The sequence below is a fragment of the Puma concolor genome, chromosome C1 (assembly GCF_028749965.1).
Source record: "Puma concolor isolate L17-30 chromosome C1, mPumCon1.1.hap2, whole genome shotgun sequence".
NCBI classification, from domain to species: Eukaryota; Metazoa; Chordata; class Mammalia; order Carnivora; family Felidae; genus Puma; species Puma concolor.
Window position 1 is genome coordinate 163,460,265 of NC_141674.1, and position 72,089 is coordinate 163,532,353.

At 43.1% G+C, this 72,089-nt stretch overlaps 3 long non-coding RNA genes across 3 annotated transcripts; 1 reads left to right on the forward strand and 2 right to left on the reverse strand.

Moving 5' to 3' along the window:
* Positions 1-614: 614 nt before the first annotated feature.
* LOC147578537 (uncharacterized) lies at positions 615-12,395 on the reverse strand. Its single transcript, XR_015255323.1, has 3 exons — positions 11,912-12,395; positions 9,404-9,473; positions 615-906 (listed from the first exon to the last, which is right to left on the reverse strand). It is a non-coding gene; the product is annotated as an uncharacterized LOC147578537 (long non-coding RNA).
* Positions 12,396-14,118: 1,723 nt separating this feature from the next.
* LOC147578538 (uncharacterized) lies at positions 14,119-50,711 on the reverse strand. The gene is made up of 3 exons (XR_015255325.1): positions 49,778-50,711; positions 34,289-34,388; positions 14,119-14,366 (listed from the first exon to the last, which is right to left on the reverse strand). It is a non-coding gene; the product is annotated as an uncharacterized LOC147578538 (long non-coding RNA).
* Positions 14,343-23,321, forward strand: LOC147578539 (uncharacterized). The gene is made up of 2 exons (XR_015255324.1): positions 14,343-14,724; positions 21,578-23,321. It is a non-coding gene; the product is annotated as an uncharacterized LOC147578539 (long non-coding RNA).
* Positions 50,712-72,089: the final 21,378 nt, after the last annotated feature.

Below are 72,089 nucleotides of genomic sequence, written 5' to 3' on the forward strand. Positions count from 1 at the left end.
AGGTCACCCCATTGAGAACCACAATGTCTGCAAGACCCTCTGCACTCACAGTCTCCCTACCCTGCTTACTTTTTTCTCTAGTACTGCTCACCTAGTGTACTTATTGATTTATTGACTCCTCCCAGCAAGAATGTAAGAGATTTATGTCTATTTGTTTCCCTGATGCAGGTGCTCAAAAAGGTTTGCTGAATGAATGAATGAATCAGCCTGGCTCTGACACCTCACCTACTTCTGAACTCTTTTTTTTTCCAATGTTTATTTTTTGAGAGAGAGAGAAAGAGAGAGACAGAACGTGAGAGGGGGGAGGGGCAGAGAGAGAGAGGGAGACATAGAATTCGAAACAGGCTCCGGGCTCCAAGCTGTCAGTACAGGGCCTGATGCAGGGCTCGAACTCATGAACCACGAGATCATGACCTGAGCCGAAGTCAGATGCTCAACCGACTGAGCCACCCGAGCGCCCCTACTTCTGAACTCTTATGGGAAAATGCCTAAGACCATAAAGTTAGGAGTAGGACCTACGAAAGTTGGACTACGCTGGATGTCTCCGGAGAATTCTGATTGGAATTTTGATTATGTTCTAAGAAAGAAAATGATAGGAATCAACAGACAATCGGTGGGGTTAACAACACCTATGGTGCTTATGTAAAATGATGGTTCTTGGGTCCAACCACAAACTTACAAATCAAAATTTCAAGGGACAGGGATTATAAAAACCTCCATCTTCTTTTGTTATTTCTTTCTTTCTCGTTTCTCCTTCTTCTCCATCTTCTTCTTTGTCTTCGTCTTCACCCTCATCTTCATCTTCATCTTTTTAAATCAGCAGCTCCAGGTGATTCTTCTGTTCATTAAAACTGAGAATAATTTGGGGAGTGTGTATCCATACTTGGCAGGAGCAGCACAGGTGTACTGTGAGACATAACAAGTATGACAAAGACAACTGAGATATAATAAACAGTATTTTTAAATGTTTACTTATTTTTGAGAGAGAGAGAGAGAGAGAGAGAATGAGCAGGAGAGAGGCAGAGAGAGAGATAGAGAATCCAAAAGGGTCTCTGTGCTGACAGCCCGAGGCGGGGGCTCAAACTCACAAACCATGAGATCATGACCTGAGTTGAAGTGGGATGCTTAACTGACTGAGCCACCCAGGTGCCCCAAGAATATTTTTTTGGTTGTTTATTTTGAGAGAGAGGGGGAGAGAGAATTCCAAGGAGGTTCTGCACTGTCACTGCAGAGACCGAAATAGGGCTTGATCTCATGAACCATGAGATCATGACCTGAGTCAAAATCAAGAGCAGATCCTTAACCGACTGAGCCATCCAGGCACCCACAGAAGAATACTTCGAAGTCGAAACTGTTAATGAACTTTGGGAGTTGGAGTTCTCTTTAGATAATTATTTCCTTTTGTTTGCATAAATCTTTGTTTCTTGATTTTTCCATACGAATAATCAATATTCAAAAAACAATGGTATTTTTCTCACTTAAATAGGATTAGATTAACATTTTGTTAAATTTCATGCCAGTTTATAGGACTAGATTTTGCTTTTGACATTTTCATAATCATATTTAATCAATCTCTGAATCTGAAGGACAGTTTTTAGTGAAGTGCTACTTTTTGTTCAACAATAAAATTATCATTGTTTTCATCCAACTTATTTAAACAAACAAACAAAAAGTTCACCCATTTCTCTTAGCCCTACCACTCCCTGCCTCCGGCAACCACCAATCTGTTCTTTGTATCTATGAGTTTAATTATATGTTTTTTTCTAGATTCCACATATAAGAGAGATCATATGATACTTGTCTTTCTCTGGCTTCTTTCATTTAACACAATGCCCTCAAAGTCCTTTCGTGTTGTCACAAATAGCAAAATTTCAATCTTTTTTATGGCTGAGTAACATTCCATTTGTGTATTTGTGTGTGTGTGTGTGTGTGTGTGTGTGTGTGTGTGTGTACCCCAATTTCTTTATCCATTCATCTATTAATGGACACTTAGACTGCTTCCATGTCTTGGCTGTTGTAAATAATGCAGCAATGAACATGGGGGTGCATATATTTTTGAATTAATGCTTTCATTTTCTTCAAATAAATATCCAGAAATGGAATTGCTGGATCACATGGTAGTTTTATTTTGAATTTTTTGAGGATCCTCCATAGTGTTTCCATAGCAGCTGCACCAATTTACATTCCCATCAACAGTGCACAAGGGTTCCCTTTTCTCCACATCCTCACCAACATTTGTTATTTCTTCTCTTTTGGAGAATAGTCATTCTGACAGGTGTGATGGTGATATCTCATTATGATTTTCATTTGCATTTACCCAATAATTGGTAATGTTGAGCGCCTTTCCACGAACCTATTGGCCATCTGTATATCTTCTTTGGAAAAATGTCTATTTAGATTCCCTGTCCATTTTTTAATTGGATTGTATGTTTTTTTGCTATTGAGTTGTTTGAGTTCTTTATATATTTTGGATATTAGGTTCTTATTAGATATATGATTTGCAAATATTTTGTCCCATTCAGTAGGTTGCATTTTGATTTTGTTGATTGTTTCCTTTGCTGTGCTTTTTAGTTTGACGTCATCCCACTTATTTATTTTTGCTTTTGCTGCCTTTGCTTTTGGTGTCAGATTCAAAAAATATCACCAAGACTTATGTCAAGGATCTTACCACCTATGTTTCCTTCTAGCAGTTTTTTTTTTTTTTAATGTTTATTTATTTTTGAGAAAGAGAAAGAGAGAGAAAGCATGAACAGGGGAGGGACAGAGAGAGAGAAGAGAACAGAGGATCCAAAGCAGGTTCCAGGCTCTGAGCTGTCAGCACAGAGCCCGACACGGGGCTCAAACCCATAAGCCGTGAGATCATGACCTGAGCCAAAGTCTGACATTTAACTGACTGAGCCACCCAGGCACTCCTTTAATCCATTTTAATTTTTGTGCATGTTATAAGATAGTGGTCTAGTTTCATTCTTTTGCATGTGGCTGTCCCAAGTTTCCTAACACCATTTACTGAAAAGACTGTACTTTTCCCATCATATTTTCTTGGCTCCTTTGTTATTATTGACCGTATAGAGGCACCTGAGTGGTTCAGTTGGTTAAGCATTCAACTCTTGGTTCTGGCTCAGGTCGTGATCTCACGGTTCATGGGTTTGAGCCCTGAGCTGTGCTCCTGTCTCTCTCTGCCCCTCCCCCCCCCCAAAATACATACATACATAAACTTAAAAAAATAATGGACCATATATGTGTGGGTTTATTTCTGGGCTCTCTATTCTGTTCTATTGATCTATGTTTGTTTTTAGTGCCAATACCGTATTGTTTTAATTACTAAAGCTTTGTAATAGTTTGAAATAGGGAGTGTGACACCTCCAGCTTTGTTCTTCTTTCAAAAGATTGACTATTCCAGGTTTTTTATGGTTCCATACAAAGTTTAGGATTTCTTTTTTTTTTTTTAGGATTGTTCTATTTCTGTGAAAAATGCCATTTGATAGAGCTTTCATTGAAACTGTAGATTGCTTTGGATTGTATAGACATTTTAACAATATTAATTCTTCCAATCCATGAGCGTGGACTATTTTTCCATTTATTTGTGTCTTCTTCAATTTCTTTCATTAATGTCCTAGAGTTTTTAATATATAAGTCTTTCACATCCTTGGTTAAATTTTTTCCTAGGTATTTTATTCTTTTTGATGTAAGTGAGATTATTTTCTTAATTTCTCTTTCTGATAGCTCACTTTTAGTATATAAAAATGAAACAGAATTTTAAAAAAATTTTATGTTTATTCATTTTTGAGAGACAGAGTGTGAGGGGGAGGGACAGAGAGAGGGTGAGACCCAGACTCTGCAGCAGGCTCCAGGCTCTGAGCTGTCAGCACAGAGTCCCATGCAGGGCTCAACCCACAGACTGTGAGATCGTGACCTGAGCTGAAGTCAGATGCTTAACTGACTGAGCCACCCAAGTGCCCCCAAAAATGAAACATATTTTTTAGTATAAATTTTGTATCCTGCAATTTTATTGAGTTTGTTTATTCGAACAGCTTTTTGATGTATTCTATAGGATCTTCCTGTATACATTATTATGTCACCTGCAAATAATGAGTTTTACTTCTTTCTTTCTGGTGTAGATGACTTTTATTTCTTTTTCTTACCTAATTGCTCTGGCTAGGACTTTCAATAACATGTTGAATAAAAGTGCAAGGGTGGACATCCATGTCTTATTCCTGATCTTAGAGGAAAAGCTTTCAGCTTTTCACCATTGAGTATGATCTTAGCTGTGGACTTGTCATATATGGCCTTTATTATGTTGAGGTATGTTCCCTCTACACCCACTTGGTGAGAGTTTTTGTCATAAATGGATGATAAATTTGGTCAAATGCTTATTCTATCTACTGACCTAATCATATTTTTATCCTTCGTTTTGTTAATGTGGTGTATCACATTGATTGACTTGTAGACATCACACCATCTTTGCATTCCTAGAAAGAGCCCACTCAATCATGGTATATGATCCTTTTAATGTATTGTTGAATTTGGTTTGTTTTTTATTGAAGATTTTTGCATCTATACTCATCAGGGATATTGGCCAGTAATTTTCTTGCGGCATCCTTGCCTGCTTTTGGTAACAGGATAATGCTGACCTTGTAAAATTCATTTAAAAGGTTCCCTAAAAAAAAAAAAAAAAGCCACCTGGGTGGCTCAGTCGGTTAAGTGTTCAACTTTGGCTCAGGTCATGATCTCACAGTTTGTGGTTCGAGGCCCACATCAGGCTCTGTGCTGACAGCTCAGAACCTGGAGCCTGCTTCAGATTCTGTGTCTCCCTGTCTCTGCCCCTTCCCCACTCGCACTCTCCCTCTCTCTCTCTCTCAAAAACAAATAAATATTTTTTTTTAACTTTAAAAAGAGTTCCCTGCTCTTCTATTTTTGAGAAAAGTTTGAGAAGGATTTGTATTCATTCTTCTTTGAATGTTTGGTAGAATTCACTAGTAAAGTCATCTGGTCCTGGACTTTGTTTGTTGGGAAGTTTTTGATTACTGATTCAATCTCCTTATTAGAAATTAGTCTATTCAGATTTTCTATTTCATCATGATTCAGTCTTGGTAGGTTGTGTATTCTAGGAATTTATCCATTTTTTCTAGTTTGTCCAATTTGTTAGTGTAAATTATTTATAGTAGTCTCTATTAATCATTTGTATTTCTATGGTATCAGCTGTAACATCTCTTTCATTTCTGCTTTTGAGTCCTCTTTTTTTCTTGGGGAGTCTAGCTAAACACTTGTCAATTTTGTTTATCCTTTCGAAGAACAGCTCTTAATTTCATTAATCTTTTCTATTATCTTTTTAGTTTGCATTTCATTTATTTCTGCTCTAGTCTTTGTTTACCCTTCTACTAACTTTGGGCTCCATTCGTTCTTTTTCTAGTTTCTTGAGGTGTAGAGTTAGGTTGTTTATTTGAGGTTTTTCTTGTTTCTTGAGGTAGGAATTTATCACTATAAACTTCCTTCTTAGAACTGCTTTTGCTCTTAACAATAGAGAACAAACTGATGGTAACTGAAGGGGAGTGCGCAGGGGGGAAGGGTTAGATAGGTTATAGGTATTAAGGAGGACACTTATTGTGGTGAGCACTGGGTATCATATGTAAGTGATGAATCACTAAATTCATACCTGAAACTAATGTTACACTGTACATTAACTAACTGGAATTTAAATAAAAACTTTGAAAGAAAGGAAAAAAAACACCTGCTTTTGCCACATCCTATAAATTTTAGCATGTTACATTTCCATTTTCATTTGTGTCAAAGTATTATTTTATTTCTCTTTTCTTTGTTGAACCACTCGTTATACAATAGCATGTTGTTTAATTTCCACGTTTGTGAATTTTCCAGTTTTCTTCATGTAATTAATTTCTAGTTTCATACCACTGTGGTCAGAACAGTTGTTTGCTATGATTCAATCTTCTTTAATGTATTAATACTTGTTTTGTGGCATATGGTCTATCTTGGAAAATGTTCCATGTGTACTTGAGAAGAATGTATATTCTGCTGCTTTTGGATGGAATATTTGTATATATCTATTAAGTCTCTCTGGTCTAACACATCATTTAAGACCAATGTTTCCTTATTGATTTTCTGTCTGGATTATCTATCCATTGATGTAAGTTGGGTATTAATGTCCTCTAGTAGTCTTGTATTGCTATTTTTCCTTTAGATCTATTAATATTTGCTTTATATATTTGGATGTTTCTCTATTGGGTACGTATTTACAAATGTTGTATCTTCTCGTCGGGTTGACCCCTTTATCATGTAACAACTTGCCTTGTCTCTTACAGTCTTCTGTCCGAAAGTCTATCTTGTCTGACAGAAGTCTAGCTATTCCAGCTTTCCTTTGGTTTCCATTTGCACGGAATATCTTCTTCCGTCCCTTCACTTTCAGATGTAAGGGTGTGTCCTTACATCGAAAGTGAGTCTCCTGCAGATAGAACACAGGGGGGTCTTGGTTTTTTTTTTATCCATTCAGCCACTCTGTCTTTTGATTGGAGAATTTAGCCCACCTATATTTAAAATAATTATTGATAGGTATGTGTTGGTTGCCAGTTTGTTAATTGTTTTCTGGCTGTTTTTACAGTTACTCTCTGTTTCTTTCTTCCTCTGCTGCTCTCTTCCTTTGCGGTGTGATGACTTTCTTTAGTGGTATGCTTACATTCCTTTGTTTATCTTTTGTGTATTTACTACAGTTTTTACTATGTGATTACATTAGGTTTATCTGTGACAACTTATATCTATAACAGTCTATTTTAAGTTGATAATGCTGGGGCACCTGGCTGGCTCAGTGAGCTGGGCGTCTGACTTTGGTTCAGGTCATGATCTCATGGTATATGGTTTCGAGCCCCATGTTGGGTTCTGTGCTGACAGCTTAGAGCCTGGAGCCTGCTTGGTATTCTGTCTCTCTCTCTCTCTCTCTCTCTCTCTCTCTGCCCCTCCTCCGTGCACACTCTTTCTCTCTCTCTCAAAAAATAAACACTAAAAAAATTTAAGTTGATAATAACTAATTTGATCCCATCCTTTTTATAAGGATGCTAATCATATTGGATTAGGTGCCATTCTACTCTTAATCTTAACTAATTATTTCTGCAATGACTCTATTTCCTAATAAAGTCACATTCCAAAGTACTGGGGGTTAGGACTTCAACATATGAATTTGTTGGGGACACAATTGAATCCATAACACCATCCCTTTCTCTTTGTGATTTTAAGATCCCTAAACAACTTTCTGGTTACTAGGATGGTTCCCCAGGTACCCAGGATTTAGCAGAGGATCCTGGAGAACATATATCCAAGAGGATCCTCTCTTGGTCAGTAGAGATGAATATCTCCATTGTGAACTGATGTTCCATTCTTTCAAGTCTTCAGTGAGTCTGGCTAGCATGACTCGGTCCCTGAGAGCCTGGTCACTCTGGTTATATTGACAGTGTGAATTTGGGGAACTACACAATAGTGACGAGCAGTCATTAGGCCCAGTTTGCAGAATTGGTTGACTTCTCTCTCTGACATTAATGTATCCTCTCTATAACTGCAATCTCTCTAACTCTATCCATTTTGGAAGGTTCAAAAAACAGCTAATAATGTCAGGAGATGTGCCTAATGAACATCCTCCGCCAGTCCTGTTTCTCGGCAATCTCCACACCCAACCTACTTCTAAGGTTCCGGGCCTGACATCCACAGATACGAAGTATGTTATACAGCATTCCCTCATTAAAAACGGAATTGAGGTACCTAAGGCACAGGTGGAGATTCCCAGATATTTTACCACAGTTAGTCCATTCTTTCACTGGCCCCATCTTTCTTGAACAACAGGCATTTTGAAAAGGAGTTAACTTCTGAAAGCTAGTTTGCACAACAAGGTAGCTAGAGCTATCAACCCAGGAAAATATCCACCTGTCTTTCCTATGCTCTGTGGCAGGATAGCCCCCAATATCTTTCGTAACTTGGAGCCTTCATGGAGGAGAAGAAAGGTCTTGATTTCAACTTAAACAAATATTCTTGCTTGCATATCCTTTTCTGATTCCATCAAATATCTTTCTCTCCCTGGAGAGAACACAAGGCTAAGGCTTAAGTGGAGGTTCTTAGAGGCCTCAGACATTATCATAAACTTGAAAAAATGCTTTTTTATATTAGCTTAGCCATTTTATCAATTAATCTCCTTGTTCTATCCATGGAAAATGATATCATCAAATAGTTCAGTTATGGTGGCTAAATATATTACATGAACCCTGTGGGCCATTAGCACCAACTCTAAGTTTGAGAGTTTTAGATCTACTCCAGCTTTAAAACTCAAAACAGAGGAGCCAAAACTTGAATGCAATGAAATTTGCAAACCCTAGTGGTTGACCCAGAAATTTAATACAACAAAATCTGAATACAGGAGAAGCTCTCTTAATGGAACATTACTTAACCAACTTACTGGATTACCTTCGCTCTCTAACTCTCTTTAACCCCCAATGATGCCAGGTGCACTGAATGTTAGCAGGCTACTCTTTATCACAGTATTTTTCAAAGTGTAAGTCTTCATATCAATTTACTGGGTTGACATAAATTCACTGAGTCATGACTGGCATCTTTAAAATGAAACAGTATAGGGGCGCCTGGGTGGCGCAGTCGGTAAAGCGTCCGACTTCAGCCAGGTCACGATCTCACGGTCCGTGAGTTCGAGCCCCGCATCAGGCTCTGGGCTGATGGCTCAGGGCCTGGAGCCTGTTTCCGATTCTGTGTCTCCCTCTCTCTCTGCCCCTCCCCCGTTCATGCTCTGTCTCTCTCTGTCCGAAAAATAAATAAAAAACGTTGAAAAAAAAAATTAAAAAAAAAAAAATGAAACAGTATAGAACAGTTATATTGTATGCTTAAAATCAGTTATTTATTCTAAAATGTGTTTATATTTATGGCATCAAAAGTGAAACATAAGTGCAAAAAAAGAAAACCCCAAACAAGTAAATTTTAAAGCCAGACATGAAAATTAATGTAAAAATGAAGTTGAACACTTTGAAAAGACTATAAAGGCAGGTCGCTAAAAAATAAATAACAAAAACTGATGTCAAATTAATTGCAAGCTAGAAAACTAAAAAATGAGGAAAGAAATTATAAAGCCTAAAACAACTCCACACTAATATTGTTTACAAGTGTCTTTAAACTCTCTCTCCCGCTATAGAAAAACAAAGGCTGGCAATCCTAAACCCAAGGTATCAAGAATGGGGCTTTTGCAAGAAAAACAAGGAGCATTTCCAATCAGCAAACCCACACAGTGAGCCCCACACCTAAAAACTGGGAAATGAAGGTACAATTATATGTTTTAAGTACAAATAAAAAGTTTAAGGTTTAAGTTGTCTTAGAAGTCTAAATCATTCATGAAAAAAGGACTTACATATTTTTAAATTTTGGCCAGTCCGTAGAATATGATGGAATAGAATTTGAATGTTATAAACTCACTGCACCTATCAACAAAGGAAGGAATGACAAAGCATACCATTAATGTATCGGAGAATGTAATCAGATGGCTAGAGTATAAAACAACATGATCAGAGCAAAGTACAGAAAGAAATAATTGTCTCACATCAGGAAGGACTAACCACTTGTAAGCTAAAGACTCATAATCAGCCAGATAACTAGTTTTCTATGATGCTTTCCTGCCTCCTCCTTCTCGTTGTCCTCTTGCCCCACGAGAACTGGTTACTCCTTCATGTGCCACTTGCTGCTGTAAGTTTGTCTATTCAGGGACCTACCAGAGCCTCCGTAATAATTCCCTATACATCATCGTTTATAAATATGCATGTCCATTATCTAGATGCCAAGCTCCTGGAAGATAAGAACCAGGTGTTGCCTGGTATTCTCAGCATCAGCCTGGGGCCTGGCACTTGGTAGGTACTTAGTAAATTTTGTCAAATGAATGACTGTGCACATAGAAGTCAAGGTGTTGCCCTAATTTTCAATAAAAATGGAAGGCAACTTAGTTTGAAGTAAATTGTAAATCTGGCATTAAAAAAAAGAAAGGTTATAAGGGCACCTGGGTGGCTCAGTTGGTTAAGCATCTGACTCTTGATTTGGGTCCAGGTCATGATCCCAGTGTAAGGAGATCTGACCCAAGTTGGGCTCCTCATGGAACCTGCTTGAGATTCTCTCTCTGTCCCTGCGCCCCTCCCCCATGTGCTTGTGTGTGTGTGTGTGTGTGTGTGTGTGTGTGTGTGTGCGCGCGCGCGTGCATGCTCTCTTTCTCAAAAATAAATAAACTTTAAAGGAAAAAGGGTTACAGTAATACAAGCAGGATGGCACTGTTACATTTTTAAGCTCAAAAAGAAAATCACTGGCAAGGTCAAAGTTCAGTAGGCTGTTACAACCATTCTATTCACTTTGCCTTGACTCTGGATTTAATATGAACCTTTCTATAATTTTGGTTCCCTGTTTGAGATCTTGACACTTCAAAGGAAGTCCTCCTAAATAGTCAAGACAAGTATTCTGGTCACTGAAAAAGAAAATGTTTCCACCTCTCAAACTGGTAAGTTGATTTTCTCACATAAATCAGTAAAGACTGATCTGGTCTGGGAAAAAAAATGGAGGAAAACCATTGTTTTGCTCTCAGGTATGTCCCTCCACCTGTAAATGTCCAAAATATGATCACTTTTATTACTTAAATTACATAATTAAAGTAATTTTCCTGAGTAATGGTGTAATACATACTGACTGTAGAAAAGTTGCAAAGGTCTAAAAAGTATAAAGCAAGAGAAAACACACACACACACACACACACACACACACACACACACACTCTCATAATCCTACTTCACCATGGTATCAACTCTAACATTTGGTGCATTTGCTTCCAATTGTCTTTTTTGCAGTCTTCTTTATATAGCTGAGGTTACTATACATGATGCATTTTTACGGCCCTAATCTAACAAGATAAGTTCACCTATCAAGTTTTCTTCTATTTACCCTGCCCCATGAAGAGTTTTCCTTTCCCATAACTTCAAACTTTCTAGAAAGACCGCTCTCTAGAAAATAATATCAGTGAGATTCTATTCATCAATCAAAAAATGTTTATTGAACACAAGCTCTGTGCAATGTATCAAACTGATGACACTGAGTACAGATAGAAATAAAAGTGACTATGTTTAAAGAAATTAAAAAGCAGATTGAAGAAACAAACCATCTGTACACAAAACATGTCAAGCGACCCCCTGTTTAATTAGGTGGCAAAGTAAAGGGGTACAGAAGGGGGGATACCAAAGGTAGCTTAAGAGTAAGTGGGTGCTCCTGGCTTCAACAAATAAGACTAGATACATTCTACATGAATCATTTCATTTAATCCTCCGGTGAACTTTGGGAGGTGAGTACTACTATTCTCTCCCTTTTACAGCAGTGGACACTGCAGTGCGAGGAGGCACGTAATTTGCCTCAGGTCATAGAGCTAGTATCTCAGTCTGTCTCCAAAGTTGGGCTCTTAACACTGCCTTCCATTCGATGTCCAAAGGCTTCAGAGAGACTGGAGAGTCCAAGAAGAGGGGGAAACATCCAATCAAGTGTTAGCAGAAAGCAAAGTATGAGCTTGCAGTCTGTGGTAGGGAGCAGAGGAGAAGAGGTAAACAAATGGAGATTTGTCATTCCGTGATGATAAGCTTCCCAGGAGATCTCCTCCTCGGGCAGGACCGGAATGGAGGCTGGAGGCCGTGGTCTGCCATTAAGATGCTCAGCCCTCCGGTCACATTGGAAGACAGGACTTCCCTGGGGATTTCCTGCCATCCTGAAGTCGGACAAGCTGCCTCACCTTCAGGTAGCCCTAAACCCTTCACCCCACCCCTCCCTAAAGGTCTGGCGAGCTGGGGTTCTTGGAATAAAGATCCTCATTCTCCACGGACACTCACTGCTGCTCACGTACCTCGGTACACGCTCGCATTCACACACACCTTCTGCCTGGAACAGAGAGCCCCTCACGACTTCAAGTTTCCAACGTGGGGCCCACAGAAACGAAGACCTCTGGTTCAGCACCGGGAGCCCCGGCTCGGTTGAGGACTCCCGCAGGAGTCGCACTGGAACCCCGACCACCGAGCTCCCGCCCTTCAGATCTGAGCACCCGCAGCGCGAAGCACTCTTGGCGGCCGCCTTACCCCGAGAGCACAGAGTGCCTGCGCTCCACTCTTAAATCCACGCTTAACCGAGCGGCAAGAGCAAATCCGAATTGGCCCCGGCGGGCCGGAGGGGCCTCCACCAGCCGCCCCTCCTTCCAGGTCTCTGCCCCGACTTCCGCTGAGCCCCTAGCGGTCAACGCCCCCCCCCCCTCCACCTGGACGCTCGGGCCCAGCCGGGCGGGCGTCCAGGCGGCGGCGACCAGCGCGGGAAAGAGAACTCTACGCCCCCTCCGACGTCAAGAACCGCTCGCCTTCCCCCCCTCCCCCCAACCCCGTACTCCTTCCCAGCGCCCGGCTTCAGGCGCCGTGGCCCCGGCACGGCCGGCGCGGGCGGGTCACAGCCACCCGCTGCCGCGCCCCGCCCGCGGGCGCTCCGCCCCCAGAACCCCTGCCTCCCCCGCCGCCCCTTCCGCTCCGCCCTCCCCCCTCCCCGCGCCCACCCGGTCCCCTGCCACCCTCTCCCTACTCGGTTCTCCTTCCCCTCTCTCACCCGAGCGCTGCCCCTGCCTCCTCCCCCGCGCTCGGCCGGGAGGCCCCCCCCTCCCCCCCCCGCCGAGGAACGGACCCCTTCCCTCCCCCGGTTGCTGGAAGCTGTGGAAGTTGAGGCCCCGGCCGCCAGCCCGCCTGCGTCCCAGCACTTCTGGACCCAGACTCAGCAAACACCCGGCGCTGAGCCTGCGACTCCCGCCCAGCAGGTTAAAGGCGCGCACGGGGGTTTCCACGAGGCTCTTTCAGCAAATTAAGCTTTTCACACGGTGGCTCCTTCCTTAGCGCCGGGGGAAGTAAGGCAAGGTTGCAGCTCCTGAGAGGAAATGTTCGGACGCAGAAGGGGCTTGTGGCCCTGAGGCGCGGTGGAGAGTGGGCAAGATTTTGGGTGAAAGAGCAAAAGTCCGGGGCCAGACCTGCCTCTCCTGCGTCCTGGGCCTCTTCAAGGGGAGCCCGCTTGACTTCCCTGCGTGTGCCCTCCAGGCCTTCGAGGTGCTAGAACCTTCTTTAGCATCTTTAGCGCCTTTCCTTGGTGGCCCTCAAGACTTCACTGAGAACAGCGGAGCCAGTATTTTAGGTTTAGGTGAGGGGATCACAACCCCAAATCTTAGGAATTTAGAGCCAACATTCTGACTTGACCAAAAAGCAAAAGGATGTGCTCGAGGAAGAGAGTCGAATGGAACTACAAAAAGATGGTCAGACGGAGAATAAAAAGATTGGCTTATCTCGGCATTACCTCTAGCTAGTTTTAGGCCTTGAACAAGTCAGGGAAGCTCTTTGAGACCATTTGCCTATAAAATGGAATAATAATAAGCCCTACCCTCAATGTTATTGTAAGGAAAAGCAGATTGATGCATGTGACAATGTAAACTATAAATTGCCATACAAATTTAAGGTATTGTATCTTCAGAGATTTACCGCCCAGTCCAAGGAGAAAAAGAAACAAGACAGCTTAACCTTGACTTCTAAGAACACCACAGTGAAAGCCACATTTCCCAACATGGTTTTAGCCATACTTTGAAGAAGATCCCAGGGAGCTGTGGGACTGTCACAAAATTCTTGCAAAATCGTCTTAACCAGGATACTTGTATTTTACCTTCATTAAAAAAAAAAAATTTGCTTGCCATTTAGTACATCTGAGAAGAGGGGATGTTATGAATCAAAGACTGAGTATAAAAATAGTGAAAAAGTAGATGAAGACTAGGAAATCATTCAGCTGAACCAAATAAAACAAGTTGTGTGTTTTACTACAGAATCCCTCAGAGCCTTTGAATGCACATTGTGACTCAGAAGAGATTCCCAGGAATCCGCACGTGAGGCCTGATGGATCTGTCAAGAAATGCACCCGAACACCAAGCCTGTTCTTTATTCACAGCTTCATCACAGGCCGATTGGACTAATCTCATACCCGGGATTTCTAAGCTTTGGGACCTCAGGCAAATCATTGCAATTTCCCCTTCTTCATCTGTAGCCAACTGCTTGCAAAGAATTAAAACCTCATAGATTCATTAACCCAACTTTTATTGAGGGCCTGTGTGCCAGGCCTAGCACAGCACGGTCGGCACACAAGCACAGGAAGTAAAAACTTCAGCCCTTAAGGAGTTCCAATGGCAGGAGGAGACGGACACAAATAATGAAGCGACGACCGGTGTTGGCCATTCACCTTGAGCAGCTGTCGGTTGGCCTAGAGCAGAGGGATCTGGTCTCCCACGCAGATGCCTACAGGGAAGAGATGGGGAATAGAAAGGTGAGAGTCTGGGAGTGCAGAATGGGAGAAGACAGGCGTGGTCTGCAGGCAGAGCCACCGTGAAGCAGACACTGATTGTTGACCCAGTCCTTCAAGAGAAGCCAGACATCTGAACTGTTATGTGAAATCCCCTGACTTCCGAATGTTGTCAGCTAGGGCAGGCTTTTAAAACACACTTGCAGGACCATCAAAACTCACCCCGCGGGCTGCCAGTTCGTAACTTCTAGGCTGCCATGTCACCAAAAATTATTCCATAGTGTGGTAAGAACACAAGAAGCTTGAGAGACATTGTTTTATAACTACTATCAATAAAGGAAGTAGGAGTGCCAGGTAAGTGATATTCAGTCTTCATAACATAGAAAAATATTGATAATGGGCATAATATGTGATGATCTTATTACTGTTTTGATTTTAATAACCTATGTGAATAAGTCATCAGGATCCAGTACCTTGGTTTACCCATCAAAAAAACAATAACAGAATCTTGGCTTTACCTTGGTAGCAAAACACTAAATTTTCCGAAGTAAAGCAAATAGAATAGAAATGATGAGGGGAACATGCATGTTTGCTGAATTCGAAATGTTGTTTTATAATCCCACTCCCTCTAGGTTCTCAAAATACTTGAGTTTGGGGAGGAATTCTGGTACACATATACTATATTTATTTTTTTTAATGTTTTTTATTTATTCTGAGAGAGACAGAAAGAGTGGGGGAGGGGTAGAGAGGAGAGAGAGCAGGCAATGTGCCTGTCAGCACAGAGCCCGACGTGGGGTTCCAACTCCTGCACCGTCAGATCATGACCTGAGCCCAAACCAAGAGTCGGATGCTTAACCAACTAGGCCACCCAGGCACCCCTATAAACGTAATTATATTTATATAATTACCAGTTGTTTCAAAACTGCTACCCAATACAGTTTGCATTTGTTTTTGCCAAACATCTCACCCAACTGTAGTTTTTTCGTTTGCTTTTTAAGGGATGGAGTTCTGAACCAAGTTGCTGAAGGGTTACCACAGAGGGACCCAAATACTGTCCGGCTAGTTTGGCTGAGATTACCTCAAGGAGAAACAAATTAACAATTGATTACATTGGTCTCCACTAGTTTTCTGACTGCTATTTCTCACTCTCCTTCATGGGATCCGCTCTCTCCTTCCTTGTGTTATTAAGTTAACCTTTCCTTTCCTTCTCTTCTCCCTGAAGAGGTTATTTGTGCCCACAGCTTATATTATCCTAAGGACACTGGGACTCTCAAATCTGTTGGTCAGGCCCATCCCTGTGTCCTGAACTCTAGGTCAGTGTGTCCAAAGACCAGATGTCTCCAAAAAGGATCCCACAGATGCCTCCAACTCATCATGTGATAACAGAATATGGGGCACCTGGCTGGCTCAGTCGGTAGCACATGTGACTCTTGATCTTGGGGTTGTGAGTTCGAGCCCCACGTTGGGAGCAGAGATTACTTAAAAATAAAATCTTTAAAAAAAAAAATAACAGAATACATCACCTTTACCCCAAATCCCACTCTTCCTCCTCTATTCCTGTCATTGGCTATGATATCTGTTACCCATGCTAGATACCCAGGGGTTATCATAAGCTCCTCCTCTTCCTACAGCCCCTACATCAGGTCAGCCATCAAGTTTGAACTTAGCAGCTTGTTATCTCTTCTCCACCCTCTCACCAAACGACCTTAGTTTAGTTCATCTTTTATCTGGACTTTATTAGGATAAAGTTGGAAATACCTCACCTTGCCCACAGGGCCCTCCACAACCGACCCCTCTCTAGCCTCACTTGTCCCTGCTTTACTCCTTGGATGCTATGCTCCAGTAAAAACTGTTAGTATTGTGCTCACGTTGATGGAATCCAGATGTTTGCAACTCAGCATCTTTGTCAGCCTTAAGGCTTTACTCAGACCCATTTTCCTTGCATTGGGCAGTGACCAAAGCAGAGAGTAGTGCAGCCTGCCACATCACCAGAACAGGCTCTAGGGGACCCCTCCTGATCCAGTGAGCCCCCACCACAGTGTGCTTGAGATGGCTTTACAGGCTTTACCCCACTGCCTGCCTCTACCTTGTGGACCCACTGAACATCTTCACTGTCACTTCTCTCAGCCACCTTGTCTCTCATCCTTGGACCTCAGGAATGCTAATGTCTGTCAACAATGAACACACGTGTATCCCTTAAGGTTGCTGCCAGTGTCATTGTCTTATTTTGGAGAAAATGGCCTCAACGAGGAGAGCCTGGTTTTCTCCTACAGGCCCTTGTCCATTCCACTTCTGTTCCCAGCCAGGTCACAAGTGGGTTTTTCTTTGTAGGGAGGAGAGACCCCACCTAGCTGTTGGCTGAGGTCAGCTGACATTTCTCATCATCATCAGAGTCCACGGCCCCATGATACTGTTGGTGAGGATAAGGCTAACTTGGGCACTCACGGTTTTCAAACATAAGTTTATTAAAACAAAAAAAAATTGAATTAATAATAACCCATCCTGGTGTAGTTTTGGCCACACTTTGAGGCCAATAGTGAGAAAATCCTAACGTTCTTAACAAGGAAATGTATTGGGGTTTTCAGCGGGAGGGAAGGACTTTTCAAGGCACTCTATCCCGCAATTAAGATAGGGCAAGAATTGCCTTTAGATGCTTGACTCATGTGCACAGAGGAGAAGGGAACAACTGTCACTCTGCGACAATAAATTGTCAATTTAATTATCTATTAATGTCCTGCAAACTGAAAGTCATTTGATATTTTCTCCAAGAAAACATCTCCAAATTGTCAGCAGTCTCCCCTGCGTCCTAATTATTGTGTCACTAACTGTGTTGGTTTCATTTCTTTTTTCCACAAAATGGGTCCCTCAGCATCGGCTGATCATAGTTATCATTTTTTAATGGCCAAATTTGATGGATTTACAAAGAGTTTCCCCAAAGCCGTGGGCCATTTGGGCCTCATGCATCAGTGTGAGGCAAATGTGAATTGAGTAATTCTTTCTCAGCCATTTGTCAACACCTCAGAGGAGGAAATGTCAGCAGCACATGACGGTGATCAAACTAGTTATGAATTTGAATTTGGCTGTTCTCCTTTTAAGGATGATAACCGCATGATGTTAACCATCTTTTATCTTTACGTTTCATAGTTGGGTTTTTTTTAACTATATCGTTTAATTTTTCTGCCATAATTCTTGGCCTACCAACCATCGGGAGGATAACACCAAAGGAACTAGACATTTAGTCTACAAGAGTAATAATTAAAAAAACAGGGGGCGCCTGGGTGGCTCAGACAGTTAAGCGTCCAACTTTGGCTCAGGTCATGATCTCACAGTTTGTGGGTTTGAGCCCCACGTCAGGCTCTGTGCTGACAAGCCAGGAGCCTGGAGCCTGCTTCAGATTCTGTGTCTCCCTCTCTCTCTGCCCCTCCCCCGCTCATGCTCTGTCTCTCTCAAAAATAAATAAACATTAAAAAAATTAAAAAAAAAAACCAACAGCTAGTAGTTAACACGGGCTTACTAGGCTCTGTTCTGAGTGTGTATTGACTTTGTGTGTTTGGACTCATTTAATCCAACAAAAGCTCTATGAGATCGTTATTGTTATTATCCCCATTTTACTGATGAGAAACTGAGGCAGAGAGTTTTATTAGAGTTACATAGCCAGGCAGTCTTCCCTTAAAACCAGTCACCTGTACCAGGAACAGCAGCATCTTCATTATCACCAAAAAACATTCATTGGATAGTTAGGACAGGCATGTGAACTGTCTCACGTGCATTCTCGCATTTAATGCTCTCACCCCATAAGGAAGTACAATTATTATTCCCCATTTTACAGAAGAGAATACCGAGGCTTACATAGTTATGTGCCCAAGGTCACAAAACTATTCGGTGCCAGATCGGGAACAATGGATCTGTCAGATTCTTTCCCACTGTGACAGTTGCCTGTAAGGATAGGATTCTGAGTCTGGCAGCACATTATGCCCTTAATAAAGCCATCAGCATATCAGCAAAGAAATTAAAAATGCCCTGGGAGGCCCTCTGGAGAAATGGCAGATTCTACGGCTGGGGCTGAAAACACAGGGTGAGCTTGGGGCATTTTACACTGACAGAAAGTAAAGTCGTGCTCAGAACAAAGCAAATCACAAAAAGGATGAAGGCGTGTCAGGAGGACACAGGGGCAAACCGGAAGAAGTTCCCAGTGTCCAAACCCAGAACATTTTGAGCACTGAATACATACCAGTAGTATTAGATTATAAGTCAAAGAAAAAACAAACACCCATGAGTCCATACTGATAAAAAATAAATGACCGAATAAATAAATGAGTAGAAGAGAAAAACTGTCCTTAAAGAAGGATTCCAAATTGTAAATGTAGAAGGAATGAGGAAAGCACAAAATCGCCTTAGAGCCCTGTGGTAATGATGGTGGCAGGCAAGATCCTCTGAGGAATGTGAAAGTTGGTGGGTGAGGCTTTAAGGAGAAACGGGATCTTTGTATCGCCCCAGGTTATCTACCCAAAAATAATAATTACTGTGGTGGTTTTCACATATATCCACAAATTCGTTGATACTCCTTCCTCTAGAATAGGAGTTTCATTCCTTTTCCCCGGAGTGTGGGCTGGATTTAGTGACTTACTGGTAACAAAGAAAGTTAGTAACATGGAGCATCTGGTGGCTCAGTCAGTTGAGCGTCCAGCTCCAGCTCAGGGCATGATCTCACGGTTCGTGGGTTCAAGTCCTGCATCGGTCTCTGTGCTATCAGTGCAGAGCCCGCTTAGGATCCTCTGTCTCCCTCCCTCTCTGCCCTTCCCCTGCACATGCTGCATGCTCTGTCTCTCTCTTTCTCAAAAATAAACATTAAAAAAATCTTTAAGAAAAGTAGTAACCTTACTGTTGCAAAACCTGATGGGTACCACCTTAACCAAGTGGTCAAGGTTAACATCAGCTGTAGCGTTATACTCATATCATGAACCCCTGATTCAATGTCTTGAGAAAGACACTTCCCCTGTGTGGTCTTCTTCCCAACAATTCACACCCCAGTCCAGTCCTGAGAAAACAGCAGACAAACCCAAATTGAGGCACATTTTACAAAGTACCTGACCGATGCTCTTCAAAAGTGTCAAGGTCATGAAAGACAAGGGAAGCCTGAGAAACTGTCACAGACTGGAGAACACTAAGGAGACATGACAAGTAAATACAACATGATATTCTGGACTGAATTCCAAGAACAGAAAAAAGATATGAGTGAGGAAAAAATAAAAATTAAAAAATTGCCCCACCTGTGCTTTCGAAGTAAACCGAGCACAGAGACTCACTGAAAATTAGCCAGAACTGACCTGCTTTGGCTCCAGAGACCTTGTGAGGATGCCCAGAGGGAAGGGATGTGACGAGTGGCAGGGAAGCAGCACAGAGACGATAGCAGGACTCCGAGGAGGGTGACAGGAAAGAGAGGGGTGGTGGGAGAGCAAAGGAAGGGGAGTCTGCACTTCAGGCCGTTTGTTTTACTTGGCTACCCTGCCCCATCAGTTCCGGTGCCTCTTAGCTGCCTCTCTTCCTCCTGTGCCTATTGCCTTTTAATATACTGCATGATTGTGCTAATGCTGTTTGTCTGTCCAGATTCCTCTCCACTCTTTTCCACTCTGCTCTGTGCCCCAGGGGACTCCCTGCCTGCGGCTTCCCTGGGGGCCAGCCAGTGGGGGGCACAGGCAGGAGCCCCGAGAATAAAGGAGAATGGGGTCCAGTCCTGAGGCTCCCACCCCACCTGGGGTGCCTGGCCTGGCCAGGTCCCTCTAGCAGAGGCCACAGCCCCCACCCAGAGTTCTCACTGGGTTCTGGTGACTGCCCCTTCTCTTGCCCTGTTAGACTCATGCGTGGGCACTGATTCCCCCACAGTGGGTAGTTCTCAGGTGCAACTCCGTTTTCTCTTTCTCAAAGAGAAACTCTCAAAGTCTCCAACCCTGAAGTCCGCCCACATGTTGGTAATTCCTCTCATGAAACTTGTCTCGATTACTCAATTGACTAAGTCATCTGTTTCCTGCTGGGATCACAACTGATGGAAAAAGTTACTATATTTATTGTCCATTGTTTATCTTCCCCTTTAGAACATAAACTCTATGAGGGCAGAAATGTTAAGTACTCCCTTCGCTGCCATGACACTCTGTAAATAAATATCTGTTGGATAAATGAGTGGATGTTCATTTTATCCGTACTGTCTCACACGGTAATCACTCATCGCATGTGGCTATTGAGCACTCGAAATGTGGCTGGTAGGACTGAGAAACCATTTTAAATCGTATTTAACTTTAATTTCCATAGCCACAGTCCTAGTCTATGGAAATTTCCCGAGCATAAGGCAATTCTGGAGCTACTGATGTCCGCACTGCCCCAGGAGGAGTCTGGAGGGTGGCTCAGTGGTCTCAAATGTTTGCTTCGCCCTGGCGAACTGCAGTGCTGGCCTTCTTGTAGGCAGCCCGACTCAGGAATATGTGCCTTGTTTTTATACATTTACATTTTCATTTCCCTGCAAACTGTCCATTTCTTGGATAATAGAGTTACAGTGTGCTCACCAGGCCCTTACAAACTTGCAGCTTACAAAAGAGCTCTGGCCCCTAGCCAAGGGAGTCTCCAGCTGCTGACTGACCCTGCCTGGAAAGTCAACTTGGAAGAGACGCAAATGTCCTAATCCTCTTCCAAACCACTCTAAGTAGGTTTTATCCAGTGACCTGTAAAACCAAATTAGTAAAGGGACACTTTAATTCCAGCTCATTAGAGAGCTTCTAAAATCTTTGAGAAAGCCAACACAGCAAATTTCTGTGCTGGGGGGCTGAGAAACGCATCCCATTTCCAAAAGCAAAATGTCCTTGCTTTCTTCTGGTTCTTGCACATCACTCGACATGCAGAAGATGTTTTCTGAGGCTTTCACAGGGATCTCCAGTGAGGTGGGGAGCGGTTCCTGCGAGGGAGAAAAATATGGTGGCCTAGGGAGGTCAAGTGATTTTCCCCACGTTCTGCCAAGTCCAGTCCCAGCTCTGGTCTCCTGACTCTGGTGCAGGGAACATTTGCACTGTTCTTATTATTACCCCAGGAGCTGGCTTATTGCACAATATCAGGAAATAGTCCATATGAAATCCTGGCCCACAAAGCATACATGTTCTGCTTTTTATTCTGCAGCTTTTTTATAAAGTGTGTTTTCCTTTCCCATAATGTCATCTGGAAGCAATTCCTCCCAACAGCTGGATTTGCTTTCACAATTGGTAAACACGTAAAATGGAAGGCAGGGGAAGATGCGGAGTGTCACCAGAGGAGCCTTTCCCCCACCCGCTTGGCTCGTGTTCTGAGGCTTATCTTGGGTCTCTGCACAAGCCTCATCAAAACTGAGAACGTCTTCAAACAAGCGACCCACACTGCATTCCCTCCTTCAGGGGGTCAGCATGTTCTTTGGGGGAGAAATTTTCTGAATACTTTGCAGATAAAATCGATCAGATGCAGACCAGATTGCCAGCCGCCAAGATCTCAGAGCTACACGTGGAGGCCAGCAAAGCAGCACCTTCTCCAAGACCTCACCATCCTGGTACAGTCAGGACCTCTGGGGTCCTTCAGGAAGCCTCCCGCAGGGCACAGCCTTCCCAGAGCCACTGCCACCAAAGCCAATACAGGACGAGAGCCCAAAGAGCACCGACTAGGTCATCAAAGAATATGAATGTCCCCCCCCACCCCACCCCCCCATGTGCTCCCGAGGAACAAGTTTTCACACAGGCACAAACAGAAGGCAGCCAGTACTCCAGAAGGCCAAGAGCACAGCTGTCATCTGGGTGTTGGCTCACACCCTCTCCACTCTGTCTCCAGGGTCTCGGGGGCCGCTTCTCTAGGGGTTCACCAACATGGTTAGTTCTGGTCCAGGAGGTTCAGGGCACAGTTTAAGCTGGAATACAGTGCCGGGGGGCAAAGCTGAGGCTTCAGGCACTCTCCTCCCACATAAGAAATGCTATTCTTTGATCAAAGTTTCAAATTTGGAAGAAATCAACCTAGCATATGGCTCAACTCTCAGAGGGAGCACGAGAGTATGCCGTTGACCAGGCAGCCCTACAGAGATGCAGAAGAGGGTATGTGTCACCCGGCCCAGCGGCGGGGATGACCTCAACACGGTGCCGGCCAGACGGGGAGAGAGTGGGGGGTAGGAGGGTCTTCCTTCCAAGCACCACCAACCCTCTGGGTAGCCAGGGCCCCACTTCCTGTGAGGGAGCTTCCCTGTGCTGTGGACCCTTGGCTGCAAAGTCCTCCTGGAAGAGATGAGCACCCCGCCCATTGAACAAACAAAAGGAGCCGATCAGGAGCAGGGCTCACCAGAGGACCCTGAGGAGGCTGACTGCCCAGCTCCTCAGCACAAGCTGCAAACGGAGCCCCTTTGCCTAGGCCCATGGTGGGTGGAGTGCACTGTTTCTCGGGTCTGCTTCTTTCCTGGGGTCCATCTTCTCTCTCTGTCCTCCAGGAAGAGGCTGTATCTTGTCTGGAGTCAAGGAACAGAAATTTCATTGTACAGTTTTCCAAATCTCATGCCTCATATCTGAAATGTCGAAACTCCGTGTTTCTAGTTGCAGGCCAAAGCTGCTTCCTCCAGACCCTGGTCACTCTGGTCTGATCGCCTGCACTGCTGGGAGGGCCCTCGGAGTCCACTCGGTGAGATTCACTGAAGCCCAGGGGGGTGGGTGGGTGAGAGCACCCCCCTGGTTAATACTTCAAAGTGATCCCTAGATTAAAGCAACTAGAGCTCTAACAACCATATGCAATGTGTGCACCTTGTTTGGATCCTGATTCAAATGTACCAACCGTAAGGAGACATCTTGGGATATTTCAAGAAAATTTGAATTTGGACTGGGTATCAGAAAACATTTAAGAACTTATTGTTAATTTTGATAAGTGTGGAAAAAAACATAAAAAATAAATATGTAAACAAATTTTTATATGTGTGATAATGGTGTTGTGGTTATATAAGACAATGCCCTCATCTTTTAAAAAGTATACCCCTAAGTATTTGGAAGTGAAATATGACATCTGGGATTTATTTTAAAATACTTAAGAAAAAAAACATCATGATGGGTACAGCTAGGTGCCTCAGTTGGTTGAGTGTCTGACTCTTGATCTCAGGTCTTGAGCTCAGGTTCGTGATTTCAAGCCCCAGGTTGGGCATGGAGCCTACTGAACAGAAAAACACATGATGAAACAAAGATAGCATCTTAGTCCATTTGTGCTCCTGTAACAGAATTCTATATAAACAACAAAAATTATTTTTCACAGTTCTGGAGGCTGGAAATCCAAGATGGAGGTGCCAGCAAATTCTGTCTAATGAGAGCCCACATCCTGGTTCATAGATGGTGCCTTCTCATTGTAACCTAACGTGGCGGAAGGGGTGAGTGAGCTCTCTAGGGTCTCTTTCATAAGGGCACTAATTCATTTATGAGGGCCCCACCCTCGTGGTTTAATCACCTCCCAAAGGCCCCACCTCCCAATATCATATTCAGGGTTAGGTTTCAACATACAAATTTTCATGGGGACATTAACATTCAGCCTATAGGATATGGTAAGATGTTAATGGTTAGATCTAGATGATGGGTGTATGGGATTCTATATACTACCCTCTCTACTTCTATATATGTTGAAAAACAATTATAATAAAAATTTTTAAGTATAGACAATTTTATCACAAAAGCTCACAGAGGACAACAAACACACATGTTTACCCACTCAGTGGTGACTGAATCCTGTAATGAGGTTCTTCATCCTCCTCATGGTCAGGAGGGGTTAGCTCTTGCATACAATGGGGAAGTGACAGGGCCCAGTCCAAGATGATCCATACGAGCTTTGACTGGGGGTGCAGCAACACCCTCAGCCCCTCCGCCTGGCAAGAAGCGGGAAGGAGCTCCTCTCCCAGAGCAAATGCAGCCTTCTTTGCTCCTGCTGGCGCTGGCTTTGGGGGCTGTGGTTTCCTCCTGTGTGTGCTGCATTGCTTCATGAGCAGTTCAGGGGCCTGTGTGTGGGTGGTGGAGTAGGACACAGGCCACTAAGTATTAGGGTAAAGTTCTTGGTATTACAGCTCGAGATCATTCCTGCTACCTTCACCCCCACTACCCCCCGCATTCTACACTGTCCCATCCTGCACTGACTCATTCACAGACACGCGTCAGGGTAATCCTATGCCAGTCCCCTTTCGGGGCATGGGTGGGATAATGACGGTCTTTGAAGGGCAATGGAAAAGGCCTCCAGTTAGAAAAGTCAATGCAGGCCTGACACTTACTCTTTCCCTGCTCTGGCCCTAGGCATCAACTTCTGTGTTCTCATTCTAGGTTAGTCCATACTCTTTAGCCTTAACCTGGCCTTGGGAAGGAGAAGATTCTTTGCCATATTACTTATCTCCTCTTTCTGGAAAAACAAGAAAACCAATTTTCCCCCTTCTGCTTTGAAATATGCTGGGCATTCTGTTTTTCCTTATGTCCTTGAGTAAAAAGTAAGTGACCTTTACTGGTGCTGGGCCATGCCTGTTCTTTCATTCCTTTTTTTTCTTTTCTTTTCTTTTCATTTTTTTTTTTTTAATTTTTTTTTTCAACGTTTATTTATTTTTGGGACAGAGAGAGACAGAGCATGAACAGGGGAGGGGCAGAGAGAGAGGGAGACACAGAATCGGAAAGAGGCTCCAGGCTCTGAGCCGGCAGCCCAGAGCCCGACGCGGGGCTCGAACTCACGGACCACGAGATCGTGACCTGGCTGACGTCGGACGCTTAACCGACTGCGCCACCCAGGCGCCCCCTCTTTTCATTTTTATTCCAGCATAGTTAATATACAGTGTTTATTTGTTTCAGGAGTCCAATAGAGTGATTCAGTGATTCCCTATATTAGTGCTCAAGAAGTGTGCTCTTAATCCCCATCACCTATTTCATTCTGGTAACCATCAATTTGTTCTCCGGAGTTGACAGTCTGTTTTTTGGTTTGTCTCTTTTTTCCCCCCTTTGTTAATTTGTTCATGCGTTTTCTTTCTTTAATTCCACATATGCGTAAAATCATCTGGTATTTGTCTTTCTCTAACTAGCTTAATTTGGTCTCTAGATCCATCCATGTTATTGCAAATGGCAAGATTTCATTTTTTTGTGGCTGAATAATGTTCCAGTGTATATATATACTGCATCTTTTTTATCCATTTATCTGTCGATGGACACTTGCATAATCTGGCTATTGCAAATAATGATGCAATAAACATCAGGTGCATGTATCCCTTCAAATTAGTGTTTTTATATATTGGGGGGGGTAAATACAGTAGTTTGATTACTGGATCACATGGTAATTCTATTTTTAATTTGTTGAGGAACCTCCATACTGTCTTCCAGAATGGCTGCACCAGTTTGCATTCTCAACAGTGCACAAAGATTCCTTTTACTCCGTATCCTCACCAACACCTGTTGTTCCTTGTGGTGTTGATTTTAGCCATCCTGACAGGTGTGAAGTGATATCTCATTGTGGTTTTGATTTGCATTTCCCTGACGATGGGTGATGTTGAATATCTTTTCATGTGTCTGTTGGCCATCTGTATGTCCTTGGGGAAATGTCTGCTCACATCCTCTGCCCATTTTTAACTGGGTTATTTGGTTTCTTTGGGGCGTTAAGTTGTGTAAGTTCTTTATATATTTTGGATGCTAACCTTTTATCGGATATGTCATTTGCAAATATCTTCCCCCATTCAGGAGGTTGTCTTTTAGTTTTTGTTGGTGGTCATACCTGTCCTTTCTTAGTACTGACCAGAGCACCCAGTCCTTTGGAGTGGAAAGACAGGTCTCACATGTAGGGCAAGTGCTCTTGCTAAAGACCTGCCCAAGTTATTGCCAACATATTTCATAAGACTGCTCTCACAGAAACAAAAAATAAATTTTAAAAATCCTATTTATACTTTGTTAGACTCAATATTTGATATTTCTACATTTTAAATAGGTTCTCTAATTTTGATTTTTTTCCTTCCTAATGGTTTCCATCTTTGTCTCAATCATAAGTTAATGAGAATTACAAGTCTTACCAATAACATACACTTTTATTTTTTAAGTGTCTCTTCATTTTTAGTGACTAATAAGGGCACTGACACTGCAAAGACTGAACTGGAGCCCCAATGGTTGTGACGTCAGGTGGTAGCTATGACATTTCACTCGTCAGCGGGTCCGTGGAATTCCAAACTCAGTCTGCAAAGGGCGAATGGAGAAGGTCAGTGTATACCGTTTGAAAGTGTGGGTGGTTCAAAAGCCGAATGTACAAAAGTTGAAAATGTTGCCCAGCTCCAACTAGAACGTAAGTGTCTTGCAGACAGGAATGTTGTCCATTTTGTACACAGCGGTATCCCGTGCCTAGAACAGGGTCCTGCACACAGTAGATGCTTCGTGCTTTCTGGATTCATGAACTGCCCGTGCTTTGGAATTCTTGCAGCCACTTGTCACATTGTACTGTATATACCGGTATCACATTTAACTTCAAGATTGACAGTATCTTGGAAGCAGAAGGAAGCTTTTTTTCTCTTGCGACATCTACATCGTCCATAACTGAGATTCAATAAATGCACATTGACCAGGTAGAAGTACCTTTGTATTGTTGGGAGCTAGCTAGTGATTAAACAGTTTAAAAACAAAATCCCTCACTGGTCATGAGAAAAACCATAGCTCATGCTACAGAAATGGACAATTGCTGAAGCCCCCAGAAGTTTCTCAAGTACTGTGTGGCAGGGAAGTAGATTTCCTGCCCCAGAAATCTGGCAAAAGAATTCACTTGAGGATTTAAGTCTGAGAAAAAAAAGACCCAAGAAAGGAGGCAGAGAAGGGGAGGTCTTTTCCAGGGCCTAGAGATTAAGGCTATTTAGATACCACTTAAGAAAGGAACCAGATGCCAGCCAGGTTTGTGCTTCGGTTTAACCGTGTTCTCTGCAAAACTTGCTTATGGGAAGATCAGAAGCTCTGACGATCATTACTGAAGAGGATTCAGAGAAATTATCGTCTACTCCCGGTTGAAGAGAGAACAAGTCCTGATCTTTTTTTGGTGTCAACCTCTACTGAAATGTGCTGTTGTCAAATCAAAAAGGGGATAGATTCGAATTTTACAACTCTGATGAAAGTGAAATAAAAGGAAATCTGTATCATCTTAATCAAAGCATGTGCCACCTGAGTCGGCTCCCTGTCTCGTCCCTTGGCCTTGGTGACTCTCATGTGCTGGAGGTTAAGGGTTTGTTAAAGAAGATGGGTTTTGATTAAGTGTCACATTTAGTGTGATGTGACATGCTCTTTATCATTGCAAGGGAAGATTGGGGGACCAGGGGGAGCTTTATAGCTAGTTCCCAATATAAATTAGGAGTCTTGGGGAATGGGTACTTTGCAGTTGGCCTTGATCTTTCCCGGGCCCAATGAATGTGTGTATGTGAGAGTGTGCACACATGTATGTGTGTGTGTGTGTGTGCGCGCGTGTGTGTGCGTAGGGATGGCAGAAAAGTCAGTTTTCACGTGCCTGCGCTAATGGGCTGGTTACCCCACTTGGAGTTTGACTTGCAATTGTAACATAAGCCTCCAGCTCTAAATTTGTCCATGTTCTTGATATGTGGCAAAGTTCTCCCTGCCTTTTACTTCTTTGGAATTTCACTGTTGCTTAGGGAAATCTCAAGCATTCATTCATCCCTTTGGGGGACAGTGACACAAATTTGAGGAGGGAGAAGCGGGAGGAAGCATTCCAAGTGCCACATGCCATTTCTAGCCAGAGGCCATGGCCATTGCCTCCCCTGACTTCACCTAGAGAAAGGAGAGCAGTCAGAGCCAAATCCTCCTCCCTTCAAATCGAAGATGTGCTCCACACCTTAAGACTCAGATTCTGGCTTAAACTGGAGTAGTGAGAGCACAGTGAAAACGGGGGTACAGTAAATCCCCAGAGTGCTCATGAAGGCAGGGGGTGGGGATTGAAGGAGACATCCCAGAAGGAACCATTCCCATCCAAAAGGCACCTCACCCCACCTCCAGATCAATTTTTCTAAAATATCACTTGTGGAGCTCCTGGCTGGCTCAGGGGAGCATGCAACTCTCGATCCTGCAGCTGTGAGTTCGAGCCACACATTGGGTATAAATACTATTTAAACAAATAAACTTAGAAAAAAAAAAGACTCTCGTCAAGTCAGAACCCTTCCATAAATACCCTTCCCTTCCCTCCCATTGCCTTTATGCCACAAGAATAAAGGAAATCCATACCCTTTGTTCCAGCATTCAATGCCACACATCCTGGCACTGGCAAATTGGCCTACTTACTGCCTCTCAAATGACTTAGCTTTTATCTTGCAGCATTTGCTTGTCACTCCCCTGTGTGAAGTGCCTTTTCTGTTTCTCTCACCTATGGCAAGATGGCGCCCATCTTCCAAACATTGGCTACAGCCCTTTCCTTTTTATGAGGGAGTCACAGCCCACTTGAGACAATGCCTCTTTTTATTCCAAAAATCTGAATGGAGCTTCTACTAAGTGCCCAGAACTGCTCTAGACACCTGGATTAGGTCACAGAACAAGACGAAGACACCTGCCTTCAAGGAGCATGCGCCGTAGTCATCAGGAGGATCGTGCGGTAAACTTAAAAGACAACTCAAAAATATTACTTAATGGTAACAGTTACTGTGGAGAGAAGAAGAAGAAGAAAACGGAGCAGGGTAAAGGAGATCAGGAGCTCCCACTGTTTGAGGCCAGGGGCTGGCTACAGTATTACAGGATGACCAGGGTAGGTCTCATAGAGGGATGTGTGGACCAAGAAACTAGAAGAAAATCCATAATGTCGAATAACAAACGGAAAGGCCTCCAGGGGCACCTGGGTGGCTCAGCTGGTTGAGTGACTGACTTCGGCTCAGGTCATGATCTCCTGTGAAGTTCAAGCCCTGCATGGGGCTCTCTGCTGTCAGCACAGAGCCTGCATTGGATCCTCTGTCCCCCCTCTCTCTCTACCCCTCCCCCACTTGTGCCCCTGAGCTCGTGCTCTCTCTCTCAAAGATAAACATTTTTTAAAAAAGAAAGAAAGGCCTCCAATGTTTGGTACAACCAGTTCAGGTGACATTAAGGAAGAAGTTAGGCAAGGAATGGAGAAATGCTTAGGTTTTTATTGCTATGTTCAAAAGTAATTTTTTTTTAATTAGAAAAATGATTTACTTTTACTCCTTCCCTACATCTTACTGTTCAGGAAACCATCTTACAGACGTATCTGCAATAATGTACTGTTCCCAATCTGTTTAAAGGCAAAGCAGCATAGGGAAACACCATCAGCGGTCCAGACTTCTCAGCTTATGGGATCTTGCTTCCTGATTTTACATGAAATCCTGAAACTTAGAAGTGTTTTCTCCAAAAAGGAGAAAACAGGGCATTGTAAAAGAAAAATCACTTTATTCAGTATTACAGTTTTAGAAATGGAATATATTTTCTTTAAGGAACGAGAAACTTTTTTCTCAACTGTTATTGGTTTGTCAGTATAGGTCAGCAGGAAGAAACATTAACAAGCCTGGCTCTTCAATATCAAGACATCTAGTCCAAGCGATGGTATGCTTTCTTCCTTTTCAGAGATGCTTCTTTTTCTGGTGCTTTCCATCCTTTTCCACGTTTCATATTAGGGGATCAGTGCAACCTTTAAAACTTCCTGAACAAGAGCAAATTCATAGCCTCTGATTTCTTCCCAAAAGGCTTTCCAACCCGTGACTGTTCCAGCCACCAAACAAACCAACAGGACACAGAAGAGCCCAATGAGTAGAAGAAATCTCCTGAGTTGTGGGATGTTGGGTGCATTGGATTGGTCCAGCATTATGAAACAGAAACTTCCCCACTATCCATTGTAAACTGGAAGCTGGATGCAAGTCCTTCCACAGTATATTGGCCATTTACTCCGTAGGCCAAGAAAGCTGCTGGCCTCTGACACCCATGTTCATCAGAGACAGAGCCAACGCTAGGAGGTTCTGCAACAACACCATCAATTGTTCCTCCCACGACGAGGATGTCAGAGGCCACCCGCAGGGCTTACACCATCGTGGTCCTGCACCCAGGGCGACTTCTTCAGCTTCAGGTTGGGACCATCCAGCACAAGAACAAGACTTATTAGTACAAAGTGTCCGTGTTGGTGGTGGCAGGGGCAGCTCTCAGCCTCAGGCCCCACATGCCACCTGGAAGCAGCTAAGGTAATTTTTTAGACATTAAAATTATAAAAGCATTAACTGGCGATTGCTTCTTGATATGGAAAAAATAATAAATACACTTCAGAAATTGCAAATACCCCTTTGCTTCATGAAAAAGTCCCTCCCTGTCTTTCTTCCCCTTTCCCTGACTCAGCGATTCTCCTGCTGCTTGGCTTTGACCCTCATCACAGACACTTCCCTGGAGGCTTTCTAATAACCGGCCCCCAGGGGACGCTCTTCCAGCCGCAGTCATACTTGGAGACAACCTAGCTCTGGGATGGAATCTGGAGCCGGGTCTACACGCTTGCACTTCCTTCCCATGAGTCTTTGCGCGAGTTCCTCAGCCAACCTGTGTTCGTCTGTAAAATGGGGTCTATCTTCACAGGGTTCTGCAGCTCACTTGAGATAATTCTTGCAAAGCATTGGGTATAGGGCCTGGCCTAGAGCTGATCCGCAGATGACTGCTCACCGTTGCACCTCTGGCCTCGGGTGAGGGAGGGGTGGCTATGCCTCCTGCCTCCTGCCTCCTGTTAGAGCTTTCTTCCTCTTTCTGCGGGAACCCCGAGAACTTCATAGCCCCTGCTATCTGTCTCTCATCCACGCTGTCTTCTGCCCAGCCCACAAGTGGTGAGGTTTCTCACAGCGCTCTCTCTCTGCCCACACTTCCGAAGTGGGCTCCTCACAGCCACAGCCACAGGCACAGCCACAGCCACAGCACTGACTTCGACCCCACCCCACCCCATTTATATTGGTCGCCACCACTCGATTTCTCTATCCGAGCTCCTCTCCTGCACTCCAGACTGGTGTATCCTCGAACTGGGTGCCTCTGCCTACCCAGAGGTTCAAATCTGCCCCACCAGCCCTAGGCTCTACCCCCATCCCTCCATCTCCAGAGGTGGGTCTGTCTTCCCACCCCTCCCCCTTCCTGCTTTGCCTCCTCACCTCCAGGAGTATTCCCGCTGTTAAGAAAGTTCTTTACAAAGTGGCCCCTGCTTTCCGAGAACTCTCAGGGCAATAAACGGAGGCAGATAAGGACAATCTCAAGAGGAAAGTGGTTTGACTAAAGGAAGCACAGTACTTAGGTAAGAGGGCAGGAGAGAAGCCTACCTGGCCTGGGGGGTCAGCTCCGACTTCCCTTAGGAGAGCTTGGGGAGCCAGTGTAAGATGTTTCCCAGGAACAGACCTAAATACATTTTCATTTTGGAGCAGGGCAAAGGTGGGATGGGAGGCCTCTTAAGATTCGCTATTACCTGAGGGGAGAAATAAAGATTGCTTGGCCCAGGGGACTCTCACTTGTGGAGACCCCACCTTACTTGGAGTCAGGCATAATACCACAGGAGACACAATTATATTGCCCTTTTTGAGAGATCTCTCATAATTTTGTAGGTTTTTTTTAAAATTATATGGTTACCAGAAAAGAATTTAATATATATCAACCATTATTTCTCTCAAAGGTCATAAAGAGTCAGAAAATCTTGAATATAATAAAAAATTAAACCTATAAATTGCTCTCCAATTTAATGAAATTTTTATGAAATCAAATGTTAACAATTAAAGGAGCTGATCTAATTTACATTTTGTAGTCATTGCAATAAAAAAATTGTAAATTTTAATTTTGCACTTCCCTTATTTTTGAGCCAACAGCCCCCCCCCCAACACCCTCAGATTTCAAGTGTTTTGGTGGGACCTTGGCACACTTGTAGCCCTAGTGATAAGCTTAGGGGTTCTTCCTGGGTCATCAGAACCAAACCTACATCAGCCAGAACGGAGAGTGTAGTGGGCTTCAATATGCTCCCCGCCCAGAGGTGACCATTTTCAATGCTTCCATCCCCCCACAGCCTGCAATGGTACATGAGGCACCGAAACCCAGACTGGCAGGAGTGTAGGGGATTTGGGAGAAGCAAAGGGCAGCACCCCCTGAGACTGAGTAAAAGGCACATGGCTTACTCTTCAAACATGACTTCCTTGACCAAAGTAATACAGACTCATTGAATAAAATTTGGAAAACACAGGAAAGTAAATATACTGCCCATAGGCCTGTTACCCAGACATGAACATTGATCACTTTTTTATCTTCTCGTGATTTTTTCTGCATAGGTGTGTTTTTTTTTTTTTAAACATAGTTATAGTTGTGCCTATAATTTCATATCCTGCTTTTCTTACTAGATTGTGTTTCCTTCTGTCATTGCTCACTTTAGTGTACTATATAATAAGTGCATAAAATGTCATCACATGTATTTATCAGTTTATTGACCTATTGCCCTATAGCTGAACATTTATATTACTTTCAATGCCTTACTATTATAAATTTTTTGTTATTCTAAATGACATTGCAATGCATGTGTGCACGTAACCCTTTGTTTAATGTTTATTTATTTATTTCGAGAGAGAGGGAGTACATGCACACACAAGCAGGGGAAGGGCAGAGAGAGAAGGAGAGAGAAAGAGAGAATCCCAAGCAGGCTCTATGCTGTCAGCACAGAGCCCAACGCGGGGCTTGATCTCACGAACCTGAGATCATGACCTGAGCCGAAACCAAGAGTTGGTCGCTTAACCTATTGAGCCACCCAGGCACACCCACATAACTCTTTTTTGACATTTAGGATTATTTCTAAAGATAGAGTCTCAGAAGTGGAATTATGCAGCTAGCAAATACAAATGCTTCTAAGATTTTTAAATTCATATTGCCAGATCGCTCCCCAAAGAGGGCTGTATTAATGTGCACTGTCACTAGCAATATGTGAAAATTCCAGCTTTGAGATGGCTTTCCACTGCACTGGCTATTATCACTAATATATGTATATGTAATATGTAAAGTAAAATATAATATGATATATTATTATAATATAACCTAAGAGGTAGAAAGTGGAATTGTCTTCTTATGTAAAATTTTTGGCGAGGCTTATCATACATTCAGAGAAGTACATAAATCATAAGTGAATTTTTACAAAGTGAAGACTTCTAAGTAACCAGCACCCAGATCAAGAAACTAAACGTTACCAGAACCCCAGAAGCACCTGTCATGCCCCCTTTGACCCCTTGCCCCCCACCCAAGGGTAATCACTACCCTGACTTCTCATACCCTAGGTTAGTTTTGGACAGTGGCACTGTTAACAATTTTCATTTTTGTGGTTACTAGAGGAGCTAACCCTTTTTCCACGTATTAGTTGATGAATTGAGTTCCTCTTTTGTAAATTATCTTTTCAAGTTCTTTGTCCAGGAAATAGTTGATTATTAAGCAATCTCCTAATGTCAAGTTTGGCTAAAGTTGGACTGTAGTCATCTGGACACTGTTCAAAACTGGGGAAGTGTGTGTGCGTGCGTGCGTGTGCGTGTGTGTGTGTGTGTGTGTGTGTGTGTACGCTCCCAGGAGCTCACTCTGACCATACTCTTACTTCATCATGCTTCTTTCCTGCGAGGCAAGGTGGCACCTCTGTAGGGAACACCTGGCAGGGGTAACTTTTCAGTGACAGAGCTGAGCCTAAATAGACTCCGCTGTTCTTTCAGTGTGTGTGAGAGTTACAGAAATAGGTCACTGGACCTTTTTAAAAATAGAACTGACACATTTGGGGAAAGCATTGTTTCTGCTGAGATAGCATACAGTAGGAGATGAAATTATCTCTACGGAGTAGATGAATTTAGACATTTGGTATAAAAAATAAATATCTTTAATGGTAATAACTCACAAGATATATAATGTCTTTCGTAAGAAAGGTCACTAAACATCATTACCTGAACAGCCTACGGAAAGTTTTCCCCTTCGGTTCTAACCGGTTCTAACCGGTTCTAAGCAGCAGCTTGCTGGCCCCCGGCCGGCCCCACCTGGCAACAGCTGTTGATGGAAAGAGAAGGGCCACACCGTCAACTGCAGTCAGCATTTGTTCCCCCACCAAAGCCAAGACGTCCTGTCTCAGTGGGTTTGCATTCTCTCCGCTTAAGTTATGAGACAACCCCCTGCTACCCGTGTACCACTATCTGTGCTACAAAACAAGCGGGGACAGCGACAGCTGCCTGAGTGCAGCTCCATTCCAGCCCTTCCAATGGCTTGACCAATTTGTGGCAGGCCAGCCCCACATCTTTGCCCACAGGCTCCCCAAGAGCTGTGTAAGGGCCCTGGTCTGCCCTTGGGGGGCCCTTTTTGGCCCTCTCCTGAGACATCCTCAGTAAGCTCTCTCTGGCACACCCAACCTGCCGGGTTCAGAAGCTCCATGCACTTAGGGGACAGACACTTCTGTCTTCTCCAGGGATTCCCGAGGAGCTGCTGACAGTGCCATGCTTGGGCTCCACTAATGAGACAGGCAAGATGTTGGCCGGAAAAGCAAAGCTTGGGGTTACTACGGGGAGCACACTTTGATTCAGCCCCAAGGAAGGCAAAGAAGGCAAGGAAGACACAGAAGGGGGTTGGTTGTCCCAGGAGTGGGGGTGAATGAGAGCAAGGGAGGAGGGGACAGACACCTGTGTTTCAGGAAAGTCTTGGCAGCGGGGGGCGAGGGACAGGGCTGATAGTGCCCAGGCAAGGGAGCAGCAGCTGTGAGGGGTGGGAGGTGGCGAGCAGGAGGGGACAGGGGTGTGAGACTTTTCTCAGAAGTAGAACACATGGGCAGGACCTGAGGACTTTGACATTGGCACCAAGGGAAAAAGAAAAGTCCCAGATGCAGATGCAGCATTTTCTAACAAGAACACAGTTCCTTTTTTAAGACACGCATCCACCCAATGAGCACGTGTTGAGTTCTTGCCTTGTGTCAGATAGTTGTAGACTCTGGGAATGACATGGAATTCCTGCCCCAAAGGTGCTTTCACTCTGCTAGATGGTGGGTGGGCTGTGTAGACAACAAACAAATAAGCAGGGGGAAAAAAGGATGATTTCCTGTGGTGATAAGTGGTCTTGAAAGATAATTTGTGCTTGGGGGCGGGGGGGTTGTGTGATCAGAGAGGACTCTTCTGAGGAAGTGATATTGGAATTGATATGAAGGAGCCAGTCAGGGAGAAGAGCCAGGTCAAGAACATTCTAGATAATCAAAATTGCCTCTGCAAAAGGCCCTAAATAGGAACACATGGCACATTTGAGGAACAGAAAGAAGACCACTGTGGCATGACGAAGAGTTTTACAACACAAACTTGTTTTCTATTTGCTGCAAGGCCACTGCCTTAGAGTTTCATCTTTGGTTTCTAGACACTCCACACCCCTTTTAGACCCTTCTCTCATCTCTTTTCTGTCTCCCTCCAGACCAGCTGCAGTAAGAAGTGAGACCAGTAGCTATCAATCCCATCTGGGAGTTGCGGAGGGACTAGAACCAGTTCAGTCTTTGTAGAAACCAAATGGGGAGGAAGTCCTGGGGCCAGCCTGGCTCCTTTTTTCAGGTCCATAATTCTTAACCACTTTTGAACCATGAACCCCTTTAGTCACCTGATACAAGCTGTGAAAAAATACAAGTATATGAAAAAATTACCTTATAAACAGCAGATTAGCCTATGAATACAAGTCTTATGACCATTGTATCTTCCATAGAGATATATCCATATATGACAAAATGTAACCATAATGATAATAAAAATACATTTGCACAGTGTTTTTTACTTTCCCCACACATTTCCACTTAACATCCTTTTGTCCCATTGACATCCTTGACACATAGGTAGGAAAGGCATTTGTTGTCCCATTTTGCAGATGAGGACACAGTAATAGAAGGCTAAGCAGCATGTGTGCAATAATAGGGCCAGTTGGCTGTAGCTTTGGGACAAGAACCAAGGTCTTGTCACTCCAAGGTCCAGGCTCTCCAAGAACAGGTCATGCAGTGACCATCTTGACTTCTCTTTGACTTCTCTCCCCATGCCCTTACCCCAGGGCCTGGAGACACTCACAGCAAAGACAATCTTTACACATACAACTCGGCCCACATTGCCCTCCTGGTGAGGAATCATATGGATATGATTCTTCCATAGTGATATGGAAGAAGTGATATTTTCTAACACAGGCAAAGAGGCACCGAGTCTGATTATAGAAGTCAAAATTGTGTGGATGGAGGGGAACTTCCCGCTGGGGCTTCCTTTTGGCCAGTTAAACTTAGCGAGTCATTTCCTTTTTCTTCTGAAAACTTACAGCATTTCCTCCTACAGTCCCACAGAAATGAATCTAAAGGAGTGCCACCTCGTGGCCCGGACTCTAAGGATCACCGATTATTTTCCCCTCACCATCCCACCCCCACTCCATGGGGCCACGTTGCTGATCAGAAAATTGGACCCATGCCTCTTACTATCTACCAGGTTAAACACCTGGTGTTTAGAACAGTGTCTAAGTATCTGTAACTCTCTCCAACCAGGATTCCTTGGGTCAAAAGGAGGCAATGTGGACCTCCTGAAAGAGAAACAGGTGAAAACCCATCAGCCTGGTTCAGCTCCGGCCTTCATCACCTCCTTGGCAGAAGGGAAAAGAAGTCTCACTACTGTGCCTCACAGAACAGAGAGAATTAGGATATCAGGATAAATGGAAACCCAGTCCAAACGCAGCCCACCTCCCAAATAATGCTTTCTAATGAAAAATAAAATATCCAGATGCAGTAAAAGAAAATATTAGTAAATTCAGCAGCAGTTTTAAAAACCCTGCTTGGGGGCACCTGGCTGGTTCAATTGGTAGGGTGTGTGACTCTTGATCTTGGGGTTGTGAGATGAGCCTCATGTTGGGTGTGATTACTTGAAAATCAATCTTTAAAAAAATTATTTTAATAAAAAGAACCCCAAACCCAGCAAGTCAAAACCACAATGAGATATCACCTCACACTTGTCAGAATGGCTAAAATTAATAACTCAGGCAATAACAGATGTTAGCGAGGATGCAGAGAAAGGGGAATCCTCTTACACTGTTGGTGGGAATGCAAACCAGTACAGCCACCATGGAAAACAATATGGAGGATCCTCAAAAAGTTAAAAATAGAACTACCCTAGGATCCAGCAATTGCACTAGGATTTATTTAGCCAAAGGATACAAAAACACAAATTTGAAGGAGTACATGCACCCTGATGTTTATAGCAGCATTATCGACAATAGCCAAACTATGGTAAGAGCCCAAGTGTCCATTGACTTATGAATGGATAAAGAAGGTATGGTGTATATATACAATGGAATATTACTCAGCCATCAGAAAGAATGAAATCTTGCCATTGCAATGACACGGATGGAGATAGAGTGTATTATGCTAAGTGAAATAAGTCAGAGTAAAACAAATACCATATGATTTCACTCATAAGTGGAATTTAGGAAATGAAGTAGATGAACATAGAGGAAGGGGGAAAAAGAGAAAGGGAAGCAAACCATAAGAGGCTCTTAATGATAGAGAATAAGCTGAGGGTTGATGCAGGGAGGTCGGTGGGGGATGGGCTAAATGGGTGATGGGAATTAAGGAGGGCACTTATTATGATGAGCACTGGGTATTATATGTAAGTGATGAATCACCAAATTCTACTCCTGAAACCAATATTACACTATATGTTAACTAACTAGAATTTAAACTAAAATTTGGAAAAAGAAAAAAAAAAAAAAAGAAACAAACTCCTGCTCTATGGCAAAAAAAAAAAAAAAAAATAGCATGGTGAAAGAAAAACTTTGCAACATTTATCACAGATACAGGCTAATCTGTAATATTAGGAATATAAAGAGCATTAAAATATTAAGAAAAAGAGGCCAAAATAAAGGCCATCTATGAAAAACCTGCAGCTAACATTATACTCAATGTTAAAAAATAGAGCTTTTCCCCTAAGATCAAGAACAAGACAAGGATATCCACTCTTACCACTTTTATTCAACGTAGTACTAGAAGTCCTAGCCACAGCAATCAGATAAGAAAAAGAAATAAAATGCACCCAAAATGGTTATGGAAGAAGTAAAACTTTCACTATTTGCAGATGACATGATACTGTATATAGACAACCCTATAGACTCCACCAAAAGACTACAAGAACTGATAAATAAATTCAGTAATGTTGCAAGATACAAAATCAATATACAGAAATCTGTTGCATTTCCGTACACTTATAGTGAAATTGCAGAAAGAGAAATTCAGAAAACAATCCCATTTATAATTGCACCAAAAATAATAAAACACTTAGGAATTAACTTAACCAAGGAGGTGAAAGGCCTATATTCTGAAAACTATAAAACACTGATGAAAGAAACTGAAGAGGACACAAACAAATGGAAAGATATCCCACACTCATGGATTGGAAGAACAAATATTGTTAAAATGTCCATACTACCCAAAGCAATTTACAGACTTAATGCAATCCCTTCCTAATACTAACAGAATTTTTCACAGAACTAGAACAAATAATCCTAAAATTTGTATGGAACCACAAAAGACCATTGAATAAACAAAGCAATCTTGAAGAATCAAGCCCAGATATCAAGATATACTACAAAGCTGTAGTAATCAAAACAGTATGGTACTGGCACAAAAATAGACACATAGAGGCACCTGGATGGTTCAGTTAAGTGTCCGGCTCTTGGTTTCAGCTCAGGTCATGATCTCACAATTAGTGGGATTGAGCCCCGCATCGGGCTCCACACTGATAGCACAGTGCCTGCTTGGGATCCTCTCTCACCCTGTCTCCCAATCCGTCCCCTGTGCGTATGTGCTCTCTCTTTCTCTCTCTCAAATAAACTTAAAAAAATAGACACATAGATCAATGAAACAGAGCAGAGAGCCCAGAAATAAACCTACAATTATATGGTTAATTAGTCTTCGACAAAGGAGGGAAAAATATGCAATGGGAAAAAGACAGTCTCTTAAACAAATGGTTCTGGGACAACTGGACAGCCACATGCAAAAGAATGAAACTAACCATTTTCTCACACCCTACACACACACACACACAGACACACACACACACAACAAAACCTCAAAATGGATTATGGAGTTAAATATGAAATATGAAACATGAAACCATAAATATCCTCGGGAGCAGAAGAACTTCTCTGACATCAGCCATAGCAATATTTTTCTAGATATGTCTCCTGAGGTAAGGGAAACAAAAGCAAAAATAAACTATTGGGACTACATCAAAATAAAAAGCTTCTGCACAGCAAAGAAAACAATCAAGAAAACAAAAAGACAGGGACAATACCTGGCTGGCTCAGTTAGTGGAGCATACAACTCTTGATTTGAGGGTTGTAGGTTTGAGCCACCCTGTCCCATTGGGTATAGAGATTACTTAGAAATAAAATCTCTCTTAAAAAAAAAAAAGAACCTGCTGAATGGAAGAAGATATTTCCAAATGACATATCTGAAAAAGAGTTATATCAAAAATATATAAAGAACTTACACAACTCAACACCAAGAAAACAAATAATCCAATAAAAAAATAGAAGACATGAACAGACATTTCTCCAAAGAGAAATAGCCAACAGACACAGGAAAAGGTGCTCAACATCACTCTTCATCAGGGAAATGAAAATCAAAACCACCATGAGATGCCACCTCATACCTGTCAGAATGGCTAACATCAAAAACACAAGAAACAGGGGCACCTGGGTGGCTTAGTTGGTTGAGCGGCCGACTTCAGCTCAGGTCGTGATCTCACGGTTTTGAGTTCAAGCCCCACGTCAGGCTCTGTGCTGACAGCTTGGAGCCTGAAGCCTGTCTCGGATTCTGTGTCTCCCTCTCCCTCCACTCATGCTTTGTCTCACTGTCTCTGAAAAATGAATAAACTTAAAAAAATTTAAAAAACACACACACACAAGAAATAGCAAGTCTTGATAAGGATGTGGAGAAAAAGGAACCACTGTTGGTGGGAATGCAAACAGGCGCAGTTTCTAAGGAAAACAGTACGGAGGTTTCTCAATAAATTAAAAATAGAATTACCATATGATCCACTAATTCTAGGTATTTAAACAAAGAATATTTAAAAAACACTAATTTGAAGGGATACATGCAGCCCTATGTTTACATTGTTACTATTACAGCATTATTTGCAATAGTCAAATTACAAAAGCAGCCCAGTGTCCATCAATAGATGAATGAAGAAAATGTGGTACATATATTCACAATGGAATATTAGTCAGCCATAAAAAAGGATGAAATCTTGCCATTTGCAACAACATGGATGGATCTAGAGGGCATAATTCTAAGTGAAATAAGTCAGAGAAAGACAAATACCACATGATTTCACTTATCTGTGGAACCTAAGAAACAGAGAAAAAAAGAGACAAACCAAAAAACAGACTCATAACTATAGAGAACGAACTGATGGTTACTAGAGGGAAGGTGGGGGGGATGTAGATGAGTCTTAAAAATATGAAAAGATGGGAGGCACCTGACTGGCTCAGTCAGAAGAGCATGTGACTCTTTTTTTTTTTTAATTTTTTTTAACGTTTATTTATTTTTGAGACAGAGAGAGACAGAGCATGAACGGGGGAGGGGCAGAGAGAGAGGGAGACACAGAATCGGAAGCAGGCTCCAGGCTCTGAGCCATCAGCCCAGTGAGCATGTGACTCTTGATCTTGGGGTCATGAGTTTGAGCTCCACATTTGGTGTAGAGATGACTTAAAAAATAAAAAAATTAAAAAAAAGAGATGTATACTTAAAAAAATTTTTTAATAAAAATATGAAAATATATTCAGCTTCTGGGGCACCTGGGTAGCTCAGTTAGTTAAACATCCAACTTCAGCTCAAATCACGATCTCATGGTTTGTGAGTTCGAGCCCTACGTTGGGCTCTGTGCTGACAGAGCCTGCTTTGCATGTTCTGTATCCTTCTCTCTCTGCCCCTCTCTCACTCTCTCTCTCTCTCAAAAGTAAATAAATAAACATTAAAAAAAGATATTCAGCTTCACTCATAATGATATAAAGCATATTAGAGCTACATTGACATATTAGTGTTTATCAAATTATCAAAAATTCAGAAGTTTGGTAATATACTCTGTTGGCAAGGCTGTAAGGAAAAGGGCATTCTCAGCGTGCCTGGCTGACTCAGGCAGTAGGGCATGTGACTCTTGATCTCTTGTGAGTTCAAGCCCCGCATCAGGCATGGAGCCTGCTTAAAAGTAGGGGGATCCTCATAATCATTGGTGGGAGAGCAGAATGGTACAACCTCTAGGGAGAGAATCTGGAAGGCCTAGCAAGACTACCTATGCATTTACCCTTTGATCCAGCAATTCGAATTCCAGGGATTCACCCTGAAAGTGCAGTGCCACAAACCTAAAACAGTATTTTTATAAGGTTCTTCACTGCGAGACATTATTTATAATAACAAAATATTAGAAACAACATAAATGCTGACCCATCAGGATACTAACTGAATAAACTATGAGGAATTCACACAATGGAGTAAATATAAAGCCAAAAAAGGATTGAGGAATATTTCTATGAATTAATATGTGGTGATTTCTAAGATATATTAAGAGAAAAGATAAAGGTGTTCAATACTGTGATATGGCATCTTCCTTTTTTTTTTTAAGTAATCCCTACACCAATTGTGGGGCTCAAACTCATGATCCTGAGATCAAGACTGGCATGCTCTACCAACGGAGCCAGCCAGGCACCCCTATCATGTTACATTTTGCATAAGAAAAAAAACACAGGAAGAATAAACCAGAAACTAATAAAAACATTGCCTATCGTCGATGGGTGGGAATGGAGTGGAAGGAACTTAAGGATGGGGATAAGACTTCTGAATGTACATTTTTATATATAGTTTTGACTTTTAAACCTTATGAAACTTTTGTAACTTTAACCCTGTAAGTTAACCCTGTACATTCAGGGGCACCTGGCCGGCTTAGCTGGTGGAGCATGGGACTCTTGATCTTGGGGTGGGGGTTCGAGCCCCATGTTGAGTGTAGAGATTACTTAAAAAAATAAAATCTTTAAAAAATAAATTGTTTTCGAAGATTTGAAGAAAGCAAACCCTAAAACTAAATGCAAATAGAAACAAAGAAATCTGACTGTATATCAAATTGATAATGGAACCACACACACACACACACACACACACACACACACACACACAGAGTTCATTTCAATGCTTTGTAAATACTGTCCGTGTATACCTTTAGTGGGATCATTCTAAGAACAGACAGAACTGCAAAGAAGTCTTGAATTTTTTTCTTAGAAGGCTTCTTTGAAATGGTATTAGAGTAGTAATTCTGAAACTATTTTGAGTACATTGTAGGATAGAGCAAATGAAATACATTGATGCGATTTGGGAATCAGGGTTCTCACTGTGGAGGAAGAGAGATACAGACATGGAATGGGAATGGAAGGAAGAACTCTATGGAGCTGGATTTGAATTGAAATAAATTTCTTTAAAAACTTTTTTTAGGGGTGCCTGGATGGCTCAGTTGGTTAAGTCTCCGACTTCTGTTCAGGTCATGATCTCATGGTTTGTGAGTTAGCGCCCCGAGTCGGGCTCTGTGCTGACAGCTCAGAGCCTGGAGCCTCCTTCTGATTCTGTGTCTCCCTCTCTCTCTGCCCCTCCCCCACTCGTGTTCTGTCTCTGTCTCTCTCAAAAATAAGCAAACATTAAAAAAATTTTTTTAATTAAAAAATCTTTAAATACAGTTTTTAGCTTTGTCCACTAAAGGGGTCTATTAGCAATGATATTCCAGTTGCACTATTCTAGTGGCCAAAACTTGTTTCTGAATGCCATTCTCCACTAAAAGAAACCTTGGAGAGACGGCTGATTCCAGGTCTGGGGCAGGGAAAGTACAGAGTGAGCCAGAAAGTAAGAAAGTGCACAAAGACTGATGCGAATGTATGGGAAGGAGCTCAGCTTCAAGGAACTTCTACTGACCAAATTTGGGATAATTAGTCTATCAGAAAGAAGTTATTATAGTCGATTATTTCACTCAGGTGGCTGTTGGCAGCCTCAGCAGATTCACATCCAAGATCACTCCTGTGGGCCTCTCCACGCAGCTGCCTCACAGCACAGCAGCCGGCTTCCCTCAGGACAAGTGAGGCAAACAGAGAGCTCCCGAAATGAAAACCACCATCTTTTTATAACCTAATTTCGGGAGTGACATTCTATATCTCCTGCCATGTTCCAGTCTTTAGAAGTGAGTCACTAAGTCTAGCCTGCACTCAAGGGGAGGGAGACAAACAGGATATGAATTCCGGAGCTGGGGACAATTGGGGCCATCCTGGAGGCTGCCTACCAAGTAATCAAACATAATGACATCACCTATAATGGGACAGACTGACATTATATGCCTCCTGAAATAACGGAGTGGTAAATACACAAGGTCACCTATGTAGCATTCCTGGGAAGAAAAGTAAGGGAACAGAGAAATCCAGAACGTGGGACACTCTATAAGAAAATTAGTCCGGGGGCACCTGGCTGGTTCAATTGGCAAGGCATACCACTCTTGATCTGAGGGTCAAGAGTTCAAGCCCCATATTGTATGTAGAGCTTACATGAAAAAACAATTTTATATATATTTTTTCTTTAACGTTTATTATTGGGAGACAGAGACAGAGCATGAGCAGAGGAGGGGCAGAGAGAGAGGGAGACACAGAATCTGAAGCAGGTTCCAGGCTCTGAGCTGTCAGCACAGAGTCCGATGTGGGGCCTGAACTCACAAACCATGAGATCGCGACCTGAGTCGGATGCTTAACTGACTGAGCCACCCAGGCGCCCCAATTTTTTTTTAATTTTAAGAAAATTAGTCTAAATTCAAAAATATCAGGATCATGAAAAAGAAGAAAACGTCAAACTGAGGTTACAGGAGACTAAGGAGAAAAGATAACTCAATGAAATCTGTGATCCTTCAACAGATCCTGATGAAATCAAAAACAGCTATAAAATGCTGTTTCTGAACTAATTAGGGGATTTGGATAAAGACTATACTTTAATGATCAAGTATATGTGAAATTCGTAGGTGTGATCCTGGTGCTGTAGTTATGGAGGCAAATCTAACAGAAACATGCTGACATATTTAGAAGTCAAGTGCCATAAATATCTGCAAGGTAAGCAGTTTAGCAAAAAAGCCAAAAACCGAAAAACCCCAACCCCCTAACAGAAATACCTGTATAAGGGCACATGAGTATTTGCCATATGAAAGATACACTCATGTTCCTTCTCCTACTCTTTCAACTTTCCTCCAGGTTTGAAGTCTTGCACATAAAAGTTTACAAAGGTGGGAGGCACGGGTTGGTTACCAGGACCCTTGGTATTTGCCAGGCCATCCTGGAGATTCCAAGGAACCCATCAGGGCCATAAAGGTCTCTTTGTGGTGCTCAGTGTACATGCTGGGGATTCTGTGAATCAGCCCTCACTCCATCGTGCAGGGTCCAAAGATGATGGGGGGGGGGGGGGAGTCAGACCTGAATTGTAATCCTTGCTCTGTCTCTTCCTGGCTGTGTGTCTTGAGGCAAGTTACTAAATGCCTCTGACCTCATTTGTAAAAAGAGAGATCGGGGCGCCTGGGTGGCGCAGTCGGTTAAGCGTCCGACTTCAGCCAGGTCACGATCTCGCGGTCCGTGAGTTCGAGCCCCGCGTCGGGCTCTGTGCTGACGGCTCAGAGCCTGGAGCCTGTTTCCGATTCTGTGTCTCCCTCTCTCTCTGCCCCTCCCCCGTTCATGCTCTGTCTCTCTCTGTCCCAAAAATAAATAAACGTTGAAAAAAAAAAGAGAGATCAGGACCCCGAGATCAAGAGCCGTATGCTCTTCTGACTGAGCCAGCCGGGTGCCTCCCATCTTTTGTTGTGACGTGCTCAATAAATAATACTTCCCAATCCCACCTCCCAAACTGCCAAATCATTCATTCAACAACCATGCATTGTTACTCCCTGCAAGGGCAAGGGGTATACATGTGAATTCAGTTACTCCAGGGAACTCGTGATCAAACGGGGGGGGGGGGGGGGGGAATACACTGGTAAATTCTAAAAGTGCTAAGGCTGTGACAGAAACACTGGCGTCTGGAGGGGGAGGGACTGCCCCGGAGGTGGGCTTGGTGGCCTGAGTGGGGGATGAGGGAGGAGAGGGAGCCGCACTGAGAGGCCCCAGGGACAAAGGCAGAGAAGACTGGAGGAGAGTCTGGCAGAGTGGACAGGGCCAGGTCAGGACACTGGTTGGCGAGGCCACGGGAGCAGTGTGGGCCCTGGTCTCAGAAGTAATGGGGCGCAGTAGGCCGCGATGTTTGGTTCAGAAAACATAGCAGGGCTCAGCTATCTGAGGTTGGTTTAAAAAATTTTTTTTTCAACGTTTTTTATTTATTTTTGGGACAGAGAGAGACAGAGCATGAACGGGGGAGGGGCAGAGAGAGAGGGAGACACAGAATCGGAAACAGGCTCCAGGCTCCGAGCCATCAGCCCAGAGCCCGACGCGGGGCTCGAACTCACGGACCGCGAGATCGTGACCTGGCTGAAGTCGGCCGCTTAACCGACTGCACCACCCAGGCGCCCCTGAGGTTGGTTTTAAAACACTGGAGGGAGGAGAGTTCTCCAATAAAAAGAAAAAAAATTTTTTAATAAAAAAACACTCGAATTAATAAACAAATAGAAGGAAGTAACAGACCCTAAGCTTTCCCCTGTTGCCCTCCTCCCTGAAGGGGAGGAGGGAGGCACGGATGGGGGACGAGGTCTGGCAATAGGGCCTGCTTCTGTGAAGGGAGAGAGGGACTACCAAAGAGTAAGTAAGGCTCATCTATCACCTGCTATCACCATCTCCTCATCCAGTTTCTGTCCCCACGCACATAAAACTATGAGGTCCACCCACCACCCCATCTCTGCTTTCCAAATCACGTATTTCTGGAATGCATTAATTTTTTTCCCCTTGCTGGGGAGGCACGGAGGCCCCCCACCCTGTGCCAGCACACCAGGCACTGAGAACTCCGGGGTCCCTGCCCCAGCGGGCCCCCCAGGGCCCCGCTGCTGGGCTGAAGGGGTGGCCGAGGCGGCTGGGCGGGAGCGCTGAGCCTGGCTGGGTACGCAGACGCAGAAGGAAGCTTCTCGCCTAATTCCAAATCATTTTTCTAAGAACAAAAACTATGTACAAATGAATATTTCCATCTTTATTTCAAATTCTAGGTTTCAACTGCAATATTAATGCTACTCCACAGTGTAATTTACTTGTAATAATATATCATTATTTCCATTTTACAGTTCTCTTCTTAAAGTAGTAAAGCAAATGTTTAAAACAGCACAAATCCGCAGCCCCACAATTCTCCATTCAGGCTCCGAATTTGTGCTCTCCTTTCAGAATTGCACATAATTGAAAACAATGAAAACCCCCGATGTGCTAAATGCTCTAGTCATTAAAGCATTTTTTTACTTTGGAATAAAAGACGATTCTTGTGGTTATAGTTATTATTTATTTATTTATTTTTAGAAGCCCCAAACAAGCTGCTTCCTGTTCCCAGACTGACATCTGCTGGGGATGTCAGGCTGACCGGCTTCCCGGGCAGGCCCGCAGCCGGCTGCCACTCCTCCCAGCCTTCGGGGGGGCAGGGGACCGCACCAGGCAGCCAGGGCCCACCGGCAGTCCAGGGCCAGAATGGCCTCTGCAGGCCAGTATCCAGGGTCGGCAACCTGCCCCAGGTAGCCAGTTTCTCTCCTGCTTCCAGCAGCTGGGTTAAGTGCCAGAATAGCACTGGCTTGGTCTCCAGTGTTGAATCAGGCAAGAGGCTGGTAGACAGGAGAGAGTTTGGGGGGCAAAATCAGGCACGTGGGCAGGATGATTGTCATCTGCGTGCAAACAGGCCTGCAGACTCTGGAGAAGCCCACGCCGTTTCTTTGCTTTCTCTGGGACGTCTCCATGTGCATCTTTCTTTTTCTTTTTTCTTTTTTGGTACTGGTTCCTTTGCCTTTGATACAACAGCTCCCCTTTAGGCAACCCTGGGAATCGGGAATCAGGCCCTGTAGGGGAGGGTCTCCGTCCTTTGTGAATTAGATTTCAACGCCGTTGGCCTCACGGTTAACAACCAGGAACGAAGCTTCCTTTTCCACCCAGAATGAGGGGCTCCCTGCCTGTTTCCCAATTTGTAGGAAGCCTGGTCTCCTCCCTCTCCTCCACAGTTTAAATCACCGAGCCGGTGGGGGTGGGGACCTGAGGGGCTGGGGCAACAGAGGGTTCTTTTCTCTCTCCTGGAGAGATCTTCCAGCCCCTTTATGATCTGTGTCTCTGGCTCTGAGCTCTGGCTTCTGGCCCCATGAAGGACATTTTCCGTAAGGTGACTTAGGCCCCCTCAAAGTCAGCATCCTGCCCCATCCAGACCTCTAACACACCTCCTACATACCCCGGCCCTGCCCCAGCACCTCCAGTGGGGACTTTGAGCCCTCCCACCCTCCCATATCTGTCCTACATCTGTCCCTTCATGACCACCAACATTTCCTCCCCCCTGCCCGACTTCTTCTACTCCTGCCAAACTGCTCACCTCTACACCAGGATGAAGGCACCCCCAAACCCACTTACACACCTCTAATCAAACCTCATCGTCTACAGAAAAAGCCCAAGGCCCTTGGCCTGACCCAGCCCAGACCCAGCCAAGATTTCCCAAGGCCCAGAGCTGCCCTGGGATGACTTCAGGCAGGATGACAGGGAGGCATTAGAAGATGGGGTGCCGACGTGAGAACAGTGAGTTTGCTTTTCACTCTCATTTCTCAGTGTCAAGGAAAAAGTCCGGTTTGGTGTTAGTCACCTTGTTTGTTCGCTCATTTTATAAACTTTTAACTTAGAATCGTTTTAGATTTCCAGAGAAGTTGCAAGAATATCACACGGAGCTCCTGGACTCCCTGCTCCCAGTTCTCCCACTGTCAACGTTGCCAGGGGAGGCTGTCAACACCTCCCTGTGACTCTCCCTTTCAACAAGAGCCCTTCTGCAGCCACAGCAGGGAGGGTGGGCTGGACGCTAATCACATTGCTTCGTTTGCAATGAATACATTTTCTGTTACCTTTTATGTCCAGCAAGTGATACTACTCACCCACATTCTGAATTCCAAAAAGCTCTGAAGAAAATGAAAGGTTTTTTTTTGTAAGTTTGGAGCCAAAGCTGATTTGAGGCAATCTATAAATAGTCTTTATGCTGCTTGGTGTAAATATTCATACATTTCTCTGCAGAAATATTCATTCATTCTTTGGCCCTCTGGGGATGTTAAGTGATGTTGCATATATGCACTATATCACCTTTTGAAATCAGAAAAAAAAAATGTGAATTCTGGAACACATCTGGCACCGGGGGCTTATCGTGGGCTTACCGTTTACGGTTACGATATAAAGTTTCTTTTGAGGGGCGCCTGGGTGGCTCAGTCGGTTAAGCGGCCGACTTCGGCTCAGGTCACGATCTCGCAGTCCGTGGGTTCGAGCCCCGCGTCGGGCTCTGGGCTGATGGCTCAGAGCCTGGAGCCTGCTTCCGATTCTGTGTCTCCCTCTCTCTCTGCCCCTCCCCTGTTCATGCTCTGTCTCTCTCTGTCTCAAAAATAAATAAAACGTTAAAAAAAAATTTTTTTTTAAATGAAAAAAAAAATAAAGTTTCTTTTGAAAACAAATTTATGTAAAAAGAGCAAGTCATTTCAAGAGAAACAGTAAGTAAATTGTAAGTACAGGTGACCTGTACTTTTAAGTTCCTCTTTCACTTTTTCCTACCTCCTCACAGAAGCATACGACTGGCGCTAAACAGAAAACAAAGAATCTGCAAGGCCTTCAAGATCTGGTCCAAACACCCCAGGTGGTCTTCATCTGTGCTCTGGCCCCACTCTCCCCACCACCCCCCAGCCTTATCTCAGTGCCCTCAACATGCCAGACTTACTCAGGCCTCCAGTCCTCACACAGTCTGTTCCATCCCCTTTCCCCACCTCTTTCCCTGGCAAACTCCCTGCCCTTCTACCAAACTCAGCCCAGATGCCACCTTGTGCAGGACGCCTTTCCTGGTTGCATCCGGTCTTGATTTGGTGCCATCGTGTGTGGTCCCAGGGGACATAGTACCCCGGGGAAGGAAGCAGTCTTAGTTTGACTCCAGTCTGACTCGGCCCCTCTCGGCTGGGTGGTTTGGTCACTTAATTACACTCACCAACATTAATCAGTGGGATCAGTCATGATAGCTGCTATTTGCTACCTACAAATTCATTTCATCCTCACAAGCCTGAGACAGAGAAACTGTTCTGATCTCCATTTAACATACGAAGAACTGAGACCCAGAGAAGTTAAGTTCCTTTCCCAAGGTCACGGTAGGCAGGGGCGGCAGGGATTTCTTCCTCCATCCCTCTTGATCCCCACCATAGAGCAGCTAGAAATGTACTTACATCTCAGGGCTGCCGGGAGGGAAAAATGGGATAAGCTTGGCCAGGTGCTGTGCCTCATTTCACAGGCTACTTCTGGACACTGGGTACCCCAGACACAGGGCACTTACGTCCTTCTGAGGATAGCCCAACCCAAGGGCCTACAAGCTGTTGCTCTTTGCTGCTCCTCTTGGCTTTCTCATCTCCTCACTGGAATCTTCCTGCCCAAGCCCACGCTGGGTGGGGCCTCCCCACAGCTTTATGCTGTAATCAGTATTTACAACTCTGGCCTCTCCCTCTGAGCTCAGCAGAAAAAAATGTGTCTTTTATTTAGCACCCTGCACAGGATCTGAACCAAAAGAGTTTTGTAAAGAAATGCAAAGAAAAAATGATGAAGTAAACGTATGGATGGATAAATGGATGAGCAGATGGACGGATACATGGATGAAATTAACAACGAATGGATGCATTTTTGTCCTTAGAATTTCAAACGCATTTGACATACCATGACTAAAGCAGAATGAAAAATAACATTATCCAGATAACACTCTTAAGCAGATGTACAGAGGCTGAAGAAAAAAGGAAAGAAAACAACCTGTCACATTGCATTGCGCTGTATGTCTGCATTTCTAGTAAAATAATGTGGTAGTAACATTCGACCCTTATGATTCTCACTTGAGATAGGAAGCCGGGAAGGGGACAACTGGCATTTATGATAAAGTTAAGACACTTCGGCTGTCATTGAATAAATGTGGTGGCATAACAACACTGAGAAGTGAATCTGAGAGGGGCGCCTGCGTGGCTCGGTCGGTTGAGTGTCCAACTCTTGGTTTCAGCTCAGGTCATGATCTCGTGGTTCATGGGTTTGAGCCCCACTTAGGCTCTGTGCTGACAGCACGGAGCCTGCTTGGGATTCTCCCTCTCTCCCTGGCTCTCTGCCCCGCCCCCACTCGTGCTGTCTCTGTCTCTCTCAAAATAAATAAATAAACTTAAAAAAAAAAAAAAAAAGCAGATCTGAGGCAAGATCTTGAAAGGGGCCAGGCCACGCAGGCCCAGCTGTGATGACAGCCACCCTTGAGCACATGGAACAACTATGTAGATGACCAAACGTGACCCAAGACAGATGGCCTGCATTTCAAAGGTGACAAAGGGATGCAAAGTCATTGATATTCAATTTCTTAGACTACTGCCCCTTATCTGTTTTCTTCTAACTCTGGCAGTGGAAGGGTAATATATGCATTAATGAGTGCAGTTTTTAAAGGTACAAGTGTCTAATTATGGGATAAGAGGAATTACTTAGCTGCAGAGTGCAGAAAAGTCGTGAGTCCCGGAATGGCACCCTCACACACAGCAGTTTAATTTATATGCTATTTATCTCCTCACTTACACCTGCCAGAAACAATTAGCACTTGGTAATTTGTTGATCTTATCAAGGCCCTGGGATTTGTTATCATAGTTGCCACCAATATAAACACTGTGTGAAATAAACAATTTAGAAATAGCCTGCTATTAAATCATGCCCATTTAACCGGGTTTGAATTTCTTTTAGTCTGGTGGAGTTTTCACATTTTGTCATTTCTCGATCAATATATTAATTTTCCAAAGGATTTTAAGATGCTTTCAGAACCCTATACTATCACAGTGGGAGTCAGGATCCTTTTCAAACGTGCCAGAAATCAGTGCCTGTGGAAACACAAGGGCAACCGTGAAGATACACTCTTCCAAGGTTTTCAAGAAGCCGTCAAGAACAGCAGCCTCCCCACCCCGGCCCCCACCCCCACCCCGCTCGCCCTCAGCTGTCCCTGGGACTCCGGTAACTTGGGGTCAACCGGGATTCCGTCCGTTCCGCCCTCCCCTTCTGCGCCCGCTCCAGAAGGGCTGCCGCTGTGCGGAGGAAAGCGCTCCCCCGCTGTCAGTCGCGCACTGGGGGCCCCGAGCCTTGCTGCGGCACCTCCTCAGCCCCCGGCGTGTTCTCTGTAGGCCACGTGGGATGGCACCTGCAGAGTTTCCCTGAACTGTGCCCCACAAAACTCTTCCGAAGTGACAACAGGTGTGACGGAGGGAAAGGTAGTTTTAGATACGAGCTCCTCTACTCCGTCTCTTCCAATTACATACTCTCCTTCCCCATCTAAGCTGAAAGGGGGTCCGGTGCTCGCTGCCCTAGGGGAGGCTTCTATTAGGATAGAAAACAAAACAACCGGGCTTTCTGGCTTTTGTTATTCAAAACCTAAATCCTTAGGAGAATTCAGCTGATTCTCCAGCAAAGTCTGGATGAATAGAGTGGGATTTACCCCAGCCTGGAAAGTTCTTGAGCCGGAGGGAGGAGAGCAGGAGAGAGAGGAGGGGGAAGGAAAAGAGGACGGTGAGGAGGGGTGAGGAGTTGGAGGGGAAAGAAGGAGGAGGCATCACGGGAAGGGGGAATCTGGAAGAGAAGGGGAGGGAAAGGAGGGGGCTCGTGTCCGTGTGTGTTCAGTAGAGTTCAGGGAGGTGGCTGGGCAGAGCCCAGGGAGGTAGCAAAGGTCAGCGAAGTCACCTAGACCAGAGTTTGCACTCAGAAGCTTTCCAGAACCGGGCACAATGGGTGGAACAGGACTGAGAGGCAACAGGAAGTTCTGTGGACAGGGGAGCTGTGAGAGAGTGTGTCCCTCCCAAGGACAAGGCTTCCCATACCCTGAGTATCACAGGAGGGCCAGCCCAGACCTTGGACCCGGGCTGGGATTTGGGGCATCTGAGTGGTGCCTGGATGCATCAGTGAGTCAGCACCCTCCTGGCCCCTGGAGCTGGGGCACAACCCCAGGGGTGGGAGGCTGGTGAGGCAATTTCCGGAAATTACATAGCTTCTGATACACTTGAGTCTGTGGACTAAGATTTATATCCACATCATATCTTTGGGGGATGCTTATTCACAAAATTAAACACATTTCCTTATTGTTGGACTTCTTAGAGATCTTAAAATGCTAAAAATAATACATTCTGGATCTCAGAGAATGGGATGCAATAGGTCACTTGTGTGCTGGTAAATGATCAATGACCAGCTGAAGGATCAAATCAGGAATTAAAAGCCCTGACTCATAGCATATGCCAATTTCCGTGGTGTAAATACTCTGAGGGGCCATCCCAGCCGTAGAGCTGCCTGGGATGTTTTGCTGAGGTCCTTGATGCTCCCTGACCCCAGTCAGCCTCCACTCTCCACAGATCTTGGTCCAGAGGGCTGTCCACAGTCAACCTCCTACGGGCACATCTCTGCCTTGGAGATGTTTCCCAGGTTGGCTGATCTAAGACTTGTCCTTTTACACATGTGTCATCAGTTTTAATTAAAGGAACCAGTTTCCTGTTCATTATGGTATTCCTACAGCATTGAGTTCTTTTAAGTGATTATACCTCTGCCAAGATCTGTGATGTAGCAGGCATAACATAAAGAATGAATAAAAGGCTGGATCCCAATGGTAGCCAGCCTCCAGGATGGCCACAAATGATTCCTGCGCCCTCGTATTCATGCCCTTGGGGAGGGTTGATCTATGTAATGAAGGGGAGCAAATTTTGCCATCCTAAAATATGTGTCTTTGGCAAAAGGATTATTTTGAGCTAAAGGCAACCAAAACTCAGCAGATTCAGGAAAACCTCTTTACCTCCCCCCCGCTTCAACTGCCTAAATTTATACTGGAAAGGGGGCCTGTTTCAGAGAGACAGCTACTACGAGAGACACCTTCTTACCCAAGAAACTTATCTACATAAAAGGACAGCTGTGTTTTCCAAACTTCTCCTGTGCCTTCCTGTGAATGGCCGTCCTCCGCTTGGTATCTCCAGACTCCGACCCCTTCCCTTACTTAGCTCTGGATGTTCTATAAGCTCCAAACACCTGGCTGACCTTTGGGTCTCATATTTTTATGGGACTCCTGTTTGTTTGAAATTTGTTTTTCTTCTGTTAATCCATCTTATATCAATTATCAGACCAGCCCAAGAACCTAGAAGGGAAGAAGGGAAACATTTTCCACCCCTACAGTAACAAATAGGAAATCTGGGAAATGAGTGTGGGACTTCTTCAGAGGCTAGATCACAAAAGACACTGTGGTTTTTGCCTTGCCCCTTGGGTTGCTGGCTCTGGGGGACAGCAAGCAGCATGAAGACTTTCTAGCAGCTCTGCAAACGAGTCCACGTGATTAGACACTATCTGGCCACAGTTTGCCAGCCGTGGGAGTGCTCTATCCTGGAAGCAGATCCTCTGGGTCCAGTAAGCCTTTATCTGGATGCCTGCAGCCCAGCTGAGCAGCTCCTGGGTCTCTGACCCACAGAAGCTGTGCGAGATAATGAGTGCTTATTGTTGCTTTTATGCTGCTGAGCTTGGATGTACTGTGTGATGCAGATATTTATAACTAGTAGAACACCTAATCAAGAGGAGCTCTACAACTTTTACCAGGGGAGGAAAGATGCATGTGGACATACACAAATTCGTGGAGTCAGCCAGTATATGTATAATCAGATACTGACTATTACCTGGTATGAGAAATGGGAGAGGGGAGGGAAGAGGTTATGCAGTTGAAAAACAAGGAGCCCATCTGGGAAGCTTTCAAGAGGTCGGTTTTGGAAGAAAAGGAGATTTGAAGAAAGGCAGGGCCACATTTTGGTGGCCAGGTCGGTGGGGGAGGCATCTCTCCTTTTTGGAGAGATTAAATCAGTTTCTGAAAAGTTTACACAAGCATTCTTTGCAAAATGTGAATGTCACTTGAAAATCAAGACTATCTCTTTTTTTCTTATTTTTTTTTTAACATTTATTCAGTTTTGAGAGAGAGAGAGAGAGAGAGAGAGAGAGCGCAAGTGGGGGAGGGGCAGAGAGAGAAGGAGACACAGAATCCAAAGCAGGCTCCAGGCTCTGAGCGGTCAGCACAGAGCCCGACGCGGGGCTCGAACTCACGAACTGTGAGATCATGACCTGAGCCGAAGTCAGACACTTAACTGACTGAGCTACCCAGGTGCCCCTGAAAATCAAGACTTTAGGACAATATGAGTCAACCTGTTTTTAGTAAAGTAACTCATAAAATTGTGTGTTTTGCACCTTATAAAAAGTACAAAAAAAAAACTTACCAAGACACACACAAGTTGTTACCAGTTTGTTGTCTCCTACCACTTACATTGTGTGAGACATAACAGAACATTTATTTATTAGTTGGTTTAAATTGCAGAATAAGAAGATCCAGTTCTTGGTGGGTTGGTTTCCATCCTGGAAAAATGGATATAAGCTGAAATAAAGGGAATGATTTCTATTTAGTCGAAAGGAATAAACAAACAAACAAAAGCCCTTCAATCAACCAGAGAAAATTAGTACCTCTTTCCAGTCTATTGTTTTCCATTTTGCTTTGCTTTTTGTTCTTGTTTTCTTTCTTAAAAGGACGTTGAGAGCCATCGTGGAAGTCATGATGATATGGAAACACTGGCTGGAAAAGCATCCTGGTATCTTTTTCTTTTGCCTAATTCTCCTTCAAGATACTAGCTTCAAATGACATAGGGAGTTTGCTTAAATCAAATAGAAAATTAAAGCACACGAGTTAACGAGCTGGAAGAAAAAGTACTATAAAGTAAATAAACAAATATGTAAAAAAGGTACTCAGCCTCACAATAATTAAAGAAAGACAAGCTACAAGGAGATGCAATTTCTAAAACCCTATCAGGTTGGCAAAGATGAAAAAGTTTGATAATACTCAGTAAATGAGAGGAAAGGGGAGTAAGTCAAATCACAGGATAGGGATGGGAATGCAAATTGGCACAATTTCAGAGGGCAATTTGACAACCTCTAGCAAGATGTTAAATGCGCATACCCTTTGACACAGTAATTCCATCCCTGGGTATAAGTACAATTGGAGGATATCCATTGCAGCCTTGTTGGAAATCATTAAAAAAATGGAAATAGCAATGTGCACAATCGAGAGTGGCTAAATCACAAGTGATAACAAAGGCAGGGAGTGCTTGCTTGTTTTGGGATCAGCACTGTTCTAAGAGTGCTACTATGTGCAGTCACGTGATCTCGTAAGAACCCTGAGACTCCATTCTCTTCCTATCATGGTACAACCATGCCATACGAACACCATCCTGCCATCCAGATCGCAGGGGGAGGTCCACCTGTGCTGACACAAAGGCCACTTATGCAATAGAAGGGATAACAGGCAATTTTAGAACAGGTTGTCGAGCACAATCTCATTTACGATAAAGAAATAATAAAGTGTGTATATATGCTTACATTTATGCAGGAAATATCTAGAAAGATAATCCAGAAAGAGTTAACTGTGGGATCCTCAGGAGAAGTGTCCATTTTTTATTTAATATCTTCTTTATTTTTCAACTTTGTGTATGTATGTATGTATGTATTTACTTATTTACTTACTTACTTGCCTAGTACACGTGTGTAGAGATTTCGCCTGGAGTTAGACAAACTGCGTAGGTTGAGACTGCCTTCACTTCTGACACCAACTGCTATGGAGCACTCAGTTTCGATAATCCACTGTAAGGGCTCACAGAACCCATTGCGGCTATTCTATTCATGGTTTTGGTTTCTTATACGGGAAAGGAGGCAGATGAAAGCCAGCCAAAGGAAGAGACACATAGGACAGAATCTGGGAGGGTTCCAGACATGAGACTTTCATTGTCCTCTCCTGTGGCTTAAAGATGCATTACCCTCCTGGCACTGATGTGTGACAATGCACACGGAGAACTGCCAACTGTGGAAGCTCACACGAGCATCAGTATCCAGAGATCTTAACGGGGTTTCGTTAATTGCCCCCATGGTTGAAGTTTACAGATTGATACTACAGGATCCAAAGCCACACACTAAATTATAACTGATCTTTCTGGAGGGGCCGGTCCTTACTCTAAGATCCAGGGTGGCCATCCTATCCGTAAACAAAGACAGTCGTATCGGGGATGACACAGATTAATTCAAGAAGCTGAGGGTGAAGGCCAGACGTGTTTTTGGGCAAGGCCAAATTCTTTATTACAGATTTTTGTAATAAAAACCTGGAATAGCTATACGGTTGGTGTTCCAAATGCTTATTGGTACACAGTATAATTTCCAAGCTGTGTTTTTATGTAAGAGGACTGGTTTGCGCTGAGACTCCCTGGTCACGTGGATTCTTGTTCTGCGTTTTCTTAGATTCTATATTTGTCTACTTGGCATCCATTGGTTACAGACAGGGTCACACTAATGGCCAGAGCTGTTTACATCTACCTCTGTGAGCCAGCTTTTGTGGGCACCTGATAATATTACAAATCCTCCAATCGGTCATGAGTCCGTACTCCCAACCACCTCTTTTATTGCACTCACATACCAAGCCAATATTCCTCTGCCCTAATAACCCAGGGCCAGGTAGCATATAACAAGAGACCACCTCTATAGCCCAGAGCCTGCTGACTCAAACTAGCCAATATTAACCTGTTTTCTCTGCCTTGCCTTGCCTTCCTGTGGGAAACAATAAAGGTTCTGGCCCATGCTTTCCCCTCACTGCTTCTGCCTCCTGACCAAAACTGGTGCTACCTCACGTGGCCTTTGTGGCACAATGTGCTCCCTTCTCTCGGGAAATGTAAGTAATAACAATCTTCCTTCAGTGGCATTAGCCTCGTTGTGTCATCTCCAAAATTAAAAGCCTGTGGGTACAACCGAGGCAACTCTGAGACCTTCCTCCAAAAGGCCTAGGTTTTAAGAGGGTAATAATCCTTACTGATTGGCACAGGCCTGGGCTCATATATGCTTGTTGAATTTTTTTTAATTTATTTTCTTTTATTTTCTCTTTTATTTTATTTTATTTTAGAGAAAATGAGGGGGGGGTTTGGGGGAGGCGGCAGGAGAAAGAAAGAGAATCTCAAGCAGGCTCCACACCCAGCACAGAACCTGACATGGGGATTGATCCCACGACCGAGAGAGCACAACCTGAGCCAAAACCAAGAGTCAGATGCTCAAATGAGTGAGTCACCCAGGCGCCCCACATGCTTGTTGAATTTAACGAGTAAGTTTATACTACTAGTTTTTCCTACAGTGATACAGCCGATAAACTATTCATCTTGCTTGATGTGACCAGGGCCATACATGGAATTTGAGAAGTTCCATAAACCACTTGCAGAAATACGTATCAGCTTTCAAATTCTGCACTGAGTGAATTTACTGGAATACTGATGTCCTACTTGGTCAGTGTTGTTTTGTTACTCTTTCTACTTCGCTAACCCCCAATTCATTTAGTTAGCAAATACACTTATATCTATCTATTGCTAAGAACTAAAACGTCCTTGGTCAACTTAAAAACTGAAACTCAGAATGAAGAGAAAATTGTACTTATTCCATTTAGGCTGGTTGCATGACTTAATTTAGGCTCTGAGCAAATTTAGCTTATGAGTGTTTTTGCTTGTTATAAAATGTCAGGGATTTCTTGGAGCTGGCTTTAACCAAAACACCTGTGTGTGAACTCTCAGACAAAGATATGAAAAACAGAAATTCTGGTAAACTGAAGGTGTACATTTGATAGTTAATTCTATACATGACAGTGTTTGACCCAGTGGTCCCTGAAATGAGGTTTGGTCATATTCATGCATTTTTAGGGACATAAGGTGTAAAGATGGGAGTGGGTTAGAAAGGAGAAAAACCTCAATAATATTAAATAAAGAACAAATTTAAGCCTTGAGCAATAAAAATGGATAAAGCACTGAAGTTCTGGACAAATAAGATTATGAAATGCCAAGCCATAAAGAATGAAGAATATTTGGAGTTTTAATAATGTAGGTGAGCTTTTATAGCAATTGTAAAAAAATAATGTGATTGCCTCAGGCAATAGTAGAGCCTGTTTATAGTCAGTTTCTAATAATTCCCAAAGGCGGACCCCAATTAAGAACTCAAATTCTGAACCAGAAAGGTTGAAAAACATTTTGAAGACAACTCTAAAATGGCTCTTTGGGAATACTGACATTTTTCGAGAGATTAGTTAATGAAAAATCATTTTAGTTATACTATTACACTTAGCCAAATTATGCTGGAAAACCAGAAAAATTAAAAACACTTTGGTTTTATAATACCCTTGGAGCTTTAGCTAAAGTTAACAAGCTATAAAGGAACCATGGTTTACCAGCCAAGTGTAAGGTGGGGAATTGCTTTTGTTGAGTCAGGGTAAAGAGTGTTAGTTATAAATGCTCTTGAGCATGGCAAATTTTGTGAAGTCATGTGTATCTGGAGGCTTTTAGCTGCAAGTAACAGAATACTCAAACCAAAGTGTCTTAAACAATGAGAGCATTTCATTCTTGCACAAAACACGAAGTCTGGAGGCAGGCTGATCCAGGTTTGGACCAGCACCGGTTAGTGATGTTTCTTGGTCCACTTTTATTTTTTTTCAGGTTTATTTATTTTGAGAGAGAGAGAGAAAGTATGAGTGTTGGGGGGGGGGGGGGCACAGAGAGACAGGAAGAGAGAGAAAGAACCTTAGGCAGGCTTTGCATTCTCAGCCCAGAGCCCAGTGCAGGGCTCCAACCCACGAACAGTGAGATCATGTCCTGAGCCGAAGTAGGATGTTAACCGACTGAGCCACCGAGGCGCCCATGCCCATCTGTTTGACCTTCCTTTTCCACTACTCCGAATACAGTTCTTTACTAAATCTATTACTTTCAAATCGAAAAGGAATGCTATCCAGAGAGCCCTGGAATTCATCTCAAGTCCTCATAACAGGAGGGAAAAGAGTGGGGTAATCTCTTCCATTCTCCCTCTTTTAGGGGAGGAAAAATCCACTCTTCTTCCAGCTGTGTCAAGCCCTGTCCTCAGACTTCTTTACATTTCGGAGGCCAGAGCTGGGTCACCTGCACAGTAGAAGAGAGATTACAGGATGAATTTGGGCTAATAATGATTCATCTCCTAGAGATGGGCACACTTACTGTGGAGCAAAATTGAGATTTTGTTAGCAAGCAAAAAGCAATCAGCAGTGTTTGTGATATTTGGAGGCTTTAGCAGGTGGAAGGTGGGGCATCAGTCCCCTGTAGCTGAGCTGGTCATTCCTATTCAAAGGATGCATAAAAAAACGAAATTTAGGGGCACCTGGCTGGCTTAGTCCATTGAGCGTCCAACTTCGGCTCAGGTCATGACCTCGGTTCACGAGTTCAGGCCCGACATCGGGCTCATTGCTATCAGCACAGAGCATGCTTCAGATCCTCTGTCCCCCTCTCTCTCTGCCCCTCCCCTGCTTGTGATCTCTCAAAAATAAAAAACATTAAGAAAAAAAATTTTAAAGGAAATATATCTTTCATTTATTATATGGTTTAAGTTGGGTAAGGACCTCAGTAAAACCAGGTATCATATGTGGCATCATTTCAGTTAAGCTATGGGATAAGCTCCTTACTTAGAAAACTTGACCAAACCTAATATGGCCCTTCATTAAATCTATTTTCAAGTAAAAAAGAAATGATATAGGGTGCCTGGGTGGCTCAGTTAATTAAGCGTCTGACTCCTGATTTTGGTTCAGGTCATGATCTCCCGGTTTGTGGAATGGAGCCCCACATCGGGCTCTGAGCCCTGCATCAGGCTCCACGCTAACAGTGCAGAGCCTGCTGGGGATTCTCTCTCTCCCCCTCTCTCTGCCCCTCCCCTACTCATGTGCGCTCTCTCTCTCTCTCTCTGTCTCTTTCTCTCTCTCTCTCAAAATAAATAAACTTAAAAAAAAAAAAAAAAGAAATGATGCCCAAGGTCGCTGGAATTTCACCCCAAATGACACAAATAAGATAAGCCAAATGGCTGAAATCACTTACACACCAAATTTGACCAAACAAGCTTGCTCTCACGCTGGGATCAGAAGAGTGGCAAGCTGGAGGCTTTGTTCAAAGCAAAGAGAGCACTGAATTCTACAGACCATTGTCCTCTAAGCCAGCAGAGAGATATTAGTAAACAGGGTTAGTTAATCCATTCAGGCAAGAACCTCAAAAGTTCAAGATGGGCTTTCTCATCTGCACTTTCATGGGATTTCAAAGGATTGAAATGAAAGGCTATGGGCTATACCTGTCCTCCCCCCGTTTATATCACTGATAGCAGCAGCCACACCTGCTATTCTCCACTGAGACTGAAACTTTTCTCAAGAAGGGTGGTTGCCCTAAACAGAAGGTTTGGCAGGCCTCACGAGGGCAAGAACCAAGGAATCTTACCACAAAAATAGACAAAATGCCAAGCCTCATGAGAGATTACCTGAAGCGCTGGAACAAGGCAAGAAGCAGGAGCCAAGGGGCCAGAAGGCGCAGTTTCCCCAGGGACTGACACTCAGCGGGCAGGCCGTGCAGTGTCCACACTGACAACATACTAGGACGCTTCTGAAGTACCTGATGGCTGCTGGCCTGCACCTCAAGTGCTCCTCGACCTCCCCACAAACCACGTCCCCACAGCCTAAGTAAAGGTTTAATCAGTGGCGCTTCTAGGATTCTGTGCTAGCCCGCGAAACCTGGTTTAAAAAAAAAAGGAAAAAAACCCCACAAAAGCAAAGGGCAAGTTGAAGAGAGCTGTGTGAAAGCTTCCACTTTCCCTTCAAACTGCCCCCTCCACAGCCCCTCTGCTGTGGCTTTTCACTGAAAAATGAGGTACAGAGGCCCCATGTCTTCCCTGTCTTTTCTTCTATCCCAGAAGAAGCATTCCTGCACCTACCAAAGGCCGGGTCCTCCACCCATGCGCCAGATCGAACCCCATCACCCCACCACCTCTCAAGGACCACACTTCTGTCCCTTCCTTTCCTTCTTTGCCTCCAGCCTCAAACCCTCCTCCTTCCCACTGCTAAAAAAATCCAACGAACCAACCAACGAACCCACCAACCCACCAACCAATCCGCCAACCCCCAACCACCCCTTTTGCCTGAACATCTCCCTCTACCTTCGATCCCATTTCTCTTGTCCCAATTATGGCAAAACTTTTCACAAGAGTCATCCAAACTTACTTTCAAGTGAAACAGAACTCATCAACCAGCACACCTTTACACATATCTTGTTTCAACCGCTCAGCAGCATTTGCTTTCTTTTTGAAACTCTGCCTTCCCCTGGCTCCTCTGACCATACTCTCCTTGGTTTGTTCTGACATCGTTAGCTGCTTCTTTCAGTCTGTTTGGCTGATCTCCACTCCTTTCCTTGACCTTTGTTCCAGGTCAAGTGATCTACTTCACTTCTCAGGTTTTGAATACCACCCACAGAGTAATGATTCTAAATTTATGTATCTGCTGCCTGAAACTTTCTTCCGAACTTCAGACACATGTAGCTAGTGGCCAACAGGATATCTATCACGTGTTTAATTAAAGGGCATCTTGAGCCTACATTTAAAACATTTTTAAATTGGTTTGTTTTCTTATTGAGTCTTAAGAATACTTTGTATATTTTGGTTAAAAAAAAATTTTTAAGTAGGCTCCACACCCAACATGGGACTTGAACTCACAACCCTGAGATTACAAATTGCATGCTGCAGCCAATTGAGCCAGCCAGGCATCCCTATTTTGGTTAAATTCTTTATCAGATAGGTCTTTTGCAAATATTTTCTCCCAGTCTGTTGCTTGTCTTCTCATTCTCTTTACAGTGTCTTGCAGACATTTTTAATTTTAATGCAGTACAGCTCATCAATCCTTTCTTTCATGGATTGTGTCTTTGGAATTAAAAAAGTTATCACCATACCCAAGGTCATCTAGATTTCCTCCTATGTTATTTCCTAGGAGGTTTAGTTTTTAGTTTTGTATTTTACATTCAGGTTTGTGATCCATTTCAAGTTACTTTTTTGTGAAAGGTGTAAGGTCTAGGTCTATTTTTTCTTTTTCTTTTTTTTTTTTTTTTTTTTTTTTTTTGCATGTGGATGTCCACTTGTTCCAGCACCATTTGTTAAAGAGAATTACCTTTGCTCCATTGTATTGTCTTTGTTCCTTTGTCAAAGATCAGTGGACTGTATGTAGGTGGGTCTATTTCTGGGCTTTCTATTCTGTTTCATTGATCGGTCTATTCTTTCACCAGTACCACACAGTCCTCTTTACTATAGCTTTACAGTAAGTCTTGAAGTCCGGTTGTGTCGCCTACACTCAAAATACATTCTCAATTCCTACCTCCACACACTTTCCATAACTGCTCCTCCCTCGAGTCTTTTCCATTTCAATAAATGGCACCATCCATTTGCTCTGGCTAAAAACCTAGAAGTCACTCTTGAGTCCTCCCTTCCCTTCTCTCATTCAGTCCATCATTGTGTCTTCCTCCAGCAAGCAGATCAAGTCAAGTTGCATCTCTCCATTTCTGCCTAGTTCAGATGAAGAGCCACTCTCATTGGTTCTACCATACCTGGTCTCCCTCTTGCCCTCCTCCATAGTCCGCGAGCCCCACACCTTTTTATCTTCAAAAAAAGGAGAGGAAATTAGGATTTATTATACGCATTTTATATTTACCCTTAAATGAAAACACAGCCAGCCTGAGCAAAGTGGGATCTTTTATGAGATGTGTTGAAATCAGATGGGGATATGAGTTCAGGCTAAATTCCTGAAGAAGAAAGGTAAAGCCCTAGACTTGTAATAGCCACTGCAGTAGCCACTCGACCACATGGCTACTGAGCTCTGGAAATGTGGCTAGTTTGAACTGACATGTGTTTTAAGTATAAAATACACTCCAGATTTTGAAGACAGTATAAAATTAAAAAAAAACAAAAACAAAAAAAACACAACCCTAAACAGTCTTAATAATTTTTTGGTTGATTACATGCTAAAGTGATAAAAATTTGAAACACTGGGTTAAATGAAATGTTATTGTTTCTTTAAAATGTGGCTGCTAGAAAAATTTAAATTATATCCATGCCTCACATTCTATTTCTGCTAGGCAGTGCTGCCCTGGAAGGTATATAATGCAGGCCTGGTGTGGTTCTCTGGCCTGACGTCCCCTTTCCTGCTCCATCTCTCCCGGGCATGTCAGCCAGCACATTTGCTTCTTTGTCACAGGATCCTCTCATGACTGGGAGGACTGGGTGAGATGGCTGATAGATCAAGATTCCAAGTGATCTTTGAAGACATGCATCAAGGGCGCCTGGCTGGCTCAGTCGGAAAAGCATGCGGCTCTTCATCTTGGGGTTGTGAATCTGAGCCCCACATTGGGTGTAGAGATTACACCCAATCTTAATTAATCTTAATTAATAAACTTAGGAAAATAAAATAAAAACACACATCAGACTGTATGTGTAGAGATTACACCCAATCTTAATTAATCTTAATTAATAAACTTAGGAAAATAAAATAAAAACACACATCAGACTGTATGGCTTTGTTGTTGTTGTGGTTGAAAAACTCTAATGGCTATCCATTTAAGTTACAATGAAAGCTCAACACTATGTCATACATACAAGGCCCTGTGTAACTGAGAACCTCTTACTCATTACACATTAGCCACCCCAGCCTATCTGTTCTTCCAAAACACGGGGCTCTTTCTTCCCTTGTAGCTTCTGCATTGGCTGTTCCTACTGCCTGCAATGCTCACACCCTCTTCACTCCTTGAGTTTTGGCTCAAATGAATACACGGAAGTTCTCAGATATGATGTCATTCTAGATGCATCTTTACATTGCCTTCACATCTTTCAGTTATTTAAATGAAAAATTGCATAACTATTTTAATCCCATTTATGTAAAAACAAATATGTATGCACATATATGTACATACAATAACTATTTGGAAGGATACACACCAGGTAACTGAGATTACTTCTGTAATCATACTGTACATACTGCCCCACAACTGACTTTTCCATAAAGCAGTATGAATAAGAAATTTTTCTATGCCAGCTCATATAGATGCACTTTATTCTTTTTAATGGCTGAAGGTATTCTTTTGCATGAGTGTATTATAACTTGCTTCACCATTTCCCTATATTGATGGATACTTAAATTGTTTCCAATTGTTTTTGCTATTACAGTTGAATCTTATTACAGCTGATATGGATTTCAATTCTTTGGATCATAGAAAACAATTTACCTTCTTATGTATGGGAGTCAGTTTTTATCATATTTTCTGAAATAATTCATCCTGTTCAATAGCAAAATGTGGCCATCTTAAGCATTAACAAATTCTTTGTATATGGTTTATATATTGATCTTTCTAACCAACATCTTTAAAAGTTCAAAGTAGGGGTGGGGCACCTGGTAGCTCAGTCGGTTGAGCATCTGATTCTTGATTTCAGCTCAGGTCATGATCTCACAGTTCATGAGATCAAGCCCTGCCTCAGGCTCTGCTCTGGCAGCACAGAGCCTGCTTGTGATTCTCTGTCTCCCTCTCTCCTATGTCCCTACCCTATTCATGTGCACTCTCAAAAATAAACATTAAAGGGGCGCCTGGGTGGGTCAGTCGGTTAAGCAGCCGACTTCAGCTCAGGTCACGATCTCGCGGTCCGTGAGTTCGAGCCCCGCGTTGGGCTCTGGGCTGATGGCTCAGAGCCTGGAGCCTGCTTCTGATTCTGTGTCTCCCTCTCTCTCTGCCCCTCCCCCATTCATGCTCTGTCTCTCTCTGTCTCAAAAATAAATAAAACGTTAAAAAAAACATTAAAAAAAACATTAAAAAAAAAACTTTATATAAGCACTTTGTGATGATTCAATATTGCTAGTAATGCTTTGTGCACAAGGGCTGTAATTATATAATTACATTTATAATTGAGGGATACACTTTTCTAAATTGAGGTAACATATACAGTACAGTACATAAATCTTGATCATACAGCTTGATGAAATTTTACATATGTATACATCTGAGTAACTGCTCCCAAGATAAAAATATAAAACATTTCTCACACCTTAGCAGACTGAGTGACAGCACATTTTCATTGAGTAGGATACTTTTTAAGCTGCTTTCTTTCAAATTCCCACATTCCTCATTTCTTTAGGATGATTACTTACGATTCTTATGCTAATAATTTGGAGAAGGGACAGTAGGGTGAAGAAATAGGGGAATCACAAGTGTCTGTTGGGTGTTTTCTCATCTGTACTCATCTCTAATCATTTATCTATTTTTAGAAACTGCTCATGGATGTCCTAGGCTGAGTTAAGGAGAAAATCATGGATTGCCAAAATTTGCAGGTTTATATGATCCAGACTGACAGGATTTTCATTCTATTGTCCCCAAATTGTTTCTATTCATTAAGGCCAATATGGGTCATTCAATGAAGATAATCCTATGTATACTATTCTATTTGTAAAGTTATGAACATTTTTTAAAGATTTTTTTTTTTTTTGGGGGGGGCACCTGGGTGGCTCATTTGGTTCAACCTCCGACTTCAGCTCAGGTCATGATCTTGTAGTCTGGTCCCTGAGTTCCAGCCTTGCGCTGGGCTCTATGCTGACAGCCCAGAGCCTGAAGCCTGCTTGGGATTCTGTGTCTCCCTCTCTCTGTGTTCCTTCCCAGCTCGTGCTCTGTCTCTGTCTCTCAAAAATGTAAAAACACTAAAAAAAAAAATAAATAAAAAATAAAATTATTTTTAAGCAATCTCCACACCCAGCATGGGGCTCAAACTCAAAACCCTGAGATCAAGAGTTGCGTGCTCTACCGACTGAGCCAGCCAGGCTCTCTTTTTTTTTTTTTTTTTTGAATGGGAAGTAATGAGCTGTGCAATTTTGGTTATGCAATTTAATTTCTTTGTGTCTTTACCAGAAAAGGGATAATGAGAAAAAAAAAAAAAAAAACAAACCTGGAGATGTAAGAATAATAATGGAGATACATAAAATAATGAGAGAAAAGTAGGTTATGGTCAGATTATCAATGGCCTCAATTGCTGACTTGATATATTTGGATTTCCTTAGCCTTTCTTTTTACTGCTTTTTTTCCTTGACTGTCCAAAGTCCCCTACGGTATTTTAGTTACACTGTATTGAATAGAATTTTGTGGCTACTCTGTAAATGTAATAACAACTTTCTGTGGGAAATTTCCAATTTCCAAATAACTAATTTACGACCTACTCTTTGCAACAGTTTGCGACTGGTCATTTTGTTAGCATTACTTAACCTTTCTGCTCCTCAGTAACTTCTGACTTACAGAATAGGTGAGTTAAGCAAGATATTCTAAAATGACATTTTCAGCCTAAAAATTCCAAGATTTACATGAAGTCCGGGCATGTTATTAGCAAAAAAAAAAAAAAAAAAAAAAAAAAGTCAACACTTATCACTCAATCCAACAATTTCCTCTTTGAAAACGTTCTTTAGCAAAAGTAAAATATTAATATTTCTTCTGCAGAACAGGTATTTAAAGAACCACAGAAAAACATGCTGCATAGTTTTCTTGTGTAGAATACATAAGGACTGGGCCTGTTAGGTGATGTTAAAGGGAATTATATAGAAATTTACATCTATTGTGTACCTCTTATACATCTGGAACTCTCTTTAGTCCTTTTGTGCCAGGGCATTTAATCTATGTGTCAGTATGATCTTCATTATGTATATGAAGAAGGACCAGCTTGCACAGGGCAACATCCAAGTAGTGGATGTGTTATCTGAACCTAGATCTAATCACAAGCTCTCTCCACCCTGTAAAGCTGTGCTTGTAACATGGTACAGAAGGTGTGAATTCCCAAGAAGGTGTAATGGAGACAAGTATGGGAAATGTATATGTTTGTTGGGGTAAAAACCTAAGCTGCTACAAATACAGTAGCTCAAAGAACACTGAAGTTTATTTCTTTTTCATTTACCAGCCTCACGGTTAGCAGTCGGGCAGTCGGGTGCTCTGCTCCTCAGTGTCCTTCCTGCCATATCGTGGCTCTACCGTCCTCTGGGGTGCGTCCTCGCATGGATTTTTAATGATGGGCTCTCTGGGACCTGTTGGGAAGGAAAATCGCTCCTGAGGGAAACACACATCCAACAATTTGAAGGCCTAGATCTGGAACCAGCCTTCACTCACATTCCACTGACGAGATTTTAGTCATGCGATCTACACCTGGCTGCAAAGAAGCTGAAAAAGTTTGTAGCAAGACAGCCAGGTGCCTAGATATACTCTATTAAAATTACAAAAAAGGAATGCATTCTGGTAGCCAACTAGCATACCCTCGTATTATGTCACTTCTCAGAGTAAGATCAACAGAGTTGATAAAGTAATCGGCAAGCGCCTCCTTCAAACAGTTCATAGTTATGAAGAGTAGAGTGTTTTATAAAACTATATCCAGAGGACTAGGAAAACGGACTTGCGATGTAATTAACTGAAGATGAGATCTATTCCTTGTACTCTTAAGACAACCAAGATGGTTTATTTCACCAGAAAAAAAAAAAAAATAGCAATTTGCACAAAGACCAGAAGGAGAGTCAAAGAATCAGACGCATCACCATTTATCAGTCTTTCCCACATTCCTATGGCAACAGAATGCACTGATCTTGCTGGATGGGTTCTGTGCCTTCAAATGCAGGCCAGACACAGGCACTTGAGGACGGTTTCTTTCCTCCTTAGCAGCTTGCCAAGCATGAAAGCAACTCTATCATACATGATGAGAAAGCAGATCTAGAAATGCTTCCCTGGAACAGCATCAAAATGAGCTGTGGTTTGAGAAGCACAACTACAGAGTGAAACGAAGAGTTGGATCTGAGAATCTCAACTCCAGTGATTGAGATCTCATGTTTCACTAAGAACTCTGTTGCACATCCTACAGCTTGTACGTCTGTGATGCGAAACAGGCACATCTCCCTATTACCTCCCATTCTTATGTGTCCTTAGGAGAAATACTGTAACTATCTGTGACCGTATTTTCACTGTGACCACACAGAGGCAGGGCTAATAAAATGACTTCACTGGTCAAGTAGACAGAAGTATCCTCAATCGAAGATATCCATTAGAAGACCCAGGAGTGATTTCCTAAACAACATTTACATTTCTCTCTTCTAATTTTACATTTGCCAAGCAACTTTCTGTTCTATGATTTAGTCTTGAGTGGGTACAGATGCTACGAGAAAGTACTCCCAATGTAAGTTAAAAGAATTGCTATCATTTACTAAGCACTTGCTCGGTACTAAGCAGTTTCAGCATTGTACATGTACAAATTCATTCAATCCTCACAACCATGAGAGAGGTCCTATAACCTGCCTTTGATAGCTGAGAAAACTGGCTCAGAGTAAAGTAACTTGCCTAAACAGGGACACACAACCAGGAAGCAGTGTGGCCAGGATTCAAACCCCGGCCTCCTGACTCCTGAGTATACACCTTTATCATCATTTTCTTACTTACGTATCGGGAACATTTTACTATAAATTGAAGAACTTGTCATTCTAGTTTATAAATTAGTCTCAGAAGTTTGGAAAATGTTACACACAGCATAGGCTGAGCTGAGAAAAGCAAGTCCCGAAACCTGTAAAGCCAAGGCCCGTATCAGATACTGGCTTAAGAACTCTTCGAAGTGCTGCTGGTCCAATGAGTCCCCTGTTTTTAAAAAATATTTCCTAGTTGCAACATGGGGCTTTTCATTAAGATACTAATTTGCAAGTGGCTCAGGATATTCCTAGACCAGGAAGGCAATTCAAAAGCTGTCAGTTTTTATAGGGGCCCCAAATTAATTAGGAGACAAAGTCACTCAAAAGTCAAACCTCTTTTTTAATTTTTGAGAGAAAGGGGGGGGGGGGGAGGGGCGGGAGAGAGGGAGACACAGAATCTCAGGCAGGGTCCAGGCTCTGGGCTGTCAGCTGAGAGCCCAATGCAGGGCTTGAACCCACGAACCACAAGATCATGACCTGAGCCGAAGTTGGACTCAACCGACTGAGCCACCCAGGCACTTTTTTTTTTTTTTTTCTTTTTTAAGGTCAAACCTGGCTCTTTTATTCTATCACTATAGTGTATTTTTACAAGCTTAAAAGGAGACCAATTTTCGTGACTAAGCAGCTTGCCATTAGGAATAATCATTTCTGAAGTCTCTGGCAAAATAAAAGAAGAGCATTTAGTGCATGTAAGTAGACTAATCAGAAAAATATGAGACAGGAAAAGAAGGGGTTTTCTGTCTCTGACTTTTTGGGGTTTTTTAAAGATTTTATTTTAAAGTAATCTCTGCACCCAACATGGGCTCATACTCACAACCCCGAGATCAGGAGTTGCATGCTCTCTACTGATGGAGCCACTCAGGTGCCCTGGTCTCTGACTCTTTGAAGGAGAGGGGACAGAACTGTTACAAAGAATCTTTGAGAATATAATACAAAGAGACAACTGGAGATAAATATCAATATGGATTTTAATGCAAGAAAGTTAACTTAATCATGAGTAAGAAGACTTGTTCTCCAAATGGAGCTGGCAATTTATAAGTGAACAGAAGCTTCACTCATAACTACGTAAATAATGATAAGTATTTGTGCTTTTTTGGGCGGGGTCCTGGCTCTAATTTGAGCCATGCCTACAAAGTGAGTTATGAAGGTAATATGATAAAAGTAAACTAAGTGCTATCACACTTTTTTTCAAGCTCTCAGCACAAATCTAACCTCATCTAACACAAATTTGACTCAGATGGATCTACAGATAGGTGAAGAAAACATCCACTTATAATCCTAAAAATACATTATTACCAATATCAAACGAGGGAAAACATGAAGATATAGGCATATACCCAGTTATCTGTATGTAAAAGTTCTTAGAATTCTCAACTTTTGTAGAAAATACAATTTTTCATGTGTATAGAGAATGCTGCAGAACTTCTAACCAAATTCAACATTTTTAGCATTTAATTTCAGCCCGTAGTGAACAGTTACCTCAAAACTTCTTTCTTTTATTAATGGTTCTGTTCTGCAATGCACAATTATCACATTAGAAGTTATAGAGAAAGTACAATTACATACTCTTAAAGCCTTTTTAATGAGATTTCAAACTTCTTTAAGAAGTCTATGCAATTTGGGGCATGTGGGTGGCTCAGTCAGTTAACCCTCTGACTCTTGATTTCAGCTCAGGTCATGGTCTCACAGTTCACGGGTTCGAGCCCCATGATGGGCTCTGTGCTGGCAGCACGGAGCCTGCTTGGGATTCTCTGTCTCCCTTTCTCTCTGCCCCTCCCCCACTCTCTCTTTCATAAATAATTTTTTTTTTTAAAGCGTTCTCTTAAAAAAAATAGCCTATGCAATTCACTTTGGAGAAGATTCAAAAGCAAGAGATTTGATTTCCTTTTATATTGCTGAAATCCTTACCAATCCACTAATCTATACATTCCTCCAATACAGAAAAATAACAAGAATTTACACAACAAACTTGGTCAACTGCACCCGTACCTGAGTTTCATTTATGTTTTATCTAGTTCCACTTATTCTTATTTTTCTCCTGTTTACTAATTTTTATATTTGCAGAAGACCAGCATTTGATTCCTGAAAAGAGCATATTCACTAAAGAGCTTCTCAATTATATTCATTACTTGCCCAAATGCCCAAATACTCTTTAAATATCCTTTCCTCTGTATAGCTAAATCCCCAAATGCTTAAAAAAATACTTATTTATTTTATTTTATTTATTTTTTTTTTAATTTTTTTTTCAACGTTTTTTATTTATTTTTGGAACAGAGAGAGACAAAGCATGAACGGGGGAGGGGCAGAGAGAGAGGGAGACACAGAATCGGAAACAGGCTCCAGGCTCCGAGCCATCAGCCCAGAGCCCGACGCGGGGCTCGAACTCACGGACCGCGAGATCGTGACCTGGCTGAAGTCGGACGCTTAACCGACTGCGCCACCCAGGCGCCCCAATACTTATTTATTTTAAGAGAACACAAGCGGGGAGCCTGACATGAGGCAATCTCATGAACCATGAGATCATGACCTGAGCCGAAGTCAAGAGTTGGACGCTTACCCGAGACTGAGCCAGCCACCTAGGTGCCCAGCCAAATCTCCTTTAAAATCACTTCTTTTCTTGCCTTTTGTGCTACACTAAGTAACTTTCAGTGTTAAGTTTGTGTGTGTGTGTTTTAGTACTTCCTTATCTTTAATGTGACAAAGTAATATAGTAGAGGCAAAGGCTGGCCTGAGTGTGAACCTGCATTCCACTGAAATGGTGCTAGGATCATAGAAAATCACAAAAGGCCATGGACGGGGAAAAGGGAGGTCTGGCAGGACTGTGAACATGGGAAAGAAAGCGAGGCTCAGGGATGAGGACACTCTGAGACTATCATCGTAAGAGAAGGCTAAGTGGCAAAACGTCTCCAAATAACTAAGTTTGAAACTATTTTCTTTCAGAATTTTCTGCTACAATTTCCGAAAGTTCTTAACTTACACATACTAAAATTTCAAGTAGCCTAAAATATTCTAATAGAAAATATAAGAACATTTACAGTTTTCAAGGTCTAATCTTTTTAGCAGTGAACTTTTACACTCACTACGGAAATGAAACAAGAATGTAACCCACCAGACACAAATGGTTAGTTTTC